Source organism: Pongo pygmaeus, chromosome 1 (genome assembly GCF_028885625.2).
Source record: "Pongo pygmaeus isolate AG05252 chromosome 1, NHGRI_mPonPyg2-v2.0_pri, whole genome shotgun sequence".
Classification (NCBI taxonomy): Eukaryota; Metazoa; Chordata; class Mammalia; order Primates; family Hominidae; genus Pongo; species Pongo pygmaeus.
In genome coordinates, this window is record NC_072373.2 from 90,877,057 (window position 1) to 90,949,145 (window position 72,089).

At 37.7% G+C, this 72,089-nt stretch overlaps 3 protein-coding genes across 3 annotated transcripts; 2 read left to right on the plus strand and 1 right to left on the minus strand.

Moving 5' to 3' along the window:
• Positions 1-13,371: 13,371 nt before the first annotated feature.
• LOC129015760 (olfactory receptor 10J3-like) lies at positions 13,372-14,561 on the plus strand. Its single transcript, XM_054454278.1, has one exon. It carries the CDS (start codon positions 13,471-13,473, stop codon positions 14,425-14,427), a length of 957 nt encoding a protein of 318 aa, XP_054310253.1. The 5' UTR covers positions 13,372-13,470; the 3' UTR covers positions 14,428-14,561.
• A 5,355-nt stretch (positions 14,562-19,916) lies between these two features.
• On the minus strand, positions 19,917-46,005 carry FCER1A (Fc epsilon receptor Ia). The gene is made up of 7 exons (XM_054446570.1): positions 45,685-46,005; positions 39,829-39,866; positions 25,739-25,852; positions 25,282-25,302; positions 23,975-24,229; positions 21,872-22,129; positions 19,917-20,371 (listed from the first exon to the last, which is right to left on the minus strand). Exons 3-7 carry the CDS (start codon positions 25,800-25,802, stop codon positions 20,187-20,189), a joined length of 783 nt encoding a protein of 260 aa, XP_054302545.1. The 5' UTR covers positions 25,803-25,852; positions 39,829-39,866; positions 45,685-46,005; the 3' UTR covers positions 19,917-20,186.
• Positions 46,006-49,656: 3,651 nt separating this feature from the next.
• On the plus strand, positions 49,657-50,589 carry LOC129015980 (olfactory receptor 10J1-like). The gene has a single exon (XM_054454820.1). The coding sequence runs from the start codon at positions 49,657-49,659 to the stop codon at positions 50,587-50,589; it is 933 nt and encodes a 310-aa protein (XP_054310795.1).
• The last annotated feature ends 21,500 nt before the right edge of the window (positions 50,590-72,089 follow it).

The following is a 72,089-nucleotide window of genomic DNA, read 5'->3' on the forward strand; positions in this document are numbered from 1 at the left end:
GATGGGGTTGTTTGTTTTTTTCTTGTAAATTTGTTGGAGTTCATTGTAGATTCTGGATATTAGCCCTTTGTCAGACGAGTAGGTTGCGAAAATTTTCTCCCATTTTGTAGGTTGCCTGTTCATTCTGATAGTAGTTTCTTTTGCTGTGCAGAAGCTCTTTAGTTTAATTAGATCCCATTTGTCAATTTTGGCTTTTGTTGCCATTGCTTTTGGTGTTTTGGACATAAAGCCCTTGCCCATGCCTATGTCCTGAATGGTATTGCCTAGGTTTTCTTCTAGGGTTTTTATGGTTTTAGATCTAACGTTTAAGTCTTTAATCCATCTTGAATTGATTTTTGTATAAGGTGTAAGGAAGGGATCCAGTTTCAGCTTTCTACATATGGCTAGCCAGTTTTCCCAGCACCATTTATTAAATAGGGAATCCTTTCCCCATTGCTTGTTTTTCTCAGGTTTGTCAAAGATCAGATAGTTGTAGATATGCGTCATTATTTCTGAGGGCTCTGTTCTGTTCCATTGAGCTATATCTCTGTTTTGGTACCAGTACCATGCTGTTTGGGTTACTGTAGCCTTGTAGTATAGTTTGAAGTCAGGTAGTGTGATGCCTCCAGCTTTGTTCTTTTGGCTTAGGATTGACTTGGTGATGCGGGTTCTTTTTTGGTTCCATATGAACTTTAAAGTAGTTTTTCCAATTCTGTGAAGAAAGTCATTGGTAGCTTGATGGGGATGGCATTGAATCTATAAATTACCTTGGGCAGTATGGCCATTTTCACGATATTGATTCTTCCAACCCATGAGCATGGAATGTTCTTCCATTTGTTTGTATCCTCTTTTATTTCCTTGAGCAGTGATTTGTAGTTCTCCTTGAAGAAGTCCTTCACATCCCTTGTAAGTTGGATTCCTAGGTATTTTATTCTCTTTGAAGCAATTGTGAATGGGAGTTCACTCATGATTTGGCTCTCTGTTTGTCCATTATTGGTGTATAGGAATGCTTGTGATTTTTGTACCTTGATTTTGTATCCTGAGACTTTGCTGAAGTTGCTTATCAGCTTAAGGAGATTTTGGGCTGAAACAATGGGATTTTCTAGATGTAAAATCATGTCATCTGCAAACAGGGACAATTTGACTTCCTCTTTTCCTAATTGAATACCCTTTGTTTCCTTCTCCTGCCTAATTGCCCTGGCCAGAACTTCCAACACTATGTTGAATAGGAGTGGTGAGAGAGGGCATCCCTGTCTTGTGCCAGTTTTCAAAGGGAATGCTTCCAGTTTTTGCCCATTCAGTAGGATATTGGTTGTGGGTTTGTCATAGATAGCTCTTATTATTTTGAGATACGTCCCATCAATACCTAATTTATTGAGAGTTTTTAGCATGAAGTGTTGTTGAATTTTGTCAAAGGCCTTTTCTGCATCTATTGAGATAATCATGTGGTTTTTGTCTTTGGTTCTGTTTATATGCTGGATTACATTTATTGATTTGCATATGTTGAACCAGCCTTGCATCCCAGGGATGAAGCCCACTTGATCATGGTGGATAAGCTTTTTGATGTGCTGCTGGATTCTGTTTGCCAGTATTTTATTGAGGATTTTTGCATCAATGTTCTTCAAGGATATTGGTCTAAAATTCTCTTTTTTGGTTGTGTCTCCGCCAGACTTTGGTATCAGGATGATGCTGGCCTCATAAAATGAGCTAGGGAGGATTCCCTCTTTTTCTGTTGATTGGAATAGTTTCAGAAGGAATGGTACCAGCTCCTCCTTGTACCTCTGGTAGAATTCGGCTGTGAATCCATCTGGTCCTGGACTATTTTTGGTTGGTAAGCTATTGATTATTGCCAGAATTTCAGAGCCTGTTATTGGTCTATTCAGAGATTCAACTTCTTCCTGGTTTAGTCTTGGGAAGGTGCATGTGTTGAGGAATTTATCCATTTCTTCTAGATTTTCTAGTTTATTTGTGTAGAGGTGTTTGTAGTATTATTTGATGGTAGTTTGTATTTCTGTGGGATCACTGGTGATATCCCCTTTATCATTTTTTATTGCTTCTATTTGATTCTTCTCTCTTTCCTTCTTTATTAGTCTTGCTAGCGGTCTATCAATTTTGTTGATCTTTTCAAAAAACCAGCTCCTGGATTCATTAATTTTTTGAAGGGTTTTTTGTGTCTCTATTTCCTTCAGTTCTGCTCTGATTTTAGTTATTTCTTGCCTTCTGCTAGCTTTTGAATGTGTTTGCTCTTGCTTTTCTAGTTCTTTTAATTGTGATGTTAGGGTGTCAATTTTGGATCTTTCCTGCTTTCTCTTGTGGGCATTTAGTGCTATAAATTTCCCTCTACACACTGCTTTGAATGTGTCCCAGAGATTCTGGTATGTTGTGCCTTTGTTCTCGTTGGTTTCAAAGAACATCTTTATTTCTGCCTTCATTTCGTTATGTACCCAGTAGTCATTCAGGAGCAGGTTGTTCAGTTTCCATGTAGTTGAGCGGTTTTGAGTGAGTTTCTTAATCCTGATTTCTAGTTTGATTGCACTGTGATCTGAGAGACAGTTTGTTATAATTTCCGTTCTTTACATTTGCTGAGGAGAGCTTTACTTCCAACTATGTGGTCAATTTTGGAATAGGTGTGGTGTGGTGCCGAAAAAAATGTATATTCTGTTGATTTGGGGTGGAGAGTTCTGTAGATGTCTCTTAGGTCTGCTTGGTGCAGAGCTGAGTTCAATTCCTGGGTATCCTTGCTAATTTTCTGTCTTGTTGACCTGTCTAATGTTGACAGTGGGGTGTTAAAGTCTCCCAATATTATTGTGTGGGAGTCTAAGTCTCTTTGTAGGTCACTCAGGACTTGCTTTATGAATCTGGGTGCTCCTGTATTGGGTGCATATATATTTAGGATACTTAGCTCTTCTTGTTGAATTGATCCCTTTACCATTATGTAATGGCCTTCTTTGTCTCTTTTGATCTTTGTTGGTTTAAAGTCTGTTTTATCAGAGACTAGGATTGCGACCCCTGCCTTTTTTTGTTCTCCATTTCCTTAGTAGATCTTCCTCCATCCCTTTATTTTGAGCCTATGTGTGTCTCTGCACGTGAAATGGGTTTCCTGAATACAGCACACTGATGGGTCTTGTCTCTTTATCCAATTTGATAGTCTGTGTCTTTTAATTGGAGCATTTAGCCCATTTACATTTAAAGTTAATATTGTTATGTGTGAATTTGATCCTGTCATTATGATGTTAGCTGGTTATTTTGCTCGTTAGTTGATGCAGTTTCTTCCTAGCCTTGATGGTCTTTACAATTTGGCATGTTTTTGCAGTGGCTGGTACTGGCTCTTCCTTGCCATGTTTAGTGCTTCCTTCAGGAGTCCTTTTAGGGCAGGCCTGGTGGTGACAAAATCTCTCAGCATTTGCTTGTCTGTAAAGTATTTTATTTCTCCTTCACTTATGAAGCTTAGTTTGGCTGGATATGAAATTCTGGGTTGAAAATTCGTTTCTTTAAGAATGTTGAATATTGGCCCCCACTCTCTTCTGGCTTGTAGAGTTTCTGCTGATAGATCACCTGTTAGTCTGATGGGCTTCCCTTTGTGGGTAACCTGACCTTTCTCTCTGGCTGCCCTTAACATTTTTTCCTTCATTTCAACTTTGGTGAATCTGACAATGATGTGTCTTGGAGTTGCTCTTCTCGAGGAGTATCTTTGTGGCATTCTCTGTGTTTCCTGAATCTGAATGTTGGCCTGCCTTGCTAAATTGGGGAAGTTCTCCTGGATAATATCCTGCAGAGTGTTTTCCAACTTGGTTCCATTCTCCCCATCACTTTCAGGTACACCAATCAGACATAGATTTGGTCTTTTCACATAGTCCCATATTTCTTGGAGGCTTTGTTCATGTCTTTTTATTCTTTTTTTCTCTAAACTTCCCTTTTCCCTTCATTTCATTCATTTCATCTTCCATCACTGATACCCTTTCTTCCAATTGATTGCATCGGCTCCTGAGGTTCTGCATTCTTCACGTAGTTCTCGAGGCTTGGCTTTCAGCTCCATCAGCTCCTTTAAGCACTTCTCTGCATTTGGTTATTCTAGTTATATGTTGGTCTAATTTTTTCAAAGTTTTTAACTTCTTTGCCATTGGTTTGAATTTCCTCCTATAGCTCGGAGTAGTTTGATCATCTGAAGACTTCTTCTCTCAGCTCATCAAAGTCATTCTCCATCCAGCTTTGTTCCATTGCTGGTGAGGAACTACGTTCCTTTGGAGGAGGAGAGGCACTCTGCTTTTTAGAGTTTCCAGTTTTTCTGCTCTGTTTTTTCCCCATCTTTGTGGTTTTATCTACTTTTGGTCTTTGATGATGGTGATGTACAGATGGGTTTTTGGTGTGGATGTCCTTTCTGTTTGTTAGTTTTCCTTCTAACAGACAGGACCCTCAGCTGCAGGTCTGTTGGAGTTTGCTAGAGGTCCACTCCAGACCCTGTTTGCCTGGGTATCAGCAGCAGTGGCTGCACAACAGCGGATATTCATGAACTTCATGTTTCTTTTAGTTCAGGTTTGCTGGTGACAAATTCTCTCTTTTTTTTTTTTTTTTTGGCATATCTAAAACTGTTATTGTTTTTGTCTCCCTTTTGAAAGGTTATTTTCCCTGATTATAGAATTCTAGCTTGGCAGTTGTTTTCTTTCAGTATGTTGAAAATGTCATTCCATTAATTTCTGTTTTCCTGCTGTTAAGGGTTCAATTATTACCCTTACTGTTAGTCCTTGAAAATAATGCATATTTTTACTGTAACTCCTTTTAAGGCTTTTTCTTTCTATCTTTCTTTTTTCTGTTGTTTTATTCGATATGTCTACATGAATTTTATGTATCAGTGAATATGTATTTATCCTGTTGGTAGGCAACTCAGGATGATTCTTGAATTTGTGTCTTAATGTTTTCCTCAAGTTTGAAAAATTCATGGCCACTATTTCTTCGTATATTGCTTCTGATACATTCTATCTCTCCTATTAATCTGATGGTCTAATTACACATATGCTAGACCTTTTCTGGGGTTCTATATGCTTCTTAATGCTCTTTTTTACATATTGCACTACTTTTTTTTCTCTGTGCTTCAATCTAGGTATTTTTTACTGACACATCTTCCAATTCACTGGTTTATCTCCAGTTATTTCTAATGTGGTGTTAAAACATCTATTAAGTTCTTAGTTTCTCTTATTATATTTTATACTTCTAGTGTTTTCACTTTGTTTTTAAATAATATTTCTCATTCTCTGCTGTGATTTGAAAATTTGTCATATATTATTTTTTCAGCATAATAATCATTATAGTAGTTTTTATTGCTGCATAACAAATTAACATGTTTAGTAGCTTAAAATGCCACAAAATTTCCATTGGACAGGTGTTCTAGGCATGGCTTAGCTGGGTTCTCTGCTCAGGATCTCACACACCTGCAATCAGCATCAGCAGAGCTATATTACTTCCTGGAGCTTGGCATCCACTTCCAAACTCATGTGGTTGTTAGCAGAATTAAGTCACTTGTGGTTGTAGGACTGAGGTTGTGTTTTCTCTCTGGCTTTCAGCTGAAACTGTTAGTTCCTAGAAGTTGCATATATTCCTTGCTACACCACCCTGTTACAAATTCTCTTAAAACATGGCCACTTAATTCTTTAAAGTCAGCAAGTTAGTATTCTTGCTTCATTCTGTTATGATAAATTCTTATATAATGTTATATAAGCATGGGAGTGAGATATATCATTGTCTTTGGCATATTCTATTGAACAGAGGCAAGTCACAGTTCTGCCCACACTCAAATGAAGGGAATACATGGGTGCGACTCATTATGGGTCACTTTAGAATGTGTCTGCCACAGTCATATTTATCTTAAATTTGTATCTTGTAACTTTAATATGATTATTTTGTGGGTTTGTTTGTATTGAGTTTTTTTTTTTTTTGAATTTGTTGAGTCTTAGATCTTTGGTTTTTTATCCTGGTATGTCTGGTGCATTTTTATTACATCTTGGACACTCTCTATCAGAAATCCTCACACTTTCCTGAAAAGGGCAAAGTAATAAATAATTTAGGGTTTGTGGATCATACATAAGTCCCTGTTCCAACTATTAAATTCTGCTATAGTAGCACAAAAGAAGCCGTAGATTATACATAAGTGAATGAGTGGGGTTGTGGTTCAAAAAATTTCGGGGTTTTTGTGTGTGCTTACTATATTTGAATTTTACATAGTTTTCACATGTCACAAAGCACTTTTTAAATTTGTTTTCAATTATTAAAATTGTAAAAACTAGTATACCCCTTGCAGGCTATGCAAAAACAGGTAGTGGGCTGATGGGCTGTAGGTTTCCTACTCCAGTACTATATGAAAAAATTATAAAGACAAATTGGTACTCTAGATTATATTATCTTCCTCTAGAGAATATTTTATTTTGCTTCTCGACAGGTAATTAGACTACGGGCAAGATCATATTAATCTAACTAGAAATTAAATTAATTTGAAGTTTTAGTCTTTGTGAAGGGTTCATTTATTTCCACTTTACCCTTTCACAAAGAGTATAACCCTTAAGCATATGGAAATTTCCAGATACTCTGCTCAGTTTATTAGTTCTTTTGACCAAAGACTACAAACAACAAATTACAATTCCTCAAGGAAACTGCAAAGAAGTGAGGTCAAGCTAACATTTTTGCATATTCTTTCTTTCTAGAATCTTGGCTCCTCAATTATTCACTGACTTAGTAGCTATATCCATATAGTATGGTCACCATAGCATCATTCTAGAGGTGTAGGAGAACTAATTCTATCCTTCAATTTTGTGTATGAATAGTAGCAGGGTGAAAAGAATCCTGGTAAGGAGTCACTTATTCCAGTTCTCTCACTTGTTTTCAGTTTCTTCATTTGTAAAATAGGGATAATAGTGTGGATGTATATGTCCACTTTATCATGTTATTGTGAGGTAACATAAAACAAGGTGACGGATGCAAAGTAGCAGGCAAAATCATCATCAGCAGCATCACCACTACCACATTATTATATCATCACTCATAGATGAACACACCAAGGCCCAGATACATGTCAGTCTAAATACTCGACATGTTAGTCACAACTATGGAACTAAAACCTGGGTAAACCAAATCACTAATCTAATGCTTTATTCACCATTACCAAGATGTCTTTTTAGGTTGCTACCATTAGCAGTACCACCACTGAACACAAATTCAAATTAAATTCAATATTACCAATATAGCCCAGCTTATGAGGCTGGATTTCCTTTGTTTAAGTCCTAGTTTCCCATTTATCAGCTCAGTGTCATATGGGAAATTATATAACATCTCTGTGACTGTTTTCTCCTAAAAAAAAAAAAAAAAGTACAATTGTGCTATCTTGTAGGTTCATTGTTAGGATTAAATGAGTTAATATGTGTGCATTGCATAGTTTAGTACCTAGCATATAATAAAGAGCATGTAATAGGAATTTTTTTTAGAAGTAGCAGCTCTAGGTTCACTGAGAAAACAAAAGATGGATGACAAAGAGTCTCTATTTCTAAGGAGCCGACAATTAGCAATCTAAGACCAATGCAAAAAAATAATTGGTTAAAAATCTGTGACAATTGAGTGCCAACGTTTACATATCTTTCAACTATAGACACTTATTCCCATCTATTTGGGCTACAGATAATGAGATGGATTTAATATGCAGAAGGTTCCCTGGCAAGGCTGAGGCCTTGGGACAAACTGAGCTGAGCGCTCCAAAACAAATATATGGTGTGTGGCAAGAAGTGCAGAGATGAGAAAGATCTGTTTAAAAGTGAGAAGACAACTCAGAGAATGGGAATGAAATATTTGTAAATCTTATCTCTGATCAGGATCTAGTATCCAAAATATATTTAAACAACTCATTAAAGAATAAAAAGACAACTGCATTTAAAAATGGGCAAATAATCTGAACAGACATTTCTCCAAAGCAGATATACAAAAGGCCAATAAGAACATAAAAGTATGCTCAACATCATTAGTCGTTAGGGAAATAAATCAAAACCACAGTGAGATACCACTTCACACCCACTGGGATGGCTACAATTAAAAAAAAAAAAAAAAAGAAACACCAGAAAATAAGTGTTAGCAAGTATGTCAAGAAATTAGAACACTCATAACATTGCTGGTGGGACGGCAAAATCCTCAGCCACTTTAGGAAACAGTCTGGCAGTTCCTTAAAAGGTTAAAAAAAAAGAAAATGTATGAAAGCTCAGACAATAGAATTCAGGAAAAGTGTTGATGATTCTTTCCAGAGACTTTAAACTGCTTCAAGTGTCAGAGTATCTGAAGGTCAGCCCTCTGTATGAGGGCTCCATGCATAAACCCTGCTTGATAATTGTCGCTTCTATTCTCTCATGTATGAAGGGTTACTCCATAAGGCCTCCAAAGAAATGGACAAAAAATCTGACATGGATTTCAGCAGGACTATTACCCACACTAATAAGGGAAATAAGCCTTTTCATCCCAGAGATTGTCCCTAATAGCCAAGACAACTCTGTTCTCCAAAGTGTTATTCTCAGGATTCGAAAATGTGCTGCCTTAGTAATGAGGTCTCCAGATGCTCTGCTATTTGGATTGCGTCTTCTGCCATTATCACTTGGGAGTAGTAAGTGTTGTTTTGGAGACAGAGACATCTAACACTGGGGACAGACAATTTGTACCTTATTAAAAAACACCTAAGCCAAAGTTAATGCTTTGTGACCCAAAGATGAAATCCTTCCAGTGGATGGGCTTGTGAGAATATAGGGGAACTTAGTGTGACTTCACTTCTAGTGTCGGACACAGGAAGATGGAGACAGGCATTATTTCCTTCCTCTCTAAATAGTTCCTTTAGTTATCACATTCTTGGTGCTATCTAAAGATTAGCCAGCAAAGGGGGAAGAACTATAGCTCTGCTCAGTGTGACATTAGTGACCCTCTGTTAAGGAAATTCATAGACTCTTCAGTAAAATAGCATAGTTCCATAAAGTGATTGTTAGTTAAATAACTGATGTGTTTTAAATAATCTTAGAAAAGGCATTGAAAAAATCTGGGAAACATTGTATAACTATCAGTAATAAAAAAAAATCCATAATCTATGATTGCAGGCAGTCAAATTTCCAGAGTGGAGGATATAATTCAGGTATAAGCACAACTCTCTAGAAGACTCAAGAAACAGGCTATGTGGTGAGTTTCACTTCCTTGATGGCTGGGATGGGGAATGTTTATGATAGTGTATACTGTTATTGCATAGCCAAGGATAGTCTATGGAAGAAGGGGGAACACGGGCTCTAATAAAAAGAATGTGATTTCTAAGAAGTTGGAAATGTAGACGAATAGACTAGAGAAGAGGGCCATAAAGTACTTGGAAGGCTGTAATTGGATCCTATACCAAAGGCTGTCCAAGAATCTAAGCTCCATGAGAAAAAAGAACAATTGAGTCATCTTTATTTTCCTAGCACTAGCATAGTACTTATACTTTGTGACTTCCCAACACATTGAACTCTTGAAGAAGTTGTTTTGCTCGGTAAAATCAAGCATGATTTTAGTTTAAGCAAATTGAAATGCACAGAAGACTTTTTGTTTTAGATTTCAAAGTTTGCTTTATTAATATATAATTCTGCATATTTATGTGGTGCATGTGATTTTTTGATATATTAATACAATGTGTAATGATAAAATCAAAGTAATTAGAATATCCATCACCTCAAACATTTATTATTTCTTTGTGTTGGAAGCACTTCAAATCTTCTCTTTCAGAAATTTTGAAATATAAAATAAATTCTAGTTACCTCCTGTACTATCGAGCACCAGAATGGATTCCTTGTAACTATGTTTGTACCTTTTAACCAACCTCTCTTCATCCACAGCCTCACCATTTCCAGCCTCTAGTAACCACCATTCTCCTCTCTACCTCCATGTGATCAACTTTTTAAGCTCTCACATATAAGTGAGAACATAGATACTTTTATTTCTGTGCCTGGCTTATTTCGCTTTAAAAAATTATACATAATAGTTGTACATATTTACAGGGTACATGTGATGTTTGGGTATATGAATAGAATGAAAATGCACAGGAGATTTTTAAGAATTCAGGAAACAAGAGGATAAGTAAGTTTTCTTCTCCAGGGAAAAATTGTAAACAGTACACTCATCTAGGATTGGGCCAGGAACAGGCCTTTTCTCATTTTTTGTAATTTATTTGAAAGCAGGGAAAGGCAATACAAACTCCAAAGTCAAAGACATTACCTGAATTTTGAGGTTTCTGTCTATCTGTATCCTCTCTACTTTTTTATCTCTCGTTTTTCCTCCTCACCTACATTTCCTAGACTTTAGATGAGTAATCCTATCCTTGCCTACACTTTGAATTTCCGCATTCCACTCTGCATCCCTTTACTGATTATTCTCGTAGATGGAGCTAGGATAGCATTTTTAGGGGAGTGTTAGCAGTTTAAATAACTATCTGGAAGAGAGGGAGGCAAATATTCGAGACCACAGACCTGAATATTATCTGCTGGCTAATAAAATACAATTACATTATGAAAATAATGTGAATTAATTTTAATGTATGCAAGTGTAAAGGAAACTGTGATTTTACAATGATGGGCTCCATGCTATCAATTCAATTATAACCCAGGCAAGGGATCTAGATGTCACTGCAGATTGTTTCTAGATATATTAGTTGGATGAGCTACTATGACCAGGGGGAGAAGTAAAATATTGAGCATCTTCAGGAAAGGGATTAGAGGATTAGAGGCAAAACTGAAAATTATATTCAACTTAATCCACAACTGTGTTAGTATAATACATGCAGCAGTGCATGGATTTGGTCAATGCACTTCAAGAAAGATTTTGAAAGAGCATAAAAAATTCCATTTGAGCAACTGGAAGGGAAATTATAATACTTACAAAGTTATGGTTAAGATAATCACATACTTGTTTACAAATCCAGAAATATTAGATTGAAGCCCCTCCACCCCTGCCCTGATCCTCTTAGAAATTTAAACTTGCTAATTTGGGGAAAATGAAAAAGAAATAACTGTAACTTCTAATAACACTAGTATTTATTGAGGGTTTCCTATTTGTCAAATGCTAGGTCAAACTCTTCAAACAAGTAAGCCATTTAATTTTCATGGCAACTCTATGAAATATTAACAAATTCAACTTACAAATGAGTTAAATATTATGGTTAAGATTCTGAGGCGCTATTGAGGAATTTATGCAGGAGAACTCCATGAACAGGTTTTTGAAAAAAGTGTAATGGCAACATCCAGGAGGAAGACTTAGACTAAGATCAACCAAAAGGAGACAGATTAGTTAGGAGGCCTTGTGGTGATCATAGAGGATGGTGATGGCAGTCAGCAGTTGGGCATTGGTAGAAAGCATGAAATGGAGGGGACAGGAAGAGAGAATTTCAGGAGGCACTGTCTTTGTGTGGAAAAGGGAAGGGTGGTAATTAGGACAGTTAGCAGCTTTCTGAATGGAGATGATGGTTAAACATGGTGAGTATTATCAGGAATAGATGTGGGTATAAGGAGCAAGGTTAATCTGTGCCAGTACAACCTCTCATGCTGGGTCTACTTGAGGTAAGACAAAAGGAAGGTGGATCAGCTTATTTGTATCCCCAACATAACTTGGAATATACATAATTGAAGTAAAAAAAATAGGATGATTCATCGTTCTCTGATTAAATGAATATTATCTTTGCTCTCACACTAGAAAAACCTATTCCCTACTTAAAGAGTCACCCTCAGATTCATTTTGCTGTCTTTTCTACCTTTGATTAGAATTCAAGGAGACAATCTAAATATTGCAATGCCATATCAAACCATTTTTTATGATCCTAGGTGATATTTATTACAAGGTTTCTAGAAAAAGTCATCAGTAGAAGTGTTCCCTTTTCTACTCTTTGATGGTCACTGAGTATTGTAGATGCAGGGCTTAGATAAGTGAAGACCAGGACCTAGGGTTCTGGGGAGGAGAAGCATCCTCAGGACTCTCACAGGGCATTTGGCATTGGAAACTGCTGACAGTGTGAAAAGGATATCAATCAGTCTCACATCTTCTATTCTTCACTATTCCTCACTGGATCCTTGGGAAGTAATTCAGGAGTGTATTGAGAAGGAACTCTAGAGCTGGGCACATTTGATGTATCACCTGCTTCTTCCTTGACCTAGGCCCACCCCTTCAATGGCCAGGTAGTTGTTTCTTTCTTTCTTTAAACAGCTTTATTGGAGTACAATGGATATATAATACACTACATATATTTAATGTGTACAATTTAATGAGTTTGGCCATATACATACATCTGTGAAACCATCATCATAATTAAGGTAACAAACATATCTATCACCTTTAAACATTTCTTTGTGCCCCTTTGCTTTTTGTTTTGTTTTGTGGTAAGGCACTTAATATGAGATATACCATCTTAAAAATTTTTAAGTGCATATTACAATATTGTTTACTATAAGAATTATGCTGTACAGCAGCTCTCTAGAACTAATTACCTTGCATAATTGAAACTTTACATGAATTGAACAACAACTCCCCACTTCCCCTTTCTTGTTCCCCAGTAATCACCATTCTATTTCCTGCTTCTATGACTTTGACTATTTTAAATACCTCATATAAGTGGAATCATGCAATATTCGTCCTCCTGTGACTGGCTTATACCATTTAGCATAATGTCCTCCAGGCTCATCCCTGTTGTTGCAAAGGGCAGGATTTCCTTTTTTTTTTTAAGGCTTAATAACATTACATTCTATGTAAATACCACATTTTCTTTATTCATTCATCTACCAGTGGACACCTGGGTTGTTTCCACAATTTGGCTATTGTGAATGGTGCTGTAATGAACATGGGAATGCAAATATCTCTTCTAGATTTTGATTTTAATTCAGGTATATGAAAATATGGTCAGTGTCACTAATCATCAGGGAAATGCAAATCATAACCACAATGCAATATCACCTCATAACAGTTAGGGTGGCTAGTATTTATTTATTTTTAATCTATAATCAAAAGATAACAAGTGTTGGAGAGAATGTTGAGAAATTGGAACCCTTGTGTACTGTAGGTAGGAATGTAAAATGATGTAGCCACTGTGGAAAACAGTATGGATATTCCTCTGACCTCCATATGATCCAGCAAGCACACCTCTGGATCATATACCTCTGGGTATATAATAATAATTTTATAAAAAGGAACCAGGGAGTTGTTTCTACAGATCTCTTTCAGTTTGTTACCACCTTCTGATCACTATCTCTGCTCTCAATCCCAGGGTCCCAGGGTCCCAGGGTAGCCTTCTATGCTTCCAAAGAAGAGGGTGGGGACAGGTGATTATTCTGAGCAAGTAGACAACAGGTCTAGGGCATTGCTCAGAAGATGGACATGCTTTTTACTGAAAGCCTTGGTCCAGCCTACTCTGTTTCTGATTAACTCATCATATGTTTCTTTCCTCTGCCCAGCTCTTTCAAACCTAGACCTACCTTGATGCCAAAGTCAAATTCCACTTTTGTGACTGAGTTCCTCTTTGAAGGTTTCTCCAGCTTCAGGTGGCAGCACAAACTTGTCTTCTTTGTTGTCTTTCTAACTTTGTACCTGCTGACTCTCTCTGGCAATGTGATTATTGTGACCATTATTCGCCTGGACCATCATCTCCACACCCCCATGTACTTCTTCCTGAGCATGCTATCCATCTCTGAGATCTGCTACACTGTGGCCATCATTCCCCTTATGCTTTCCGGTCTCTTGAATCCTCATCAGCCCATTGCCACCCAAAGCTGTGCTACTCAGCTCTTCTTCTATCTCACCTTTGGCATCAACAACTACTTCCTGCTCACAGTCATGGGATACGACCGCTATGTGGCCATCTGCAACCCCCTAAGGTATTCAGTCATCATGGGTAAGAGGGCCTGTATCCAATTGCCCTCTGGATCACTGGGGATTGGCCTTGGCATGGCCATTGTCCAAGTAACATCTGTGTTTGGCCTGCCATTCTGTGATGCCTTTGTCATCTCCCACTTCTTCTGTGATGTGAGACCCCTGCTGAAGCTGGCCTGCACAGACGCCACTGTCAATGAGATAATCAACTTTGTTGTCAGTGTCTGTGTCCTTGTTCTACCTATGGGCCTGGTCTTTATCTCCTATGTCCTCATCATCTCCACCATTCTTAAGATTGCCTCAGCTGAAGGTCGGAAGAAGGCCTTTGCCACCTGCGCCTCCCACCTCACAGTGGTCATCATCCACTATGGCTGTGCCTCCATCATCTACCTGAAGCCTAAGTCCCAGAGTTCCCTGGGACAGGACAGACTCATCTCAGTGACCTACACTGTCATCACTCCCCTACTGAACCCTGCTGTGTACAGCCTGAGGAACAAGGAGGTCAAAGATGCTCTGCATAGAGCCGTAGGGCATTGCCCCTGTCTCCTTAATGAAGGGAGGTTGTGAAGGCTTTTCCTTTGCATTTATAAATATGTATTAATTTTTAATGCTCTTTCAATAATGCCTTTATGTATGGGATCAAGAAGACTAGACTAAATTGAACTGAGTGCTAAAACTGGAGGTTTCTGTTTGAGGTTGTTTTGATCTTCTACGCCTTGCTCCAGAACAGTTAGAAAACAGCTTAGCATACACTTATGAATGTAGGAAAAAAAATGCATGCCTGGATTATGCACTCACATACACATGCACGCAGCTACACATACCCTGAGAATATTTTGAGTTACACAACTCCATTAAAACATAAATTCTGGCCAGGTGCAGTGGCTCACGTTTGTAATCCCAGCACTTTGGGAGGCTGAAGTGGGCAGATCACGAGGTCAAGAGTTTGAGATAAGCTTGACCAATGTGGTGAAACTCCATCTGTACTAAAAATGCAAAAATTAGCTGGGCATGGTGGCGCGTGCCTTTAATCGTAGCTACTCAGGAGGCTGAGGCAGGAGAATTGCGTGAACCTGGGAGACGGAGGTTGCAGTGAGCCGAGATTGTGCCACTGCACTCCAGCCTGGGCGGCAGAGCTAGACTGCGTCTCAAAAAAAAAAAAAAAAAAAAAAAAAACATAAAGTCCAGCAGGGTTCTAAAAAGCTAATGAGCAAAATGTTTGGAAACCACCCCAGAAAGATTTTCTAGTTGACTGTTAAGGGTGTCAGAATAATTTGTGCCACATTTTAAGCAAATAAGTTAGAAGATACACACACACATATGCATTTCTGTGGATGTTGCAGGCTTTCTTGTAAAAAAAAAAAAAAAAAAAAAAAAGCTAGAGGCAGACCTTCAAAGTTGATGGAACTGCTCTAACTGACCTAGAAGTAAAGAGTGCAGATGTGGGAAAGAGCAAAGAAGCATCAGCTACGGAGAACACAGACGTGAACTGTCCATATTACTGAGACGCCCGGATCAGAAAACTCAGATTGAAAAGACGAACATGCTGAAAAGGCTAACACTTTTCATACATTCAACACAAGAGTAAAAAGGATGGAGGTTGAAAGGATCAGTAAAAGTATAGTTCCTTTTGCCAGGTTGACATAAAACTCTCTGAAATAGTGTTATAAACATAAGCACTTTAACTACAACTTCTGAAAAGAATAATTAATGAACAGATATCTGATGCATGAGTTAAAAATTTTCCAGTGAGCTCCTAAGCCTGCAGGGGTGAATTTTCGGAAGTTTTTTCTTCGATATTTCCAACTTTAAACCTGAGTTATAAACAGCATTTTATGCCTGAGCATCACAGAGGGTGAAAATATGTGTTCTGGTGCAAGGAAGGATATTCTCTCTCATCTTTCCACTGCACTCTGGCCTTCTATACTGAGGAACAAGCATACCCTGAGCTTCAAATACTGTCCTACAGTATCCAGAATCCACCCAATCCAATGGGGTGAACCTATAGAGGCAAGATATCACTTCTGATAGTGTGGTAAAGTCTGCTGGATGCTGAAAATGGGACAATTCATTGGAAATAAATTATTTAAGTCAAGTTAACATGTCTTTCTTTGCCAAAAATTGTCATGTGAAGTCTGACTGGAGATAAAAGATATCTTTGTTTTAGTGTCCAGATTTCTGGAAATGATATAGTTGGTTTCTGTGAGGTTGGTCAAGAGACAATTAAATTTTGCTTAGTAGTTCTGCTTAATCTAATTAGAAGCCATCAGGTAAAGGGCTGCTGGCCAATGTCACACTGTCTTCTATCTGAAGTTGTATTTGGTGAATGCTGCAGCACATCACCTGGATTGCACTCCTTCAGGACCCACACAAGCATTCCTCCAGCTGCTGGGAGTGCCTTGGGCTAATGGCTTTCAGTTGAGTTCCTCTTCAAGAATTGTCCTTGTTAAACAGCTGCTTCTTCCAAGGTCATGCTCCCTTCCCAGGGATATACTACCTCCAGTGGTTTGTCTATTTAGGGTATTGCTTCACCTTAAGATAAGTAGGAAGGGCTCTCCCAGCTCCAGAGGGAGCTTGACATCACATTTCAACTTTTTTGTTTTTGCCCAATATTGCTTTCTTCACTTCTTCACAAGTGTACATGCTGAGAGCTAATAAACTTGCTGTGTTCAAATCTCTGTCTCAGTGTCTGTTTTCTGGGGACCTCAACCTGCAACATTTTAGGATCTCATTTCTAAAATAACCATTAACATAAGTGGAGAAATCAAACTTTCAGCCCTGATATACTCTACTAAATGCAAATCAGTGGCTCTTATATTTTAATTTAAAATAATTTTATTCTATTTATTCAACTATATTTACTGTGATTCAATTTGGTTGGCAGCAGTGCAGTATTATCTTCTTGGAAACTGGTTAAAAAATTAAAATCTGAACTTTTCTCAGATTCCATAGGAAGTCATTCTTTTCTTTTCAAAAAGTTATCAGTGAGCAGCTTCCATTTCATCGCAGCCTGTTGCTACTACTTTGCAGAGAGATTGCTGACCATTGTCAATGATATTTGAAAATTGGAAATAACAGGAAAGACTGAAAGTGGACTTATGTCATTTAATTTTCAAGAAGGGAAAGAGTGTCATTGTCATAAGTGAAATATATAAGTGAATTGTTGTGGTGAGCACATTGATAGGTAAAAGGCTTGTGGTGGGAATGTTGTAGCGATTGATGAAGTTCCAGATAGAGAGTTGGACTTGGTAAGTAGCTGTCTGGAGCTGGGCAGATCAGCTATGGCAGGAAGACAGCCCGACTCTCTGAGATTATCTAGAGTCCTAGGCTGGCAGGTGCCTCTGCCATCCTCAGCAGAAAACTTCCATCTCCAGGTTGTCACCATTTCCCATTTAATGAGAAGAGGGAAAGATCAGAGTCTTTCTTCAAGTACTCAACTCAACATACTGACAAGATGCACCATTTGTCTGAGTCTCCACTCTGAAGGCGGTCACAGGAGTATGTCTTCCATTGGCCACCAGTGGGGAGCTACTGACTTGCTTTTCAGAAATCAGCCCCTAACTATTGTGAATTCATAAAGATTTTTTGTCTGCCAATTTGGAACAGCAATTCATGGGAGAGCAAATTTTTCTCTATGAACTGGCCTTGACCAATTTGGTAAGAGACAGGAGGTGATAGAGGGGGTGACAAGGGTGAATCTAGAGTGAATTATTTCTATTCCAATCATCTTTATAACCCATGTACTCCATCTCTGGCATAGTAAAAAATGTTTCATGTGTAAAGCCATCTTTATAAATGCCATATTTTAGGGGTCCACAAAATACTCAAGCCCTGACCCTATGTTCCACATTCCCTCTGGACCAAGAGATGTATGACTATCGAGAAGAAAATGGGTAGAAATAAATGGGTAGAAACCCAGACAGGTCTGGCACAAATGTGGAATTTAGATACTGTACACAGAAGAGCACAGTGAAAGAAGAGATCAATGTGTGGAGGACAAAGGAAAATTTTACACTGGAGCTTCTTGGGGAATGCATTCTGAGCCTTAGTGCCTGGATAATTACTGCATATCAACTTAAAGTAATAAATTACAAAATATCTGGGGTCCAAGGGACCTTAGAGATCACCTCCACCAGACTCCCAGTTTTAACAAAGAAAAAATAGAATCTCAGAGGCTGTCAAGTAACTTGGCCCAATCACAGCTAGTTAGCAGCTTGAATATCCAGATCTGTGTTCTATCCATAGTCCCCTCAATCTTGCAGTGAGGGTAAAGGGGAGATAAAAGTGAAATGTGATACTCAAGAACCTAGGAAATCTCTCAGAAAATGTATCTCAAGCTGATCAAGCCCAGACTTTCTATCCATATCAAATCTCTCAGTTTTGAACTCTGAATCACTGGCCTCAATCCCTTGTCTGAAATAAAGGGGTAAATTGCTGTTTAGCCCAATGCCTGAAATGCTGATGTGCTGTGAAAAGCACTGGGGAGAAAGGTGTGGTTAATGTGGTGCAAAGCCTGGTCCCAAGGCTAAAACATAAGATAGACTTTGGGGAGGTGGCAGAGGAAGCATCCTGAAGCAACACCAGGGAGTCTCCTACGGAAACTTTGCCTGGCCTGTTGCTGCAAGAGAAATCTTTTCTCCATTGGCCAGACTTATTCACTACATGAAGCTAAGTAACAAGGGTGTTCACTGGGATTCTGGCCTTTTCTTGACTCTTTTAAATGATTTTCTTTTAAGTGGAGGAGAGTGTGAAGAAAGGTAATACCAGATCCCTATCCAAAGTTAAAAAAAGAGGAAAAAAATGTTTCAGTAATTTCCCTGTTCTTTGTGGCCCAAAAACATTCCCTGGAAAAAATGGGACTTGTGGGTCTTATGGATATTTAAAAGATTTCTCCCCAGCCACACTTCCTCATACTATTAATTGTTCTAAGGCACGGGTAAGCAATAGGCATCCTGATCTTTCACTGATTTCCGTGAATCCACAGCCAGCACCAGCAATATGTTGCCCATCTTCCCTAGTGCTTTCTCTAAGCCCTGAGTATAAATATTTTTATGCGCAGGGTCGTGGCAGTAGGGGGTAGTGGTGGCAAAGACTGGGTCTCATGTAGGTGCTCAAAGTTCCTAAATTTGTATAAATGTTTGCAATTTACAAAGAACTTTCAAATACAGCCTCTTATTTGATTCTCAGAAGAACTCTAAGAGGTAGACAGGATGACTATTATCCTTCTCTTTTTTTCACAAATGAAATACTAAAGCCCATGGAGGTATAAGAAAAATTTTCCCAGATCACAAATCTAGAAAGTAGAAGAGTCAGGATTTGAATTGATGTCTTTTTCTGTATGGTTTAGTCTCTTTCTAATGGATGGCTTTATTATAGGCAGAAACTTGGCCAGGTGCAGTGGCTCAAACCTGTAATCCCACACTTTTTGAGGCTGAGATGGGATCACTTGAGGCCAAGAGTTTGAGATCAGCCTGGGCAAAATAGCAAGACCCCATCTCTACAAAAAATTAAAAAATAAATCATAGGTAAAAACTTAATCCCATTTACTCCATGACAGAAGAATGAGCCTCCAACGAATATGAGGAAGAAATAAAATGAAAGGGAAAATAAACCAAAACTGTCTTGTTCTTTTGCCCAAGATCTTATTCAGTCCTGGACTGTTTTCAGAGCTGAAGGTTTTGGTTATTATTATTTGCTGGAATTTCTCCAAAATGTTTGGTTCGGGTGCTGTATAAAGATACAAGATATAAGTTCAAGATATAAATTTGGGAGGGGCAAAACAATCACAGAAGAATCCTGGACTGTACTCCATCCTGAGAGTCCTATGTCTTGAGACTGTCCCTGATTCTTCCAAGAACTGAAAGTTCATATATAGTAAGCTGAAGAAGAAGCATAAAAATGATCCACCTCACTGGCATCCTCCTGTCTTTTCATTCCTAGATCGCACTTACAATAGTCAAGAGAGGACATTTCCAATCTAGAACTTCATGGTCCTTGCCTTTAGTAGAAAAAAAACAAACTAGCAAGCCTTGAATACTCAGAAGCATTCTGTTACATGGTTTTATATTTATTTTATTGAAATTGAACGTCTCTTTTACAAATGCTAATAAATGAATCTATTCATTCTCTCATTTATTCAACCAATGTTAATTGAGCGCTTACTATTACATGCCACTTAACCAGTTTCACTCAGTTTAATGAAGCATTTCTATAAATCCTTGAGCACAGACGTTTCTATGTATATTGCAAGCTGTGTTTGACAATTGAGTAGCAATTGCTGATGCTGGAAAAAAACTAATGTTGCAAATATTTCTTGAGTAATTATATCAGTTGTTTTTGGGGTTTGGCTTAGGATGTGGGTTCAGAAGTTTGAAGCCTTTCCTGGTTCTCTTAATCTTCAAGAGAAACGTGACCTGCTGCTGAGTCGAGATAAATAATCCTGTGTCCACAGCAAACAGAATCGCCACCAACAATGGGATAAAAAATTGTAGCCAGTACTTCTCATGCTGAGCTGTAGTGGAACACAGATGCAATGAGAAACATAATTCATATTGGGAACTGAAGAATGAGGTTCAGAGGTTCATCCTCCCTAAGAGAAAGACCAAGTTTTGTCCTTCATTTTTAGCAGGATGTGGCATCCAGAAGTATAGAGAAAACACTCAGATTAACACTGGGTTGAGTAGCTCTGTTGGTGCTCCCTGGAGCCATAGGGAGTCCTAAGCATTTCCTCATAACTCCAGTAGCCAGTGTGCCGTGCCCAGCGGGGAAGAGAATAGGAAAGATAAACCCCCTTCTTGGAAATGACAAGACCAGAATTCACATATAATTAAGGGGTGGAAAGGAGACAAAGTGAGGACAGGGGTCATCAATGCCTATTACTCAATTAATCAATCATCATTTCTTACATGCCTGTTAGGCAAAATGAAGAAATTGCACTAGTTAAATTGCCTTCCAATTCTATTATTTTGTGTTCTGTTAGTCTGTTTATAAACTGTACCGATTTTTGTGATTATTCTCAAATTATAGAGCCTCAGAATATTACATCCAGAAATCATTTAAAGATCACCTAGACAAGTGATTCTCAATATTGGCTACCCATTACCGTTATGTGAAAGACCTGTGAAAAATATATATACCCAGGCTGCACTCCAAACCAATTAAATCAGAATCTCAAGAAATGAGACATGAAGATCAATATATTTTTTAAGTTATCAAATGATTCTAATGGAGTCTAGACCAAATATTCTGTTTTACAGATGAAAATACTGGAAGCCTAGAGACAAGTACATAGCACTTCAGTCTCAAATTAGTTTTTTTGCTAGGACTTAATTATGTATTTTGACCTCATGCTTTTTTAGACATTATTATGTACAAAGTGTGTGAAGGAAAAGTCTAACTTTCTCCTTCAAAAGTGAATACTTCACAGGCTCCCTCTCTTATACAGAGTTTGGAGAGAGCAGTTTTTCTGACAGGCCATAGAGGCAGTCCACCTGCCTACCCTCTCCATATCAAGTCCATTCCCTCCTCCCTCAATACACAGGCACACAGCTTACTGACTTGCTGGTTTCCTTTCCCAGCCCTCCTAAGCTGGAATGGTCTCCTCAAGCTCTTTACATCCTTTTTCCATTCAACTTTGAAATTTTTCTCAATTTGATAAATATAAGTGTTCTCCCCAGGAGCAACAGATGACTTTGAGATCAAAATAGTAATCAAAATCTGTTATGCTTGGATAGTGCTTAACAGTTTACAAAGTCATTTCACAAATATTACCACATTAATCTTCATAAAAATTTCATAGTGTGAGCAGGTATTACTAGCACCATTTAACAAGTCAAGACTTTGAAACAGAGATTGAGATATATACTATCACCCAGGTGTCCTCATTGCAAGTCTAGTAGGCTTTCCAGTGTATCACAGGTGCCCCCTTTCTACAAGCTGTAACCGCTCAGGCTCAGATGTCCTCTCTTCCTTCCCCTGCTGTGGATGCTTTTCCTTTCCTTTACCAACTCACCTTTTATGACAGTAATGTTGAGGGGCTCAGACTCATAGTCCAGCTGCCACACTTTGCCCGTACAGTAGTAGGTTCCACTGTCTTCAACTGTGGCATTTGTAATGGAGATGTTGTGGTTCTCATACCAGTACTTGAGAGCTTCACCATCCTTGTAATAGATCACCTTGTACACATCCCAGTTCCTCCAACCATGGCACCTGAGGAAGAGGGGCTGACCCTCCATCACCACCTCAGCAGAGGCCTGAAGGAGCAGCCAATCTGAAAAACATTCATTACGTTATTTATTTAACAATAAATGAAGAGAGAGAGAATGAATAGATAAAAGAAAGCCATGCATAGAGCATGTGTCAGAAACTATGAATTATCATTAACCCACTTTTTGGCTCATAAAGTGGATTTTTAAAGGGCACAAAATAATGCTTAGAGCCTGTTTTCTGTACTGATAAATCCTTTCCCCTCCTGAAAACTCAGTCTGGGGCCACAAAGCCTCTTGGACCTCCCTGCTGAGTCCATACATGGAACACTTGAAAGCCAGAATGCCTTTCAGATCTTCTGTTGCTAGTTCTAGTTGGTTAGGGGAAAATAAACAGTCTTTCTTGGGAATTTTAGCTTAGGAGAGTGTCTATTTTGTCCTCTCTTACCTTATAGAAACTTCCCAGTTCTAGTGTTAATTATAGTTGTCAAAAAAACTTCTTCAAAACATGTATAATTTAAATTAATTACTTATGTAATTCTTTACTTAATGTCCTCTTCCCATATAGCTCTATGCTCCAAGAAGTCAGGGACCCTGTCTAGTTCTACATTCTATTCTGAATGCCCAACACAATACTTAGGAGTTGGTAGCAATACTTAGGAGTTGGTAGCAATACTTAGGAGTTGGTAGGTACTCAATAAATATTTGTCACTAATGGGTCAGTGAAAGACAAGAATCACATTCTATGGTTAATGCTTTTGTAAAAATTAAAAAGCATTAATTAAAGGAGAATTTTGAAAGGAAATATCGCTAGCATAATAAGCATAATTAATTTAGGACCAATCCTTGAGGACTTCTCTAGAACCTACTCAAGGAAATAAATAAGCTATTCTACATTGCTTTAGTTTGTGTTTGGAATTTACATATGGAGGTTGAAACATTTTTTTTCACTCAAGAGAAAAATACAGAGTATAAAAGAGACCTATTGGTCAATATTCAAAATCATTAGTTTGTTTATTCAACATTTGCTGATTAAGCCACATGTGCCTAAGCATGCTATGCTAATTGTTGGCAGTAGGAGTGATAAAAATGAAACAAGCATGAAATATGTGTTCTTAAGTAACAATAGAGGACATGAGGAAATGTACCCAGATATGTTTCATAAAAAAGCGTACAACCTAATATTCAGGTCATGGCATATGGATTATGCAGAGCAAAACTTTAAGTCAAACCTTTTGATCCTATTCCAGAAACAACCTCTTTGAAATGTTCACATATATGTCATGCTGCTTGACCACATAATATATACCTGAATCTAGGCAGAAAAGATAGAGGAAAATAGGATGGAGGAATAATATTGAGAGACGACTAGAATATTGAAAGAAGGCATATGAGTAATCAAAAGGGAAGGGGGTAGAAGAAGAGAGATGCAGGGGTCTTTTTTATTTATTTATTTATTTATGTATTTATTTATTTATATTTTGAGACAGTGTCTTGCTCTGTCGCCCAGGCTGGAGTGCACTGGCGCGATCGCAGCTCACTGCAACCTCCACCTCCCGGGTTCACACCATTCTTCTGCCTCAGCCTCCCGAGTACCTGGGACTACAGGTGCCCACCACCATGCCCGGCTAATTTTATATATATATATTTTTTTTAGTAGAGATGGAGTTTCACCATGTTAGCCGGATGGTCTCGATCTCCTGACCCCGTGATCTGCCTGCCTTGGCCTCCCAAAGTGCTGGGATTACAGGCGTGAGCCACTGTGCCCAGCCGATGCAGCGGTCTTAAAAATGAGAGGCCTTGAATCCCACTCTGGTGTCCTAACCCTTGGAATAACCTGTTTTTTTCCCGTCTTCAGATAAGCCATCCCTCACATGAAAGATCTGTATTTCCATATCCCTAGAACTTACCACTGAAGACTTCCAGGTACACAGGTTCACTCTCCTTAACTTGTTGGTGCTGACATTTGTATTCTCCACTGTCCTCAAATTTGGCATTCACAATATTCAAACTTGAATTTGTCTCTTCTGAAAGGCTGCCATTGTGGAACCATTTCGTGGAATTGACTTCAAAGAAATTGTTCCCATTACATGTAAAAGTCACATTCTCTCCTTTAAATATTCTATTCCATGGAGGGTTCAAGGAGACCATAGGTTTCTGAGGGACTTCAAGAAGATAAAAATATGAAAAGAGATGTAGAGAGAAAAAGTCATTGAAAACTGTCTAGGCTTAAAAGTACAAATGAAGCAATATTCTGACAATCAGTGGTCAGCCTGTCCTTATTCTGTTGGTGATAAGACACTGTTTTGATTTCTAGGGGAAGGAGAAAATAGTATTGGTGCCCCAGGGAATGCCCAATACAGGGAGAAAGACAGGACACATATGCAGGAGATTTAAAAACAAAGAAACCAATTCACTATGTGATTTGAGCTGACTCACTCTACTTCTGTTAATTTCAATTTAGTATCTGTAAATGAGGACTGCAGTCTCTTTTGAGGTAGAAACACTATCTGCCATGTTCAACCATTGCTACATTAAATATTTACTATGTGAATGAATGAGTGAATTATTGATGGATAAAGTTATTGGCCTGGATGAAATATAAGGCTTCTCCAAGCTCTGAATATTTATGACTATTTAATTGTTAAGTATATACAGAGTGAAAAACATATGTCAGTTCCAGAAAGCAGTGAGAGGCACTAAGAAAGTCAGTCTTGAATGGCTTCCTGGAGCAAGGGGATGTAGTGCAAATTTGAACAGAGATCAAAGAAGTAAATACATGGTAATAACAAAAGGGTGATATAGTCAGAAAAGAACTAGACTTAGATCCAAAGAACTTATGTTGAAATCCAGTTCCTTAGCCATGTAACCAACAGAAAATCACTGAGTTTCAGCATCCTTAATTATAAAATGGCAATAATAATAATAATGTAATTATTGAGTGAGATTATGCCAAAGTGTCTAGGAGAGAGAACGAGACATGTATATGTGCAACAGACATGGTTATTGACTAAAACAGAGGAGAGGATGACTTGAGAGAATGCAATGAATCAGGGAAAAAAAGAAAGACAAGGCAAGGTGGAGAGGGAAAGTAGGCTGGCCAAGGAACAGATTCGTACTCATTAGAAAGCAGAAGTGATGGGACGAAGAAAATAGTGAGAGGAAAGCAATGCCCAGACATGTTGAAACACCAAGGGAACAAGAACAGAGGACTCACCTGCTAACACGCCATCTGGAGCTGCAAAAGTCCAGAGAGGATACGTTAGTGTCCAGCAGTCTTCTTTATCACCAGAGGACTAGAATCTGGGTGTGGGGATAAGATCTACATCCATGGAATTTTAAGGACCAACCATCTTTTCAGGAATCAGAATCAGGGGATGAAAGAGCTTCTTTCTCTCCTCTACCCTCATTTCCTTGGTAGGAAATTTGCACTCTGGAAGATGCCAGAGCAAATGCAAGGAACCAAGCTTTCAGTCTGACTTCCTCCTTAGGTGTTGCTCAGCCCACTTGCCTCTGCTTTCTAGCTTGGCTCCACTACAGAGACCCTGGGAAATGCCCAATAGTTTGCACATGTCCTAGAAAAAGTCACCACCCAAACAGTAAAGGTTCCTACCCCAGCTGCTCCCCAAATTCATTTGGGCCTCCCTGGGAGGAGTAATCGAATCTCTACTTACCGAAGAACAGTAAGGCTACACACAGTAGAGTAGGGGATTCCATGGCAGGAGCCATCTTCTTCATGGGCTCCTGGTGCTGACTGTGCTGGAGAGATCTAAGGCTTCAAATATAGGCTTAAAACCAAAAAGCAGAAGGAAATGTTTTCTGTATCATATCTGGTTAACCCATCAGCCGTGCCTGGTTTTGCTTCTTTCTTTAGAGATAATATTCAGGATGGTGCCAAACTGGGCAATTTAATATTTACCCACTTACTCCACTCCCTATCCCACCTCCACATATACACCTGGAATCTGGTGAGAAAGAGGCATAGGTCTAGCACAATCACAAGCCTTTCTTAATCTGTCAATCAGTGCACAACTATTCAGTTTACAACTTAGAAAAGTGGGATGCAAGGGAGGGCAGAATAAAACAGCAGCAACTAATTACTGAATACCAAACATATGCCAGGTGTTATCCTAAATAAATCTGATATTTCATTTATTTTTCACAATAATCCTATAAAGTACATACCATCACTATCTACATTTTATAAATAGGAAAACTGAATCTTAGTGAGGTTAAGTAACTTGTCTTGGGGTGCCAACTATTAAATAACTAACTTGGGGTTCAAACACATAAAATCTAACCCCTAAGTCAAACTCTTAATCATATGATGTACTGTTTATACATATTCAGGAGCATGACTAGCAACTGCTGAATTCTTTTGGGATTCACCAGAGCTACCAACACTTTTCATGTTTAATTTCCTGCTGATCAGTTAGTCTACAAATCCACAAATTTTCATCTGATTCACTGATGATCCGCTATCTGACCAGCCAAACTGGAAACATTTTCAGAGACTCCTTTTTCTCTACTGTGCCCTAATCTGGCTCAGAACACAGGAGGGCAGACATTAAACCATTACTTACGGGGATCTAGGGCATATAATTTATTTTATTTTACTTCCTAGCTTTTGTTTACTTTTAATATTATAATTTTCCAACACGATCACCCTTTCTCCTTTAAATACACAGCAGGGCCTTTCTCCAGGATTCCTTTCCTAATTCTTCTGTTTTTTGGCTCTAGGTCAAGGCTCAACTTTCTTTCAGGATCTGATATTAATGATAATACTGGAAATGAAAACTCTATTAATGTCTATAGTGGTTTGTCATTTGCAAAGATTGCTTTGACATGAGTGTTCTATTTTACCCTTACCAAAACTCTGAAGAAGACAGGGACAATATACTTAAAACCACTTCACATCTGAAGCACTTGAACCATTCTATCATACCTGGCTCTTCCCCACAGACTGCTAAATTAAGTCTATTGAATGAAACCAGTCATTCCACGTGAAGATCTAACCAAAACCTTTAGCTTTCTATGGAATTAGAAAATATAGGGCTAAAAAGGTTAATAAATAGGAATTTAAGTTTCAGATAAGAAAGATTAGATACTGAGCCCAGGACATGCTATATTTTTGTGACAGACCTTAAAGGGAACAGCAAGTTATTTTGAAAAGTACAAGTTATTTGTGTTTAAAGCTCTGAATTCAAATGTTCCTAATCTTTATGTGATTGAAGGTTACCTGTAAAATAGGGACAATAATGGTATCCAGGTAATGGTTATATTATGAGATTTAATAAGATAAAAAAGAAGTAAAATGCATTGCACAGCATCCGGCATGTAAAAGATGGCCAATAAATACATTTTTTGCCTTCTTTATTACCACTGTTTATTAAAGACTTATAGGAGAAATATGAATTTTGACTGGATTAAAGTTATTGTCAACCTACATAGTATGTTTAATTTGATAAACAGCATCTTATGCTAGTTTAATATAGCTACACAATCTCAGTCCTCTCCATGGTCACGAAGAAGAGAGCATAATCAGGAAAGAACAGAATGCAGAAAGTTGTTGGATAGGATTGGAGAAGAGAAGGAGGAGGAAATGGGGAAGATGTAGTTTTTAAGGTGCTGCCAGAGGGCAATATTTGAAGCCTTAAGCCCTGGAAGAGATGGGGAAAGGTTCTACTTTACCACTTTGTTGAGACTTTGCCAGGGGAAATTTGGGTTCCTTTTTCCTAGGACAGTGAACCTACAATCAAATTGTCCCTCAGAGATAGTCATTTTACCATGACACCATGACTCAAATAGTCTATTTAAAGGCTTCCTCTGAAGTCGTTGTCTAAATAGCTCCTACTTAGATGGCAGATGGAGCAGGGCTCATTGAGAGGTACTATTCCTAGTTCGGAGAGTATAAGCTTTGGAGTTAGAGAGGCCACTTTCATTTCTAAAGCTTTTTGAAACTTTGGCTTTATCATTCTAAAGCTTTTGCTTAAGTGTCCGGTATTGAAATAAAGGAAGTGCTTTGGTAGCAGTAACAGCAAAAATGTAGCAGTCCAATAAAAGCAGCTCATTAAAGCTTAAAAAGCAACCAAACTACCCATCTTCCCAGCCCACCCCCCACCCCAAAAAAGCAAACCATTAACAGCATCGGAAAGAAAAAGCCATACCCTAATTTCCACAGCATATAACTACAGGTGCCCAAAACAACAGAACAAGAATGCATAAGGAACACATTAACACTAAGATTAAACAAGAGCTCTACTCCTCCCTGGAAGAATGGGCTGATACACAGTTGAATTCCACAGGTTTTTTATCTTATATATAAAAAAAAAGTCCTTCAACTTTCATATCCATTATCTGGGTGGAGTGTGCTGCTACTAATTTCTCATACCCAGCCTGTCCACATCAGGAACACGTGTTCACTGAAACCAATAGGGCGTGTCTAAATTTCAGTTCTTGCTTCTGATTCTGGGTACAGGCATGCTCAATACATAAAGAGTATCACTATGCCCAAACTTGGACCTGTTATTTGATGTTGGGAGCCTTAATCTATATTTCACTTTGTAGCAGTGGAAAAATGAAACAAATGGCTGTACATGAGCTACAGGGCCTGAGGACTGTGAGGTGCCCCTGCAACTGGATCCAGCATGAGAGGCTTTTGGCAGGAACTTTTGTGTTTCGGGACATGCCTGGCAGAAGGAGGATCAAGGCTCAGCCTATACAGTATGTTAGCCTTTGTGTCCTTCTCCAAAATTGGGAAGCAGAAAAACCAAATCAATCTGCTGGCTTCTTTCTCATTCTCAAAGTTCTCTAAAACAAGGTGAGGTCCATACAAAATTGAATATGAAATGATGAAAGTGCAAAATGCCTGTCTGCTCATGTTATTTATGTACCTAATAAATGTTGATCTCTCCCTGAGGATCAAATACAAGGCTAACTATGCAACATGTCCTATCTATTTTCCTCCTACTACCAACTCTATGTAGTTAAGAATAAGGAAATCAAAGCATGAAGAGGTTAAGTAACTTGTCCCAGGGCACACAGTTGCTATGTAAAGGAATTAGAATTTGAACCTGGCAATGTCTTAAGAGCCCATGTTCATGACCAGATAGATAGATGATTGATTGATAGATAGACAGATAGATAGATAAAGATGTCTTTATTCATTGAGTCTACACTTTGTGATTAAGTGCACATGGATTCATAGTCCTCATGCAGAAATTCCTTGGATTCAACGGTTCCATAACCCACAAATAGGAAATCACTGATCTAAACCAACTTTCTGTTCTATAAGTTCCCTTTCTTGATTCAGGCCATGACATCTCAACTCACAGCCACACAATGTTGGTACTGTTGGCATGTTAGCTATGTATATTTCATGGACATGCCTAAAAAGAAGAAAGGAGAGAGGGATTCTTTCCTTTTTCCTCTATGTTATTAGGGCTAGGAGGATATCAGCTGCGTTTACTTTCTTTTGCTACCCTGAACAGGAGTTTCTGCTCAAGAAAGAGCATCAACAGCAGATGCTGACTGCCTGTTAGATTTTCACAAGAAAGTCAGTGGCTTTAATATTTTTTACTTCTTGTCTTGACCTGAATGGATCTAAAAGTAATAAATCCAAAGGAAATAAATGGAAACTCCCAGGACCACTAAAGAAGAGAGTGAAAAGGGAGGTTCTAGTTTCCTTTAAACAACCAGCTCTCATGTGAACTCATTACCATGGGGAAGGCACCAAGCCATTTATAAGAGATCTGCCTCCATGACCCAAACACTTCTAACTAGGCCCCACCTCCAACATTGGGGACCACATTTCAACATGAGATTTGGAGGGAACAAAACATCCAAGGCATATCACTGAGCATAATCTACACTCTTTTATAGTGCATAGGTGGGGGCATCCAGATATCAAGCTGCCCGTCTTCAAGATATGTGATCAGCCACTCACACTTTGCCGATGAAGCATCTTTGTGGTGTCTTGTAGTTAAGGGTACAATCTGAACCATAAGGTGGACTCAAACAAATTGATCATGACCTCTGCCTTATAAATAGTATATTCCAGCCAAGAAGCCCAAAGGTCTTCAAACTTACCTTCATGTCTTCCAACAGATACAGATGTTAAGTGAGCTGACAGTTTCTTCATAATGGGGAGAACAATATTATAAGCCCACTGAAGAAGATCCTTAAGGAAAGTTGTAGTATAAAAAAGTTTTCCTTCTTTAAAAAAAATTTTTTTGAGACTGGGTTTTACTATGCTGCTCAAGCTAGTCTCGGATGGCCAGGCTCAAGAGATCCTCCCACCTTAGCCTCCCAAGAAGCTGGGATTACGGGGATGTGCCACCATACCCAGCTAAAAAAAGTACCAGAATATTACAATAAATTTTCAAAAATTAAAAGAATAAAAATAAAAATTTAGCCATAGATAATTTACAGAAATTAAGTGCAAGATTAGTTAAGAGTTCAGGCTAGGAACAAGCTCTCAAGTTTGAGTCTTGGCTGTGACCACTCAAACTCTCTTTGCCTCAGCCTTCTTACCAGTAAAATGGAGATAGTAATAGTACCTACCTTAAGGGTGGTTGTCAGCATAAAATGAGTTAATGTGGTGATGTGGTTAGAACAGAGCATATATTAGTTTTCATGAATATTATAATTATTTTGCAAGAAGCCTTTGGTTAGACTTGAGAGCAGCAGAGAGAGAGCCTCCTTTCCCATTCTCCTGGTCTGTCCTTAGGATGAAGGACCTAGAAGGCCACTGGTGGGTCCAGAAGGCAAAACCTTGTTCTCACAGGATGCAGCCAGGATCACACAGCAGTAGTCATGTCAATGAGACAGACATCATCACACACATAACCACACCCACACCTCCAACACACGCATGCCTGCAGAAGTGGAGTTAGGAAGTTTGAAGATCATTTTCAGGTGTGGTACTAGACAGAGAAATCCCCATTGTGCAGAGTCAGCCCTCAAGCCAAATGTAGTGTAGGCCAGGTTTATTTTATGCTTCCTTACAGAATTACACAATTTCAAAATGGAAACAGAAATCTCTTAAAGGAATCCTTTTAGGCTGTTAACAGATAAGGATGAGAGATCTTAGCCCAGACCAGGACATTTGCATTTTAATAGGCAACTTTTGAAGACCTAATTTTTCAGGACTCTGACTAAACAGTTCTGTGACCCGTATGTTTCTAATGGGTGAAAGAGGGTATGAATGAGGATGGGAACAGTGGGAGGGGCAGGAGGCATTTTGAAACTTTCTCATCATACTCTGTGTTACCACCTACAAAAGGCCTTTAGGAAATGTAAGTTTATGCATGAGAATGTATGTATGTGTACTGAGGGTTGCTTGTTTCAATGGTGAGTATACAGGAGACATTTGTAGCATTAGCAGGCAAACAAATGCCCTGCAATACTGAAGGCAGCCTTGCATACTAAATAATTGGCCTGATTCTGCACATCCTTTCAATGTGCAGCCAGATATTTTATAATCATCTGAGCCTTAAACACGAATGTGAAAAATAAACACAAAAGCATCTTTTGCACTTCTCATATGTACTGTATTTTATAGAAAAGAAACTACCATGTGTATTGAGGAAAGATTATTCTTGGCTTTTACTGGAAAAACACCCTTGAATTTCTCACTGTTTCAGAAAATCAGATCACCTGTAGCTACACTGTTCATGATATTTGTGTCACCAATACCTTATTCTCATATCAGTCTGTTTTTGTAGCACTCATATTCATGAAGGATATATTTTCTTATTATAATGTTATTTCACTTTATTTCCTCTTTATATTAAAACTGGGAATTTTACTGATTTAAAAAAATATATGTGTGTGTAGGTAGCAGAGGTAGATCCAGTTTGAGGCCCTGAAACTTAAACAGTTTAAGGGGGCCTCCTTAAAAAATCCAGTAGAAATTTTTGAATACAATATTAGATATTAAAATTACTATTTAGGACAAGAAAATTAATCACGAAAGGTTAAAAATGTACCAGCTGACAAATGACATAAACATTATAAAATCCATCAAAAAGCAAACAGATATTCCACTATCCTCTTCCTTTTCAAAATATTGTTATTACATGCTATTTGATCTCCTCTTCCTCAGACAGAGATATTGTAATATCATTTTTATAGACAAACTAGAAATATAATTTATTCTTTTCTCTAGCATCATTGATCACCATTTATTTTCTATTATTGATTGTTGGGGGTGCATAGAGTATGCAATTTCACAGCAATATTCTCACTGTTTGTAGTATGGTTACAGGTTTATGCCTTACAAACACAGGAATAAATGCATGCTATCAAATGTGATCTGATAGGATTGAAAACCACTGCTAAATTCTGAAGAAGAAAAAAGGGCCAGAGAAACGTGGAATAGGGGCCTTGATATGCAGTTTCCAGTGATATTCATCACAGTTTTTCCTTTGTCTCTTCCAAAACAGGAAACACTTACAGATTATCATAGAGGTTCAAGAAAACAAATGAATATTGAGTGTCTGTGATTAGAATATTAGGCTGAATATTAGAAATAGATGCAGTGACATAAAATTTGGGACATTTTGGTGGCCATTCCCATAGAATAGTGTTTATTATGATTAGGAATTTGTAAGTTTTTTAATCAGAAAATTTTTACATTTTTCATTGATGATAAATAAACGAATATAAATATGGATCATTCAGATGACCATTTCATAACAAAAATTGCATCTTTATTTCAACATCTGCGTTTCCATTTTTTTGTTTGCAATTTACAACTGCATCTAGTGACTGACAAATTAAGTCATGCTGCACCTATGAATGAGGGTTTTATGTTGTTCAAATAGAGACAGGTGGACAAAAGAAGGAACTGACACAAGGCCCACCCTAGAACAGGCTGCCAAACACAGAACAACCCTCTTTATCATAGGTAATAGCACAGTCACATTGCAGAAAGATATACGAAGAAAATTTTCTCTGCATGACCCAAGGGGCAACAGTTAATTAGAAGTCTATAGTAGAGAATGTAAAATAAATAATTTTTTATATTCTCAATTCCTAAATTGAATTTATACTAATCAACAATATATTTCAATAATCTCATGATACCAATTTATCTTTAAGAGAAAAAAGATAACTTCAGAATTATCAAGGGCTATCTCATTAAAGTTAGCATTTGAGCACAGTTTGCTGGTAGAATTTTGGCTAATTATATTTTCTAATTTTTCAGAATGAGCAAGCTATGTCTTGAAGTTTATTAATAGTGTTTTTTATAATATACTTTTCCAAACAGGCAATCTCTGAGCTTGAATGATTATGGACAAACAAAGAAATGGTTTAAATATAGATACAATTCTCTTTTTTTGTTGTGTCTCTGCCAGGCTTTGGTATCAGGATGATGCTGGCCTCATAAAATGAGTTAGGGAGGATTCCCTCTTTTTCTATTGATTGGAATAGTTTCAGAAGGAATGGTACCAGCTCCTCCTTGTACCTCTGGTAGAATTTGGCTGTGAATCCATCTGGACCTGGACTATTTTTGGTTGGTAAGCTATTGATTATTGCCACAATTTCAGCTCCTGTTATTGGTCTATTCAGAGATTCAACTTCTTCCTGGTTTAGTCTTGGGAGGGTGTATGTGTTGAGGAATTTATCCATTTCTTCTAGAATTTCTAGTTTATTTGCATAGAGGTGTTTGTAATATTCTCTGATGGTAGTTTGTATTTCTGTGGGATCGGTGGTGATATCCCCTTTATCATTTTTTATTGCATCTATTTGATTCTTCTCTCTTTTTTTCTTTATTAATCTTGCTAGCGGTCTATCAATTTTGTTGATCCTTTCAAAAAACCAGCTCCTGGATTCATTTATTTTTTGAAGGGTTTTTTGTGTCTCTATTTCCTTCAGTTCTGCTCTGATTTTAGTTATTTCTTGCCTTCTGCTAGCTTTTGAATGTGTTTGCTCTTGCTTTTCTAGTTCTTTTAATTGTGATGTTAGGGTGTCAATTTTGGATCTTTCCTGCTTTCTCTTGTGGGCATTTAGTGCTATAAATTTCCCTCTACACACTGCTTTGAATGCATCCCAGAGATTCTGGTATGTTGTGTCTTGGTTCTCGTTGGTTTCAGAGAACATCTTTATTTCTGCCTTCATTTCGTTATATGGAACCAAAAAAGAGCCCGCATCGCCAAGTCAATCCTAAGCCAAAAGAACAAAGCTGGAGGCATCACACTACCTGACTTCAAACTATACTACAAGGCTACAGTAACCAAAACAGCATGGTACTGGTACCAAAACAGAGATATAGATCAATGGAACAGAACAGAGCTGTCAGAAATAATGCCACATATCTACAAGTATCTGATCTTTGACAAACCTGACAAAAACAAGAAATGGGTAAAGGATTCCCTATTTAATAAATGGTGCTGGGAAAACTGGCTAGCCATATGTAGAAAGCTGAAACTGGATCCCTTCCTTATACCTTATACAAAAATCAATTCAAGATGGATTAAAGACTTAAATGTTAGACCTAAAACCATAAAAACCCTAGAAGAAAACCTAGGCATTACCATTCAGGACATAGGCATGGGCAAGGACTTCATGTCTAAAACACCAAAAGCAATGGCAACAAAAGCCAAAATTGACAAATGGGATCTAATTAAACTCAAGAGCTTCTGCACAGCAAAAGAAACTACCATCAGAGTGAACAGGCAACCTACAAAATGGGAGAAAATTTTCGCAACCTACTCATCTGACAAAGGGCTAATATCCAGAATCTACAATGAACTCCAACAAATTTACAAGAAAAACACAAACAACCCCATCAAAAAGTGGGCGAAGGACATGAACAGACACTTCTCAAAAGAAGACATTTATGCAGCCAAAAAACACATGAAAAAATGCTCACCATCACTGGCCATCAGAGAAATGCAAATCAAAACCACAATGAGATACCATCTCACACCAGTTAGAATGGCAATATCATTAAAAAGTCAGGAAACAACAGGTGCTGGAGAGGATGTGGAAAAATAGGAACACTTTTACACTGTTGGTGGGACTGTAAACTAGTTCAACCCTTGTGGAAGTCAGTGTGGCGATTCCTCAGGGATCTAGAACTAGAAATTCCATTCGACCCAGCCATCCCATTACTGGCTATATACCCAAAGGACTATAAATCATGCTGCTATAAAGACACATGCACACGTATGTTTATTGCAGCATTATTCACAATAGCAAAGACTTGGAACCAACCCAAATGTCCAACAATGATAGACTGGATTAAGAAAATGTGGCACATATACACCATGGAATACTATGCAGCCATAAAAAATGATGAGTTCGTGTCCTTTGTAGGGACATGGATTCAATTGGAAATCATCATTCTCAGTAAACTATCGCAAGAACAAAAAACCAAACACCGCATATCCTCACTCATAGGTGGGAATTGAACAATGAGAACACATGGACACAGGAAGGGGAACATCACACTCTGGGGACTGTTGTGGGGTGGGGGGAGAGGGGAGGGATAGCATTGGGAGATATACCTAATGCTAGATGACGAGTTGGTGGGTGCAGCGCACCAGCATGGCACATGTATACATATGTAACTTACCTGCACATTGCGCACATGTACCATAAAACCTAAAGTATAATAATAATAATAATAATAATAATAATAATAATAAAAGAAAAAAAAATATATAGATACAGACCTGTTACTTGATCTTTCTGTCACTAAACCTAACTCAAAAATTTAGTTTCAGCATAGGAACATTCTTCATCATATATTTTCATTTCTTTGTTCAACAAGTATTTGTATTCCAAGCACTCTGTCATTTGCTGGTGATACAAGAGAGATAATAAGCAGACAAGATCTTTTCCCTTGGGGAGTAGACTTTCTATTGGAGAAAACAGAAAATAAATAGTAAACAGAACAGTGACAGCTTGTGACTAACATTTGTAAAAAGTAAATAATGTTGCTCCATAGACGTACAAGGGCAATCTGTTTTAAATAGGGTTAAGAAAGTCCATTTGATGAAAATGACTTCTAAGTAGAGACTTAAAGTACGAGATAGGATGAAACAAGACAAAGGCTGGAACAAGAATTTTCAAGCAGTGGGAAGCTGAAAGTCCCCATAAAAAGAAAGACTTTGGAGAATTGTAGAAATTAAGAGAAGAAGGACATTAGGGCTGAAGCATAGCGAGTAGAAGGCCAATGGCATAAAAAGAGATTGGAGATACACATAGGGGCCAGATCATGAGGGCCTGGCAGAACATGAAAAAGTGTTGGGATTTTATTTGAAAGCTAAGAAAGAGCCACCGGACTGTGTGAAGCAAAAGAATGTGCACGCGCACACACACACACACACACACACACTGTGTATGTGTGTATATCTATATATCTATATAGATATATATATATTCCCCTGCTTAATACAGTTTGATGGCTCTTCACGTATGTCTTAGTCTATTTTCTGTGGTTATAACTGAATACCTGAGACTGAAATTTATAAAGAAAATAAATTTATTTCTTAAAGTTCTGGAGGCTGTGAAGTTCAAGGTCGAGGGGTCTATCTGGTGAGGACATTCTTTCTTAGTGGGGACTCTCTGCATAGTCCCGAGGTGGCACTGGGCATCACATGGCAAGGGGGGGCCTAAGCGTGTAAGTTCTAGTCTCTCTTCCTCTTCTTTTAGAGCCACCAGTCTTACTCCCATGATAACCCATTATTCAATTAATCTATTATTTCACAATTAGGTTAATCCACTCACGAGGGCAGAATCTTTATGAACCAATTACCTCTTACAGGTCTTCCTTCTCAATACTGCCATATTGGAAATTAAGTTTCAACACGAAGTTTGGAGGGGATAAACACTCAAACCATAGACATGTATATGTATAGTATATGTGTATACACACACATTCTCTCAATGTCTACCGATCTATCTATATATAGATAGGCATGTCGTCGTGTAATCTGTAGGTTTTTGAGCAGATATTGGGAAATGGTTAAGAGTCAAAATATGATGATAGATAGTCTAGAGAAGTGGTAGTATAGATAAAGAAAAGTTGATGGGTTTGAGGTATATATATTAATTGGACTTACTGACAGATTGGAGGGCACTGAAAGTATAAAATATGATTCCTAAATTTCTGGCTGTAATAACTGGGTAGAGAGTAATTACATGGTGAAGACTGAGGAAGTAGTAGATTTAAGGGAAGTACTAGAATTGGGGGAGAAATCAACCAAGTGTTCCGGTTGGGAAGTGTTTTTGTTTGAAGCATCTTTATTGTATCTAAGAGTTTGTGCTAAATAGGCAGTTATAAAAAAAATGTTGGGAGACCCGTAGAAATGTCTATATTAGAGATATAAAGTAGAGAAAGTAGAGAATCACTGGCATAGTTTAAAGCCACTGAGTAAGATGAGGTCAGCTGAAGAGAGAGAAAAAGAAATTAAGCAACAGAGAAAGTCTCAGAGCAGAACTCTAGGAGATTTCAATATCTTGAAGATGAGTATCAGAAGACCCAGAACAGAGGCTAGAGAAAACAGCTGGTAAGGTAAGAAAACTCTCAGGGAATTATGTCACTAAAGCCAAGAAGAGAGTACAATTCTAGAGGAAATGGTTAATTTCATTGAATCTTGTTGAGAGGTGAAGTAAAATAGAGAATACAATTATCCTCTGAATCTAGCAATATGGAAGTTTTTGGGACTTTAACAATGGCAATTTCAGTGGAGTAATATGTGTAAAAACCAAACTGAAGTGGGCTAAAAAAGTGAATAGGAATTGAGGAAGTATAGGCAACATGTGTGGACAATGTTCTGAGAAGTTTTGCTGTGGGATGGTGGTATAGGAAGATGTGGGGTTAAGGGAGGATTCTTGTTTTATATAAGATGCTGGATTGTATTTGTTAGCTAACAGGAATAATTCAGTAAGCAGAGAGGGAATAAGGGAAGTATAAGTTAAATAATTGAAGAAGTTAAGCTCTTGCATAATCAAGAAGAGAGAAGTGGCTTTCACTCATTCAATTTAAATCTTTCTTGAATATAACACAGGTGTTTCTGCCATAACATGTAACACACATTTTTTAAAAATTGCTTTGCATTCTGCAAAAATAACTAAAACTAACAAGTCCTTGAGAGAAAAAAGACTGTTACAGATCATGCAAAACCTATAATCAGAGCACTAACATAAACATTAGTACTTCTACCAAATGAACTATGCAGTTAAAAGATATGTTAAATTTGTAATAAATAAAATTAACAGTAAATCTAGGACTTGATCATTTTCAAAGGTTGGTGGAAGAAGATGACAAAGAGAAAATACACAAAAGCAGGGGAAAACCAGAGAACAAACATGCTCAAGATACACTTGTGGTAAAACTAAGCCAAGAGAAAACCTTGAAGTGAATAGTTACTGTGCAGAATATTCTATTCCTTGCCATGTTCCACTGTGCTAGTAAGATTTGTGTTAGCTGCTCCTTGGTAGTTCAAAACATTAACTTGCTAGAAAAAAATTTGTTTCAACCAACTTCAATGTTATATTGGCATTATTCCTTGGCTTGCCAATAGCACATAGGCTAATTTGCATTTCAGAAAAATGCATTATATCAGAGAAACTGCAATGTATGTATTTCTTGATTTGTTAGGCAGTTGCCATGTGCACAGCAATATATGGAACACTGTATAGAATACAAAAATGCAGAAAAAGGGAGTTCCTCCAAACCACAATGACTTTATTAAAAACTTGATTTCCATAAGCAGGAAGAATAATGGAGAAACTAGGATGTGTTCTAATAAAAAAATAAGCACAGGTAACTGTTAATATTTTTTGAACACTGACTGTATTCAGGCATTGTGCTTTATCCTATTTAATACTCACAGGAATCCTATGAAATAGGTATTATCAGCATCCTTGTTTTTAATGAGGTAGAGAGGTTTGGATTATACAACTAGTGAATGGCAAAGCCAGGATTTGAAGCTTAGAGGTCTGAATGGTAGGGATCTTAAACATGAGGAAGAAAAGCATTCGACAAGGTGCTCCAGCACTTTGGCCACAACATTTGGGATAACAATTATTCCCTCCAATAAGTTGAGAGTTTGAGGTCATCTTTTGACTTAAACTTTATGAGGCAAGATACTGATGGAGAATCTGACACTGCTAGGGTTTGCAGGAAAAGGCAGGTTAGAAGTAATGGACCTGAGAGAGAGGGTGCTAGGAGTTAGCCTCCATTGTGTGGCACCTACTTAAGTACCCCTGAGTTAGGTGGGCATAAAGGAAAGTGACCAGAACTGAAGCCATATTGTCCCTCTCCCTCAAAGGGGAAATTCTCTGGGTGAGGGGAACTCTAATAACAAGAGGCTCTGGAGTGGGCGGCCTGCAATGAGAGCAGAGGAAAGTAGAATTGATTGAACCATAAGTTAATAGGTCATTCTTTTTGCTGTGCAGATGCATAGGACATAGGTTCCTCTGGAGAACCTACAAAGGTATTCCCATGAGAGCACCTATATTTGAATCACTGCAAATGAGAAAGAACAATGAATAGTGCTAGAGAAATGGTGACAACTAGCAAAGGTTACACTACCACAATCTGACCTCCACTTATGAGGTAGTGTTCATACAGGAATAGCAGTTAAAACAAAACAAGGAGCCGACAGCTAATACAGCATGGAGAGTTGCTTTCTTCTTCCTACTCTCAAGGAAGGGGCTGATATCTGGAAGAGGGAGGGATGTGAGTAGTGTGGCCATCACCCTTTTCCTCCCAATACATAACAAGCTACTGGAGCCATAAACTTACCCCATGCTCGGTGGTAGACAGGTGGAGGATGCTGGAGACTGAAAAGAATTTTGAATAGAAGATAAAATTAAATTGATTAATTTTATAAAATCAAAATTAATTAGATTTGATTGTGTCTAATAACTCCAATGAGACTGTTTTAGTAGCATAAAGTGATTAAAAGTTATGGAATTAGTCTAAGAAGTCATTAAGGGAGCCTCCTGCCCAAGAAGAATGGGTCCACAGCAGTAGCAGTAATTTCAAAACTTGATGATTTCATGTTTACACCTCACAAGTTGAGACTTCTTTCAACACAGTTGCATGTATGAAATGGAAAGATTGTACTACAAGTGTGCTAAGGTCCTCTGCAGGCCCAACATCTAGATGTTTTCTGGCAATTAGCATTGCAGGAGTTCAAGAAGATAAGAGTTCAGTTACTTGAACAATTTGGTCCTAAGGGGGCTTCTAAAGAGCAGTGACTGCTACTGGCTAGTTGATGAGTCCTTCATTCTCCTCTCTGGCCTGCCAGGTTGACAGTTCAAGATCTATAGTAACCTTGCCTTCTGTGCCTCTGACTCTGAGCTGGCAGAAAAGAAAGAGCAGCAGGAGGTGGTGATAGATTTGAAAGTGGAAGTCAAAGAAAGAAAGGAGTCGTAAGCAGAATAGTGGAAAGATGGCAGGACTGACGATAACCATGGGATATTTGTTAGAAGTGACTTGAGGAAGACATGTTATTTCCAGTTTTCTAATCAGTTTTTATCATAAGTCTTAAAGTACAGGAAAAATTGTTAAAAAGAAAAGGACCATAGACACAATCAATTTAAATTTCTTCATTTTAGGGATTGAGAAGCCCGAACCCCTCAGAATGTTTTGTGAGAATTATATATCTAAGCAATTAATTAGTGGAAAATACAGTATTAAATTATGAGGCTCCTGTTGTTGTTTCTGCTGCTGCTTTAGTTGAAGATACAGGACCGAGGAAAGGATGAGAGAACAGGTGCCCTTAAGGATTATTATAGTCCATCATGGGGAGAAAGTCAATTAAAAAGTGAATAAATTATTGAACAAAATATACCAGGTAGTAACACAGAGAGAATTAAATTATAATGATGAGATAGAGTGAGTGGATGGTTAAAATATTTAGGTTAATCACATACTGAAATGATAAGAGTGCAGTAGAGCTCTGTTGACAACCCAGGTTAACTGAATTACCAGAGTAAATGACATTCACCGTCTCCTCTGCAGCGCAGACTGACAGATGCACAGTACATGCTAAACGACCACATCTAGTAAACTCTAATAGAAACACCAGGAGATAGTAGTGTCACAAAACCAAGGCAGAAGAGCATTTCAAGAGGGAGAGTGATTAATAGTGTTAAATGTTTCAGTTATGAAGTAGGGAAAGAACCAAGAACAGTCCGATGAATTTGGTAATTAGAAAAATCTTGGTGTAGCCCCCATGATCCAGGGTCTGTGTCTCTACCATGCAAGCCCTAGATCTCAATGGTAAACTCACTGGAGCTGACCAGTCTCTGAGACATTACTCAAACTTATAAAATAACTTAGAATGTGAATGTATTCATTTTTAACAGTAAATGTACCAGACCAGTCATTTCCATATGGCTTTCACTTTCTGGTGAATGTAAGCAATTCATATATTAAAATGCATGCCAGAAGATTACTTATTGTTCCCATATTAATCCATTCTTACCTTATCATAGTATGTATCACAATATATGAAAATTGCATCTTTCCTGGTCTAGCTCCTTATCACATCCTCACTGAAGTCAATGACTATATTAGTTTAATTCATTGCTCTTTATCTGATACTTAGCACAGCAGAGAGCATGCTTAGATTTTTAATATGTATTTATTAGAGAGGCAAATGAGCAATTAACTCATTGATTATTATATCAAGATGTTACAACCTAATAAATTATCCTTTCCTTCCTCAGAGGCAAATCTTTATCTATCTATCTGCACACATACACATATGTAACACACATATATAATTATATATTTATATATAAATATACATACATATATAAATATGCCTATATATGTATATATTATATATTTATATATAATATACAATATATGAAATAATATATATAACTATGTATATATAGACATCTATAAATATGTTTATCTACATATGCATATTTATATATATATATTTCTAAAAGAGCACTACAGAATGCTGGACAACTCTTTATCTCCAATTATTCATCTTTTGTGGAAACCACCAATCTTGTCTTTGCATCTGTACTTAGGAAAACCAGCATCCAGGACATACTCTTTAGTTAATTTCTATGGTAATTAGTATCACAGAATATTTTCTTTTATGACCGATGGCATGCCAGCCCTCTTGAGAATATGTAAAGTATGGGAAAGAGATGGACTTCTAATACTCTTTCTACAATTCTAACCACAGAATATTTGACTGTAAATTTAATTAACTAGAAATACAGTATAATAAAGTCAATGAGTAAAAAGGAAGCTGAAATTCTTTGTGCCACCTTAGTCACATGGCTAAAGAAAAGAGAGTCTTCTTTGCCCTGCCTTTTACAGTGTGTTTGTGAACCAAAACTCTTGTCCTCTCAGAAGCCACAAGCAATTTGATTTTACACGGCACATCCATGGCTAGGTAGTTGGAAGCATGGGTTATTTTGAAATGTGTTATTCAGAATTTGTGGCCAGCATAGAGGGAAATGAAAAAATGCCCTAGATTTTTTAATTGTGCATCATTCTTTTCTCTTTTGGGCACCATCGTTTACCCCTTATTTCTAGAGAATTAATCTTTTTTACTTAGGAAATCACTTATAAACTTGCTTCAGTTTGCAGGTACTGCCTCCTCCCCCTATAATATATTCCTGATATCTCATATATCTTCTAATTATAGGACACAGGCTTGCTGGATTATGACTATTTGTAGTCAGAATAGTTTCTTTCACTGGATGTAATAGAATATACACTAGATCAGAATTAGAAGATTGAGGCTTAAATTCCAATTTTACTCATTTTTAGCTTGCACCCCAAGCTAAACGATGAAAGAAACTTCTTCTATATAAAATAATTCCATTGACTAAATGTAAAAGAAATGGCATGATTAAGAAAGCACTGTTTTGCAACTCCTAATTTTAAAAAATGATTTAGGCTGGGCACAATGACTCACGCCTGTAATCCCAGCACTTTGGGAGGCCGAGGCGGGCGGATCACGAGGTCAGGAGATAGAGACCATCCTGGCTAACATGGTGAAACCCCGTCTCTACTAAAAATACAAAAAATTAGCCGGGTGTGGTGGCGGGTGCCTGTAGTCCCAGCTACTCGGGAGGCTGAGGCGGGAGAATGGCATGAACCCCGGAGGCGGAGCTTGCAGTGAGCCGAGACTGTGCCACTGCACTCCAGCCTGGGCGACAGAGACAGACTCCGTCTCAAAAAAAAAAAATGATTTAGACAAAAGTTATCAATAAATTAAATGATAAAGGTGAATGGGATCCATTTGAATGGAGGAGCAAGCTGTTGCCACCTGAAATATTGATCAATTAGCTTTTGTGCATGCATTTAAATTTTATTTATTTATTTATTTATTTTGGTGGCAGGGTCTCACTCTGTCGCCCAGGCTGGAGTGCAGTGGCATGATCTCGGGTCACTGCAACCTCTGCCTCCCGGGTTCAAGCAATTCTCCTGCCTCAGCCTCCTGAGTAGCTGGAATTACAGGGGCACACCACCACATCCTGCTAATTTTTGTATTTTTGGTAGAGATTGTGTTTCACCATGTTGGTTTGGCCAGGCTGGTCTTGCACTCCTGATCTCAAGTGATCTGGCTGCCTTGGCCTCCCAAAGTGCTGGGATTACAGGCATGAGCCACCGTGCCTGGACTAAATTTTATTTTTTAATTGACAAATAATAATTGTTTGTATTTATGAGGTACAATGTAGTATTTTGAAATCAGCTTTGCTTAGAGTAAGACAACAAAACAGTATGTGTCTCCTGATTAGAGTTCCCAGATAAAATACAGAATGCTGCACTAAATTTGAATTTCAAAAAACAATAAATAATTTGTTTATTTTGTATATTCCATGCAATATTTGTAATATACTTATCCTAAAAATTATGCTATTTATTTAAAAATAAAATTTAACTGGATGTCCTGTATTTTTGTTAAATCAGACAACTTTACTTGATTATGAATTTATAATTTATATATATATATTAAACTGATACATATGCCAAATTTTATGTGTGTTTTACATATAGTTTAATAGTCCATAGTTTAATATACTATATTACAGGTTATAGTATATCCAGTTTAATATATCTAATATAATTTAATAAGTTGAACCTGAATCTAATTAAGCCTTTAAAACTAATTTCCAATTTATAAAAAGTACAGAAGATACAGCAAATTTAATGATACTATGAGCAGATGCCATCTAGAAAGTAAGATTTTGACCTGGCTTTTTAATGTGTAAATGAGACTTTTTAAAATATGGGGGAAATGGGATGTTGAAATACCCTTGCCCTCCAGGCAATATTTGGTAACGTTTAGAGACATTTTTTATTTTCTCCAATACAGTGGGAAAAGAGAGAAGGATGCTACTGGCATCTGTCCTCTGGGTGGGTAGAGGCCAGTGATCCTGCTAAACATCTTGTAACATGGAAGACCATCTCCCCTCCTAACTCACCCCACACCCACACAACAAAAATTAGCAGGTTCAAAGTGTCAACAGCGCCACTATTGAGAAACCCTAGTCTAGACTCAAAAAAACTTTAACGAGTTACAATCAAATGCAATAAGCAGTGCTCATTTGAATCTTGATTCAAACAAACCATATTATTATAAAGAGCATTCCTGTAATAAAAGGCAATGCAACTGTTTAAAAATTATAATGTAGGAAAATGTTTATTGATATGGGAAAGTTTCAAAATGCATTGCTAAGAGAAAAAATAAACTGGATATAAGGAAGTTTGTATAGCATGATCTCATATTATTAAAAAGAAGAAAGGCTACAAAAGTAATAATCATCCCATTTTTACCATAAACATAAATACATGTGTGTATAGACAGGTGCACACATATGAATGCAAAAAAGATTAGAAACCTATTCATCAAACTGTTAATGATGTTGATTTCTAAATTGGAAATCACAAGTGATTTACGTTACATTATTTTTCCTTTTCTGTTTTTTCTATAATGAACAAGCATTATGTTTGTAATCAGAGAGAAAACATGGCCAATTCAGAATTTAAAAATTCTTAGTTTGGGTTGAAGGCCCTTGTGGCCTTGTCCCCTTTTACAGAGTGGTTGAAATGTTACTCAAACATCTCACATGGGTGCAGAGACTGTATGAATGGAGAAGGATGTGCTGAGCCAGAAATTAAACTTATTGGAAGTTCATGGCTGTTTCATTCCCCCTCCAGCAGGATCAGAGAATGAACCAAAGGGAGCACGAGGAAGGGCTCTGACAGTGTCTTCTCCCCTTTCCCAATGTGGTGTGGGTGATGGGTCTCCCTAAATGGAAAAGTAAGGCTGAGATGTATGTCAGTGAGACTCAAGGAAATTTGCTGTAGGCTGAAGTGGGATGACAGATGTCCCGGCCCCTATAACCTTTTGATTACCCTGATAGTATTTATATAAATAAGTTTCAGGAAGCTAGCTGCTCTCCAATACTGAGAAACTTAAATTTAAGGTCCTCCCTTTGTACGTGTACCCAGTATTCATGTGGTTTACTTTATCAAAACTCAATGCAGTATTAGTTTCTACACTCCAACAATCCCCAACAGTCAGTAGGCAAATGAAAACAACTCCTTCATCAGCGACCCACATTTCTAATGAAACCCTTGAGACCAGCCTTCAGGTTCTACCTTCCTTACCTCTTAGTAGCATGGAGGAATTCTCAAAAGGATGATCTCAGAAGACTTGGGGCAGAGGGATTCTCTTCTCCTTGGGGAAAATAAATATACACAGCTCTTGAAATCTGCGGTTTAAGAGACTGTATTTTTTCCCTGGGCCACTTCTCAGGCCAAATGAGCCAATGCTCCGAGCCTCAGGAACATAGCAACAATTTGAGGCTCTCTTTGATATTAGAGAGAACTGGATTTTTCTCATTTTGTGTGTTTTTGCTTCTGTTGTAAATGTCTCTTGAATATAAGATTTTTTCGCCTGCTTTCTCTGAGTAGACTCAGTCCTTTCATGCCTTTTAAAGATCACTATCTGGAAAGTGCTTCCTTCTCCTTCCTATTGCCAAGGTCAGAAGCAGCGAGTGCTTTTGGCAGAAGTAAATGAAAATGAAATACCATGTGCATTTTTCAAAATCTTACTATTTTCCCTGTATGGTTTTCAGTATTTGATTGGTTATATTGAATCTCATGTCCATTAATATTATATTTCTTCATGCTTGTCTTGCTGTGGTAATGGATTGAAGGACATGAAATTTAGCAGAGACACAATAATGATCTTCAAATATTTGAAATACAATCATATTGAAGAGAAAATAGAAAGTGGAATGATGTGGGAGGTGGTAAGTTGAAAGGAGATAAATATCGAGTTGATAGGAATTAATATTTTCTAAGAATTAAAGTCAATCAAAATAGAATTGATGATAGTACAGCTATATTAATCTATATAATGAAATAATATGCACCATTGGAAATAGAAAGAGTGAGATAGATCACAATACTGTTATGGAAAGCAGTCAGGATATAATATATGGGAAAACCTAGTTGTGAATTGGTATGTACTGCCTAATTCCATTTGCGTAAAATTGAAATGATATGAAAATATGCATGATTGTACATAAAATGTTTCTGGACAGAAATAAACAGCAATACTAACAACAAAAACCCATGAAACATCTTTACCTCTGACCAAGAAAATGTAGAGGAGAAATGAACTTTTCCATTTATATCCTTCTGTACCCATAGTTTTTCCCCTATGAGCACTTTTATAATTTAAAAAGCCTGGTTTTATTTTTCAAGAAGAGTCTGTATCTTAAAAAAAAAAAAAAGAGAGAAAATGCTTATTTACAAGGTAATGAATTTCCAATCATTGGAAGCATTGAAGCAGAATTTGAGGGACTGCTCATGAGAAATGCTGTGCTTTTAAAATTACCACCTAACGCTAAGGTCCTATGATTCAGTTATATTCAAAGGACTGAAAACTATGAAGCACCTGGGCTTTTCTAGCTTGCTTCCAATTGGAAAGAGTTGAACAATGAAGTGAATAATTTTAACCTCTGGCCCAGAATTCATTGTCAGGTCTAGGCAGAAAATGATTTCTCTAGAAGAACATTTAAAAAAAAATTTTAGGGTTAGAGAGATATTTTTAGCTAACAATCCAAAATACAAGGGAACAGAAAGTGTTGCAAAATGCTGTTTTTCTCAGTGACAAGGATTCCACAGAAGGAAGTTGGCATTTTGTTTCGGCTATCATGATCCTACTAATCTAGTGTTATCACTCATGAAGACCTTTGCTATTTTGGTGAGTCATTGTTTACCTAAGGGGATGATGAGAAAGGAGTTGCAATTGCAGGAATGCACAAGCTTAGTGCAATATTTTCTCTTCTGTCACCTATGTATTTTTTTCATTCTCCTTAGTGTAGGTAGGACTGACTTTCTAGTTACATAGACATTTGAAGTTTATCTTGCTCAGTAATACACCATGAATATCAGTTACATAGGAATGGTTAAGAACTGGCCCGTTCCTACATCTTCAAGGAAAATTAACACGTATTTTGCTTCATATTTTTCTCAGTATTTTGAAACTATTTAATATTTTTTGGTTCTTCAAAATCTTTAGTAAGAAAACTCCGAAATTTGCCTTCACTCAAGTACTTGCATCCCACTGTAGTAAATAATAGTCAGCATTAATACTTTCTTACAATAGGGTTTATTATTAATTTTTGCATTATATTTAATGTTTAAATATTTCATTAAATATTAGATTCATAATATATTAGTATGTATGTATTAAAAATATTTATGATAGTATTTATAATAGAGAAGATATTAGACAGATAGATAGATAGATAGATAGATAGATAGATAGATGATAGATGATAGATTCTCCATGCACTACTCGAAAAACATATTTTTAGCATTCTGTTGTATTTACTTTTTTAATGGCATATGTGTCATTGAATATTTTTCCTTTCTTGTCCTTTCCTCTCTTTTCTGGTTCTTTTTATTTTTACAAACTTGTAGTCTGTAATTTATTTCTCAATCAGTCAATCAATCTACTTATATAGTGCATTTTTTCATGTCAGCACTTTGTAGATTCTTAATGGCTGCATAGTTCCCATCAGATGGATATTTTATAATTAATTCAATTATTCCTTTATTCATTTACATTGTTTCTAGACTTCACCAATAAATAGTATAAAAATGTCTTTAGATATACATCCTAATATGTATCTCTGATTATTTCCTTAAAATAAATAATTGGAAGTGAAAATATCAAGCCAAGAAGAATGGACATGGATTGTCACTATGTAATAATATTTATTTATCTAGAGAAAGCATTCTAAGATTCTCCAGTTTTTCATTTTTTTCCCAATGTAATCTCATTCTCAGAGCAAGGGGAAATGCATTAATTCTTTTTGATAAAAGCAACAAAAAGTATCTTCCTTCTCATTTATTTTGTGATTATGTTGCTTCTTAGGCACTTGTGGCATAGGGCAAATCACACTAGTCTTAGAATTAAAAGATCAAGTTAATTTGTGCAATCATCTAACCCTGGGTGTCTTACCAAGAAAGGGATAATAATTACCTAAAACACAGGATTGTTATGATGCTATATAATACATGTAAAAACTCTATAAACTAAAAAGTGCCATAGGAACTATTTATTATTGTTATACTTTTTTTGAAAATGAGAGTTTTGATGCCCAATAACTCCCCAGATAGGGGACAGAGGGAGAAATGTGTAAACTGGTTTCCCTAAAGTTTAAAATTCGGAAGAAATTGTAAAAGATAGTTTACTCTACTAGTGAGGCAGAGTACCTGTGAAAATTCTCCTCTAAGTATAAGCTAGAAAATGCATAGAAATAAACACAGTCCCCGGAACCAAGCTACTGGGAAACACTTACCAACACCATGGGGAACTGGATTGACAGGTTGTATTTAGTCCTGAGAACACTTTCTGAGGAGGAGGAGATTCAAGTCAAGCATTGAAAAAAGAGAGGAACATCTCTTGTTTTAAAAAATCTGGGGGGACAGTCAGGTTTGAAGCTGTTTGATGACTTATGAAAAGAGTTTGTGAAACATGCAGACAAGAGCAACAGGGAGAAAGTAAACACTTATGTTATGTTGGAGCAGAGAGCATTGTCTTGTTTGGCAACCCAGAAAGAAAGATCTTTAAAGAGACAATTGAAATTGTGGTTTAAACAAAGTGGAAGAGGCTGAAAAATTTGTTTTAGGTAAACAAAATCTGAATCTGTAATCTAAAAGAAAATTCCTTTCAAATTTAACTATGCATTTCCTATTTCTTTAGCCTAATTTTTCTCTAACACTTATGTGCTGGGTCACCAAGAAATCTTTTTCAAACTTACCCCAGGTGTCTTTTCTTCCATTTTTTCATCCCTATTTAATCATATATATATATATATATATATATATATACACACACACACACACACACACACACATTGCCATGCATGAAATTGTTTTCTTATTGTGTTTTTCTATCTATATCTATAGGTGAACAGTCGTCCCCAATAACTTGGCATCCATCCACGAACAGAACCCTTATTATCTTCTTAGATGATTCACCTGCTTAAAGCATTGGGCACTGATATCTTCTGACTAATTGACCTAAGTCTCTGTATTTTCAATCTGTTTATTTACCCAATGAAGAGAGAGAACCACACAGTGATAAGGGAGTTTGTTTTCCAGGGTTTCTCCAGCTTTCATGAACACAAGCTCACCCTCTTTGTGGTATTTTTTACCTTGTATCTTTTAACCCTGGCTGGCAATGTCATAATTGTGACAATTATCAGCATTGATCGTCACCTTCACACCCCCATGTACGTCTTTCTTAGTGTGCTTTCCACTTCAGAGACTGTCTACACATTAGTCATTGTACCACGGATGCTCTCCAGTCTCTTAAGTCTAAGCCAACCTATCTCTTTGGCTGGCTGTGCCACCCAGATGTTTTTTTTTATTACCTTGGCCATCAACAACTGCTTTCTGCTCACAGCAATGGGGTATGATCGCTATGTGGCCATCTGTAACCCTTTGAGGTACATGATCATCATGAACAAGAAAGTGTGTGCCCAGCTGGTATGTGGGGCCTGCAGTGTTGGGCTGCTTGTGGCCATAGTTCAGATTTCATCTGTGTTCAGGCTGCCGTTTTGTGATAAACAGGTGGCCCATTATTTCTGTGATATCCGCCCAGTTTTGAAACTTTCCTGTGTTGATACCACTCTACATGACCTAATTAATTTTGTTGTTAGTTCCCTGGTTATTGTGGTGCCACTGGGTTTGGTCTTCATCTCCTACATCCTCATCATCTCTACCATCCTCAAGGTCACCTCTCCTGAGGGCCAGAAGAAGGCTTTTGCAACTTGTGCCTCCCACCTCACTGTGGTTATCATCCACTATGGCTGTGCCTCCATTGCCTACCTCAAGCCCAAGTCAGAGAACACCAGGGATCACGACCAGCTAATTTCAGTGACATACACCGTCTTTACTCCTCTACTTAATCCTGTTGTGTACACTTTGAGGAACAAGGAGGTCAAGAATGCCCTTCACCGTGCTATTGGCAAAAAACCTTTTGCCTAGAATCTTTGTCAGTTTGACATACAGTCAATCATAGTCTGGGTATTTTTTTAAGCTCGAGAAAACTGAATCCTATCATTCATCCTCTAACCAAAGAGAGTTGCAAAATTTGGTGGTAATGCGACATTAAGGAACCAAGAGTCTCCATGACTTGACTTTGTTTTTACCATCATTCTCCTGTACCTTCTACTAACCACACAGGTTACCACCAGGGGAGTGGTCAGTTGCTGCTCACAGATGCAAAGCTGTAGGGAATCGTAAGCAAGGAGTAGCTGATTGTTATCAGTTTGTTGAAAGCAGAAAAGTGGGTTGCATAACATCTATTTGAAGTACTAGGTTGACAGATCAACCTAAATGTCTTATAGATATTGAGCTCTGAAACTTTAAAGAGGACGTGGTTGGTATACAGGATGTCTTCAAAACACAGTCAAAACCACCTTCCCACTTATCATCACTTTCTACTTTAAGCATTGACAAGAGTAGCAGATCTTGACATTCCAGAAAAAATATTCTAAGCTTTAAACATTCTCATCTGCCTTGGAAACCCATGAAATTGTTTTCCAATTTTGTTGAGGCTCACATTAGAACTATTTCCTCGGTGAGACTCTGTTACCAGTATGTTCAGTGTTAGTAAGCAACATGGTCACATCCAACCTCTGAATTTCACTGTGCTTATATATGCTTTCTGTGGGAGTAACACATGCTATACTGAATTCACAAGTATAGGGATATCTGATATCTGAGGATTTTTTGTAATTGAGTTTATTTTTATCACCTTCCAACTAATGCTTGCTGACTTTGAACATTAGCCCATGATTTTCATTCTTCTCTGTGTAGAACATAATCTGATCCATGCCTTGCCTTTACCCTTTTCATTTCTACACAGAAGTCCATGCCTTGCCTTTACCCTTTTCATGGAAATACATGCTACAAGGCAATCCATGCCTTGCCTTTACCCTTTTCATGTCTACATGGATGAATTTATTTTCTATGTATAGTTGGGTACCTAGTTTAAATTCTAAGTTTAAATACAGTTCTAAACAAGAGTCTGGGAGTTTATTGTCTTCTAAAGGAGAAAGTTATTTTGATTTGTGAGAAAGGATTAAGATTTTAGATTTATTTGGCCTGGAGAAAAAAAGACAGAATTTGCCATATGCCTTCCAGTCCATAAAGGGCTGGTGAAAAAACATCAATCTGTATCTGTCACCTACCAAAACTGTCCAAGTGTCCCCTTTGAAAATTCATTGAAAGTGCCTGTAAAATAAAGGATCTGGGAATCCCTAAAGGTGGAAGGCCCAAGAAAGGAAACCTTCATGTTTATGAAACATTGCCTGAGACAGTAAAAGATTTGCTCCTTCAGAGTACTACCTGCAGGAGAGCACGCTGAGTGGGTATAATGAGAAACCTCCAGGGCAGCTTATCTTTGCCTTTATCTAGGTGTTTTCCGGGGACACCTCTGAGTCCCCTTGCAGTGAGTACCAAGGAAATACTCTCACAAACCTGCTCCTGTGAAAACCCCTTTTGAGACTCCCTCTTTGGGGTTCCTGCTCACTATATTAGCCCACTTCTGAAAGCCTCTCCCAGTAGTCACATCAGTTTTGTAGATTGCTGAATGTGAGTGCACAGAACCCCCATAGGACCTCCCACAGTGGTACAGGGCTCTGTAAGATTGGTGACCAGTACTGAAAGTAGTGTGTTGCCCTGAGTTCCTGTAGTTTGGCACTGCAGAAAATTATGGTGCAATTCACCCAAAATAATTTTTGCAACAATAAACAATGTATATTGAAATCCTACTTATCCCTTGTCTTTTTAAAATATAGTTTACACTATCGTAACAGAGCCAGAAAAAGAAAACAAAATCAATACATTAATTTCAAAGAGTATGTGATTATCACAAAACACAAATCATGACCGAAGAGAATGAGACAAGCCTACACCTTGAGCTTAGTTACCACATAGCCATTATCTTCATAAGTCAGGGTATGCCGATTCAGGAGGCTGCCACTGTAACAGGAGTCACACATCTCCTTTGGAGGGAGCACATGATCCCACAAAAACACATCCCACATCACCCCAACAAAGGATTGATTTTCATCAAAATGTCCCCCAAAGGAATCCTGCTCTTGTCCCAGGATGATCTTAGCCTCTTCCCCCACAGAGTACCCCTTCCACACACCCTTCATCCCCACCAGCTTCCCATTTGCCCAGAGTGCAGCAATTCCAGAGGCAGACTCCCAGCTCACACTGACATGGGTTGAAGCATAAGGAGATCGAGGGCAGGGGGTGGGGCCATTGAAAGTGACCGCAGCATTTCCAATGTGCAGCAGATACATTCCCATTTTGTTGACAAGGAGAAGCAGTTCATTGTCCTGGGACCGAGTGCTGTAGAAGAGGCTATAAGGGCAGGTGAAGTCTGTGAAGGTTTTCAGGCAAAGCGTGAAGTTCTTCAGGGGCTTCTTCACCTTGGGGATCAGGGACACATAGACTGTAGCTGATTCTTGAGGGAAAATAAATGCCTTCCCTCACATGTCTGTGGAGAAAAGATAATGTAAAAAAATTTAGTGAACTCGGATTTGCTCTCATTGTGGACCCTAGGCTGTCTCCTAACAGAGTGAAGTTAGCATGCTAGAGTTTGCAAAGTGCCTGTGAGTGCATTATGTCAATGACCGTATAAGCAAAATACCAGTGTTAAAAAGCCGTGTTTTGGTCCACTTGTCCTGTTAGAAGGGTAAGTTAAAGATGTTCTGTATCAACTCCTAGCTCCATCTTCCTTGAAGATTTTATCCAGATAAAATAGCAAACACCAGTCACAGAAAATGAAACACAGCTAACTCATTGAGTGTAATGGATAGTATTCCATTCTCCCACCACTGATCAGATTCTGAGATTCTCCCATGGCACAGTTGTGGCTGAAGTTAGATAGACTTTTAATGGCTCATCTTGATTCCTGGCTTGGCAATGATGAACCAACACTTGTGGTCAGTGCCAAGTCTGAGGAATAGAATAGCGTGCAAACCACATGGCCCAGACCATTATAGTATTCTTGCCTTCTTCTCCAATCCCTGTTTGCTCTTGTATGCCAATTAAGGCAGGACCAGTTTTCCACTGTTTGTTTACCTGCAGCTGCAACACTAGGATCATGGAATTACTTATCATTGACTTATTTCCTCTTAAGATCCATAAGAGAAGAGAAGGGCTTAATCATTATAAAATCAACTATTTTTTTTCTTGCTTAGGAAAGCAAATTTAACAAATACTACAGTCTAGAAAATAAACTAGAGAAAAATGACTAACTGAATTAAGGGAGACAGAACCTAGAAGCACTATGGTGTCTTGAATTGAGTTAGTTTTGCTTCATTTCAGGAAATGGAAAAACAGCATGAATTTCTATTTCCTTAGATACAGGCCTTTTTTAGAATGCTCATCCTGGATGAAAAATAGTTAACAGAGCACTTAAGGAGAGGAAGCTAGGAAGAGATGACACACTTTAATAAAGATAGAGAGAAAGAGAGGGAGAACTTTAGTCAGTACAACAGGAACTAGGAGGATGGAAAGGTAAACCATGCATTTGCACCCTGTGATCTAATTATCTACCTGCTTGTGATTTGTAAGCTTGTCAGTATACAAACCTAGAGCAAAATAGCATGCTTAGCCAGAGAGTGAGATTTTGAAAAACTCATTACTGATAGTAATGCTATAAAGAAATGATGTCTCAAACTTGAGAAGATGAGGTTGTCCTTAGTGGCAGTAATAAAAAGGAAAAAAAATGGTACTGAAACATTAAGGCTTTTTATGGCTAATAAAAAATAATTTTGTAACATGTACGTATCACAAAGTACATATTGCCTTTAATTCATCTCACCCAATCTTCATGACAACTCTTTGCTAAATGGATGTTGTTTTCATTCCCACTGTATAGATGAAGATTCTGAGGATCAAAGTTCAGCAATTTCACAAAGATTATTCAATTCAGTTTGGTAGAAACTGGTTATCTGATTTAGACTCCAACCTACCTTTTAGATTTCATATTTTCTCTCATGTTATCCAGACTGAGCACTTGAGAAGGATCAGAAAGATAATGCCCCAACCACTGTAACAAATTCTCTTTTCCAGCCAATACCACATACCTCTTCTTATTTTCTCAGTTGAGAGGTAATAACATTTCCATACAAGCAAAGCCAGTTCTCCTTTCTCCAGCCGTAAGAGTTCCTTATGTGAGGCATATCCTTATTCAACAGCATCTGTGGTGGTTCTAAAACATAAGTCAAAAAATAATTTTCTTCCCCTTGGGTGTGGTCTGACTCACTTCTTTTTTTTTTTTTTAATTTTACTTTAAGTTCTGGAATACATGTGCAGAGCATGCAGGTTTGTTACATAGGTATACATGTGCCATGGTGCTTGGCTGCACCTATCAATCCATCATTTAGGTTTTAAGCCCTGCATGCATTAGATATTTGTCCTAATGCTCTCCGTCCCCTTGCACCCCACCCCCCAATAGGCCCTGGTGTGTAGTGTTCCCCTCTCTGTGTCCATGTGTTCTCATTGTCCAAATCCCACTTGTGAGTGAGAATATGCAGTGTTTGGCCTTCTGTTCCTGTGTTAGTTTGCTGAGAATGATGGCTTCCAGCTTCATCCACATCCCTACAAAGGACATGAACTCGTTCTTTTTTATGCTTGCATAGTATTCCATGGTGTATATGTGCCACATTTTCTTTATCCAGTCTTATCATTGATGGGCATCTGGGATGGTTGCAAGTCTTTGCTATTGTGAACAGTGCCACAATAACATACGTGTGCTTGTGTCTTTATAGTAGAATGATTTATAATCCTTTGGGTATACACCCAGTAACGGGATTGCTGGGTCAAATGGTATTTCTGGTTCTAGATCCTTGAGGAATCACTACACTGTCTTCCACAATGGTTAAACTAATTTACACTCCCACCAACAGTATAAAAGTGTTCCTATTTCTCCACAGCCTCACCAGCACCTCTTGTTTCCTGACTATTTAATAATTGCCATTCTAACTGGCAAGAGATGGTATCTCATTGTGGTTTTGATTCGCATTTCTCTGACGACGAGTGGCAATGAGCTTTTTTTCATATGTTTGTTGACCACAATAATGCCTTCTTTTGAGAAGTGTCTGTTCATATCCTTTGCCCACTTTTTTGATGGGGTTTTTGGTTTTTTTCTTGTAAATTTGTTTAAGTTCTTTATAGATTCTGGATATTAGACCTTTGTCAGATGGGTAGCTTGTAAAAGTTTTCCTCCCTTCTGTAGGTTGTCTGTTCACTCTGATGATAGTTCCTTTTGCTGTGCAGAAGCTCTTTAGTTTGATTAGGTACTATTTGTCAATTCTGGCTTTTGTTGCAATTGCTCTTGGTGTTTTAGTCATGAAGTCTTTGCCCGTGCCTATGTCCTGAATGGTATTGCCTAGGTTTTCTTCTAAGATTTTTATGGTTTTGGGTTTTACATTTAAGTCTTTAATCTATCTTGAATTAATTTTTGTATAAGTGTAAGGAAGGGGTCCAGTTTCAATTTTCTGCATATGGCTAGCCAATTTTCCCAGCACCATTTATTAAATACAGAATCCCTTCCTTATTGCTTTTTTTGTCATGTTTGTTGAAGATCAGATGGTTGTAAATGTGTGATGTTATTTCTGAGGTCTCTGTTCTGTTCCATTGGTCCATGTGTCTGTTTTGGTACCAGTACTATGCTGTTTTGGTTACTGTAGCCTTGCAGTATGGTTTGGAGACAGGTAGTGTGATGCCTCCAGCTTTGTTCTTTTTGCTTAGGATTGTCTTGGCTATACGAGCTCTTTTTTTGTTCCATATGAAATTTAAAGTAGTTTTTTCTAATTCTGTGAAGAAAGTCCACTGGTAGATTGATGGGAATAGCATATAATATGTAAATTACTTTGGGCAGTATGGCAATTTTCATGATATTGATTCTTCCTATCCATGAGCAAGAAATGCTTTTCCATTTGTTAGTGTACTCTCTTATTTCCTTTAGCAGTGGTTTGTACTTCTCTTTGAAGAGGTCCTTTGTGTCCCTTATAAGTTGTATTCCTAGGTATTTTATTCTTTTTGTAGCAATTATGAATGGGAGTTCACTCATGATTTGGCTCTCTGCTTGTCTATTGTTGGTGTATAGGAATGCTTGTGATTTTTGCACATTGATTCTGTATCCTGAGAATTTGCTGAAGTAGCTTACCAGCTTATGGAGTTTTTGGACTGAGATGATGGGACTTTCTAAATATACAATCATGTCATCTGCAAACACAGACAATTTGACTTTCTGTCTTCCTATTTGAATATGCTTTATTTCTTTCTCTTGCCTGATTGTCCTGGCTAGAATTTCCAATAGTATGTTGAATAGGAGTGGTGAGAGAGGGCATCCTTGACTTGTGCCAATTTTCAAAGGGAATGCTTCCAGCTTTTGTCCATTCAATATGATATTGGCTATGGGTTTGTCATAAATTGCTCTTATTATTTTAAGATATGCTCCATTAATACCTAGTTTATTGAGAGTTTTTAGCATAAAGGACGTTGAATTTTATCGAAGGCCTTTTCTGCATCTATTGAGATCATCATGTGGTTTTGTCATTGGTTCTATTTATGTGATGGATTACGTTTATTGATATTCATATGTTAAACCAGCCTTGCATCCCAGGGATGAAGCCAAATTGTTCGTGGTGGATAAACTGTTAGATGTGCTGTTGGATTTGGTTTGCCAGTATTTTATTGAAGATTTTCACATCGATGTTCTTCAGGGATATTGGCCTGAAATTTCCTTTTATTTTTTGTTGTGTCTCTGCCAGGTTTTGGTATCAGGATGACACTGGCCTCATAAAATGAGTTAGGGAAGAGTCCCTCTTTTTCTGTCGTTTGGAATAGTTTCAGAAGAAATTGTACCAGCTCCTATTTGTAACTTTGGTAGGATTTGGTTGTGAATCCATCTGGTCCTGGGCTTTTTTTGGTTGGTAGACTACTAATTACTGCCTCAATTTCAGAACTTGTTATTGGTCTATTCAGGGATTCAACTTCTTCCTGGTTTAGTCTTGGGAGGGTGTATGTGTCCAGGAATTTATGCATTTCTTCTAGGTTTTCCAATTTATTTGCTTAGAGGTGTTTATAGTATTCTCTGATGGTATTTTGTATTTCTGTGGAATCAGTAGTGATATCCCCTTTATCATTTTTTATTTTGTCTATTTGATTCTTCTCTCTTCTTTTTTAGTCTAGCTAGCAGTCTATCTATTTTGTTCATTTTTTCAAAGAATCAGCTCCTGGATTCTTTGATTTTTTGAAGGGCTTTTCGTGTCTCTATCTCCTTCACTTCTGTTCTGATCTTAGTTATTTCCTGTCTTATGCTAGCTTTTGAATTTGTTATCTCTTGTTTCTCTAGTTCTTTTCACTGTGATGTTAGGGTGTTGATTTTAGATCTTTCCAGCTTTCTGTTGTGGGTATTTAGTGCTATAAATTTCCCACTGCTTTAGCTGTGTCCCAGAGATTCTAATACATTGTCTCTTTATTCTCATTGATTTCAAAGAACTTCTTTATTTGTGTCTTAATTTCGTTATGTACCCAATAGTCACTCAGGAGCAGGTAGTTCATTTTCCATGTAGTTGCACCATTTTGATAGTGTTTTTTAATCCTGAGTTCTAATTTGATTGCACTGTGGTCTGAGAGACTGTTATGATTTCTGTTCTTTTGTATTTGCTGAGGCGTGTATTACTTCCAATTACGTGGTCAATTTTAGAATAAGTGCAGTGTGATGCTGAGAAGAATGTATATTCTGTTTATTTGGGGTGGAGAGATCTGTAGATGTCTATTAGGTCTGCTTGGTCCAGAGCTGAGTTCAAGTCCTGAATACCCTTGTTAATTTTCTGTCTCATTGATCTAATATTGACAGTGGGGTGTTAAAGTCTCCCACTATTATTGTGTGAGAGTCTAAATCTCTTTGTAGGTCTCTAAGAACTTGCTTTAAGAGTCTGGGTGCTCCTGTATTGGGTGGATATATATTTAGGATAGTCAGCTCTTCTCGTTGCATTGATCCCTTTACCATTATGCAATGCCCTTCTTTGTCTCTTTTGATCTTTGTTGGTTTAAAGTCTGTTTTATCAGAAACTAGCATTGCAACTTCTGCTTTTTTTTTCCTTTCAATTTGCTTGGTAAATATTCCTCCATCCCTTTATTTTGAGCCTATGTTTGTCTTTTCATGTGAGATCAGTCTCCTGACCAATGGGTCTTGACTTTTTATCCAATTTGCTAACCTGTGTCTTTTAATTGGGGTATTTAGCCCATTTACATTTAAGGTTAATATTGTTATGTGTGAATTTGATCCTGTCATCATCATGCTAGCTGGTTATTTTGAACATTAGTTGATGTAATTTCTTCACAGTATCATCGGTCTTTATATTTTGGTATTTTTGCAGTGGCTGGTACAGTTTTTCCTTTCCATATTTAGTGCTTCCTTCATGAGCTCTTGTAATGCAGGCCTGGTGGTGACAAAATCCCTCAGCATTTGCTTGTCTTGAAAGGATTTTATTTCTCCTTCACTTACGAAGCTTGTGGCTGGGTATAAAATTCTGGGTTGAAAATTCTTTTGATTAAGAATGTTGAATATTGGTCCCCACTCTCTTCTGGCTTGTAGGGTTTCTGTAGAGAGACCTGCTGTTAGTCTGATGGGCTTCCCTTTGTAGGTCACCTTACCTTTCTCTCTGGCTTCCCTTAATATTTTTTCCTTTGTTTCAACCTTGGAGAATCTGACAATTATCTGTCTTGGGGTTGCTCTTCTTGAGGAGTATCTTGGTAATGTTCTCTGTATTTCCTGAATTTGAATGTTGGACTATCTTGCTAGATTGGGGAAGTTCTCCCAGATAATATCCTGAAGTGTGTTTTCTGACTTGGTTCCATTCTCCCTGTTACTTTCAGGTACACCAATCAATTATAAGTTTGGTCTTTTCACATAGTTCCATATTTTGGGGAAGCTTTGTTCATTCCTTTTCATTCTTTTTTTCTCTAATCTTGGCTTCACACCTTATTTCAGTAAGTTGATCTTCAGTCTCTGATATCCTTTCTTCTACTTGATCAATTCAGCTATTGATACTTGTGTATGCTTTACGAAGATCTCCTGCTGTGTTTTTCAGCTTCATCAGGTCATTTATTTTCCTCTCAAAACTGTTATTCTAGTTAACAGTTCCTGTAATCTTTTATCAAGGTTCTTGGCTTTCTTGCTTTGGGTTAGAACATGCTCCTTTAGCTCAGAGGAGTTTGTTATTACCCACCTTCCAAAGCCTACTTCTGTCAATTCATCAATCTCATTCTCCATCCAGTTTTGTGCCCTTCCTGGAGAGGATTTGCGATCATTTGGAGGAGTAGAGGCATTCTGGTTTTTGGAATTTTCACTGTTTTTGCCTTGGTTTTTCCTCATCTTTATGGATTTATCTACCTTTGATCTTTGAGGATGATGATTTTTGGATGGGGTTTTTGTGTGGGGATCCTTGATGTTGATGTTGATGTTGATGCTGTTGCTTTGTTTGTTAGTTTTTCTTCTAATCATCAGGCCCCTCTTCTGTAGGTCTGTCTGCTGCAGTTTGCTGGAGGTCCACTCCAGACCCTGTTTGCTGGGGTATCACCAGTAGACGCTGCAGAACAGCAAAGATTGCTGCCTTCTCCTTCCTCTGAAAGCTTCATTCCAGAGGGGCACTGGCCTGATGCTGGGCTGATTCACTTCTAATGAATAGAATATAGCAGGAGTGAAGTGTGTGATTTCTAAGATTAGATTATGAAAATGCTGAGGCTTCTGTGCTGGGCATTTTCTCTCCCTATGTCAAATCATTCACCATTGCAGAAGCCAGCTGCCATGTTGCAGGCTGCTCTATGGGAAGACCCATGTGGCCAGCAACTAAGGGAGATTATGGCCAATAGTAAGTGATAAAATTAGGCCTTCAATCCAACATCGTGTAAAGAGCTGAATCCTGACAGCAACCACGTAAGTGAGCTTGGAAGCAAATTCTTCTCCAGTCGAGCATTCAGATGAGACTACAGCTCTAGTTTATTGACTTCAACTTCATGAAAGATCTTCACTCAGAATCATTAGCCCTGCTACTCTATATTTCTTGACCCATAGAAAACCAGAGTTAATAAATATTTGTTGTTTGAAGCTGTTAAATTTTGTGGCAGATTGTTTTGGAACAATAGGTTACTCATATGCCAACCTTCATTCATACCTTTCTGAAACTGTAGCAGCAGCAGCAACAAAATCAACAATAGGTCTTATACTGTAGTTCTCTTGGGATGTGGAGGAAACTTCCCAATTATCTCATTAGCTCAGTTCCTACCTCATTGTCACACCTCTCAAGAGAGTGGTAAGGAGCAGGATACCCAGAAGATGCCTCTCCATCACACTCTCCGTGGGTTTTCAGGAGTACTGAGGGGGATAGCAGCAGTTATCACAGTGGAGAGACACTCACAGTTTGGCTTCTTATATTGTGTTGTTACAGGCAAGGCCTTTGTTCTAGCAACAAAACACAAAGTTATAGATGGTAAATATTAACTGAACCAGGATATGGTTAAAAAACTAATTTGTTTACCTTTTGATCTATTGTTTTCATTACTGGATCTTTCCTTTCTCTTTTAATTATTCTATTTCCTACTCCACTGCCCTTCCCCTTCAAAGAAAGGCCCTATGTTCTCCTGAAAGACATTTTATTACCTTATGTGTGTAAGGAAATCATGGCAGTCTATGTTAGGACTATAAGATAAGCATACTTGTGGACCCACTGGAGGAATCAATTTCCAACATGTGTTTAGGGGCTTGGGTATCATCAGTAGACTAAGGACATTAACTGATTTAGATGGTTGTGGAGTTCAACATAGTTGTGAGATGGAGACATCTTGGCTCATGACAGAATGGAGATCTAGCTCTTGAGCTCTTGATGTTGAAGTTGCCCACTTCTCAATACAGGAGTTCCTGGTTGTTGGGAGTTAAGGTGGTGTTCTTCACCTAGAATTGGGCCATAAGCTAGGAAATCAGGGACTCAAATAAGGTATCTGTGAAGTTTGGGGATAAAAATATATGCATTAAAATGAAGATTGAAATGTAACTACTTTGTATTATCTCAGAAATGTACACAAATTTCTTTGAGGATTTTGATTTTTGTTTCTGGCATTTAGAGCCTACACAATTTTATTTAATAATATTCATGCTGAGTTTTCAAGTGCTTAATTTACTAGCGTTTAGTTAAGTGTTAACATCTTGATGTACTATAAAATATTTTTTAGATTAAGATATTTTTGACAATCAATATGGAAAAATTTTAGAAAATAGAATACATACATAAACTTAAAATAAGATCGAATATTTATAGATATAGACATATGTACTAAGGTATAAACATGAAAAGAAATAATCTATATACACTCAATATAGTAGTTACCTCTGAGAAAGGAGGAAGTAAGGAAGGGGAAAGGATGGAGGTGAATTTCTGACTACATCTATAAATATTACTACTTATAAAAAAAGAGGTAGGAAACAATTATGACAAATATGGCATGGTGAATACATAGTATCTAATATATAGTTTTATAACTTTACTTTTTGGAAATTTAAAATTTTTATAATTGTTATTTTCAATTTTAATTTTAATCATCACATGGATTTTCTAAGTGATCATTTTTATGTTCCTCATTAACTTTTTTCTTTAAAATATAATTTTTTTGCCCATGACACAGCCTTCAGGAGGTTCTGAGAACATGTTCCCCTCTTCATTAACTTATATTTCAACATGAATATTCTTTATGATCTATAACCTTAACCAATGACCTATTATGGACATATATGAAACAAATGTATGAATAAGAATAAAAACCATGTAAAGTGGTATAACAGTCAAAACCACCTTGCTGTGGTAAACTCTCCAAGTGGCTTAGTCATGAGCTGGCACTTCTGATCTCCACTAACAGACTTGCTCAACTGATATGCACTTGGATGTCTTTAGTAGGTTCCATATTAAAGGAGCAAGGTCAAGAAATAGAGGCACTTATCTCTCTCTTCCATTTCAAAGCCCACAGTGGCCTTACGTAGGGAATTATGTCATCTTTCTGAGAAGATAGTAGTCCTTCATATTCACTTTTTCCCAAGATCTGGAAACACAGATAGTAAGTATTAGAGAGGCTGTACCCTCATGAAGACATAGAGCCTGTTTCCTTGTCTAACATGTTAGGCTTTCTCAGAGGAAAACAGGAGATGAGAAGTCACAGGAAGTGGTGCAGTCACAATACCTGAAACAAGTGCTCGAGGAGGAAAAAGCATTTCTATTCATTTATATATAAACTTGAATCCTATCAGCTGGAACAAAGACTTTGTCCTGCAAAGAAGAGTGTAGGAAGCTAGGTGGTAGGTGTCTCTCCCATTCTAGGACTTTTGCAGTCCCCAAGAGTCCCCCAGCTCTCCATGTTTACTTGGGAGGAATGGCACAGTCAAGTAGTTGCTGAGTTCAGTTAGGTGGATGCCCCCAACCTAGAAAAACAGTGGTAGAGGTAGACTAAAGGGTTCTTTATGGGGAGAGAGAGTTAGGGTGGGAAGAGTGAGGGGTGGTAGAAAATGGGAGAAATGATTTTTCAAATACCAGAAATCCCTAGGGCCAGAGAAAGGAGAGCTGGTTTACCTGCACAAAGGGAACACCATCACCCCTACTTTATGAGAATGAGAAAAGGTCTGAGGCCTATTTGCCAGAAGGAGAGATGATGCTGCAGAGCTAACAGCCTTGGCTAGGCACTTTCTAATTGTGTGAACTTCAGGAAGTTATATACTTCCATAAGCCTCAGTTTCTTCATTTGTAAAATGGGATTTTTTATTAAAAAAAAAGAAAGCTACCTCATAAAATTTTATAAATGTTGAATGAGATTAATTATGACATTAGATATTTAAAAGTTATAAAATATTAGTAGTTTTAAAAGCTTTAATATTTCTGTACTATCTGCTCAGAAATGAGCTACTCTTTTCCCACATCGTATGTTTCCCAAAACAGCTACCATTTCTGGCTTTCCTTCAAATGGGAACTCTGACTGGTGCACAAACTCTTCCAGGGAAACAATTAGTAACATAAAAAATAATTAGAATGTTCTGAAAATACCACTCATGATGATCTGCTTTCAGGAGATAAGGAAAGAAGAACTGATTTCATCTTAGTGTGGAAAATATTCCTCAGAATCTTGCTATAAATGGTCTTAGGAAAACGGGATCTCCATATGCAGAAGAATGAAACTGGGCCCTTATCTTACATCATATACAAAAATCAACACAAAATGGACAAAAGCCCTAAATGTAAGACGGGACACCATAAAACTCCTAAAAGACACATGAAAAAATGCTCATCATCAATGGCCATCAGAGAAATGCAAATCAAAACCACAATGAGATACCATCTCATACCAGTTAGAATGGCGATCGTTAAAAAGTCAGGAAAGAACAGGTGCTAGAGAAGATGTGGAGAAATAGGAACACTTTTACACTGTTGGTGGGACTGTAAACTAGTTCAACCATTGTGGATGTCAGTGTGGTGATTCTTCAGGGATCTAGAACTAGAAATACCATTTGACCCAGCAATCCCATTACTGGGTATATACCCAAAGGATTATAAATCATGCTGCTATAAAGACACATGCACACATATGTTTATTGCGGCACTATTCACAATAGCAAAGACTTGGAACCAACCCAAATGTCCAATGATGATAGACTGGATTAAGAAAATGTGGCACATATACATCATGGAATACTATGGAGCCATAAAAAATGATGAGTTCATGTCCTTTGTAGGGACATGGATGAAGCTGGAAACCATCATTCTCAGCAAACTATCACAAGGACAAAAAACCAAACACCGCATGTTCTCACTCATAGGTGGGAATTGAACAATGAGAACACATGGACACTGGAAGGGGAACATCACACACCAGGGCCTGTTGTGGGGTGGGGGGAGGAGGGAGGGATAGCATTAGGAGATATACCTAATGTTAAATGATGAGTTAATGGGTGCAGCACACCGACATGGCACATGTATACATATGTAACTAACCTGCACATTGTGCACATGTACTCTAAAAGTTAAAGTATTAAAAAGAAAAAAGACTCCTAGAAGAAAACATAGGGGGAAAGGTCCTTGATACTGACTTTGGCAATGATATTTTTGAATATCACACTAAAAGCACAGGCAACAAAAGCAAAAATAAACAGGTGGGACTACAACAAACTAAAAAAGCTTCTGCACAGCAAAGGAAACAATCAAAAAAATCAAAAGGCAGCCTATGGATTGGGGGAAAATATTTGTGAACCATATATCTGATAAGGGCTAATATTCAAAACATATAAGGAACTCACAATACTCACTAGCCAAAAATAATAATAATAATCAAATTTTAAAGTGGGCAAAGAACCTGAATAGATACTTCTCCAAAGAAGACATAAAAATGTCCTGCAAGTATATGAAGAGGTGCTTGATATTATTAATCATTGAGGAAATGGGAATCAAAACCACAATGAGATGTTACTTCATATCTGTTATGATGGCTACTACCAAAAAATGAAAGATATGGAGGTGAGGATTGGGAGAAAGGAAGACCCTTGTACACTATTTGTGGAACTATAATTTGGACATACATTATGCAAAAAAGTATAGCGGTTCCTCAAAAAAATAAAAATTGAACTACCGTATAATGCAGCAGTCCCTTTCTGGGTATTAGGGGAAATGAAATCAATGCCTCAAAGAGATATCTGCACTTTCATGTTTATTACAATATAATTCACAATAACCAAGATATGAAAATAGTCTAAGTGTCTGTCGATGGATGAATAAAGATATTGTGATACACACACACACCTACACACACAAAATAGAATATTACTCAGCCTTAAAAAAAGATACTGCCCTTTGTGACAACATGAATCAAGCTAGAGGACATTATGCTAAGTGAAATTAGCCAGATGCAGAAAGAAAAATACTGTGCAATCTCACATATGGAATATTTTTAAGTCAAATACAAAGAAACAGAGAATAGAGCAGTAGTTAGTTACTAGGGAAAGGGAGGGGGAGAAAATGAGGAGATGTAAGTCAAAGAGTACAAACGTTCAGTTATGTAAGATAAATAAGTCTAGGGATTTAATGTACAGCAGGAGGACTATAGTTAATAATATTAAATTTTATACATAAAATTTGCTAAGAGAGTAGATTTTAGGTGCCGTTACACACACATACACACACATGCATGCATGCGCGCGTGCATGCGGGAAAGAGGTAACTATGGAAGGTGATGGGTATGTTTAGTTGTGTACATGTAGTAATGATTTCACCATGTATATGTATATCAAAATATCTTTTTGTATACCCTAAATCTGTACAATAAAAAATGAGGGAGGTGAGGGGAGGAAAAATTTTTCAAAGCAGAAAGGATAATAGCATGCCTATTCTATATTACTTGCATTTTATTTCCAGCCCTGCCACTGACTCACTATGTGACCTTGAGTCAGTCATTTCATCTCTGTGTGTTAATTTTCTCGTTTGTAAAGCAGGATAATGAATATAACTTTCTGTTCTCTCAAAAACAACTCTTGCTATGATTATCTCATTTTAGGGAAAGGAGAAAAAACTCACTAAATATGCTTCATTTGAAAGGGAACACGTTGGTTTAGCAAATTATAGATGAATGTATACTTCCAGTCACAATTGGCTCGAAGAAAGTTGTATTCCTTCTATTCCTGCTAAACAAAATTAAGTGGATGAGCACAAATTGATTACAAACCCACCTCTGCCTTAAAAGGGGGTAAGTCCATGAGATTGAGCCTCCGCATCTAAGATGACAGCTTCAAGTACATTGAACAAACAGGGATTTGACCCCTTTCTTATGAACAGATAACCAGGGATTGGGGAGGATATGACACCAAAAAGTAATATTTACACCTGTTAATTCAAGTTTTTTCTATTTCTTACCTGAAGAGGAATGATAGACACTCAGGAAAACCAAATTATAGACCAACAGAAATAATCAATGCATTTATCATTAGCCACATCCAACTCCACAGGAAGAATTTTTTGAGTATAAGGGTAAAATGCCCAGGGACTAGGTATGAAAGGAAAAAAAGAATAGATAGGGCTTCACAACCTTTGCTCATTACACTCAATAAACTAACCTTTTTTATGTCCCTGGAATAGAGTTGACAGAACCAAAAAAGTAAGTTAGGAAAAAGAATTCACCATATAAGATCTTTCATTGCAATATCATATGTAAATACCCCATATTTGCAAGCCCTATATGTAATAAGCCCTATGCAGAGATAGTCAGATGTTAACATATGATCAATATAAATTTTATAGTATTTCTCCTCGTTCTAGGGAAATCTTACATATCAACCTCACATATGGTTAAAGCCCCTTGTTCTACAGCACTTGGACCAAGACAATAAGGTCTTTCTATATCCATATAAAACTGAAGCCTACAGTCTGTCTACTGGCTATGGAAAGAGCATTGTTAAGCCATCCTAAGACTCTTGTTTCAATCCATGTGCACCAGCTGGAGGCACTGTAGAACTCCTAGGTAAAAGAGAAGCCCCAGGGGAGAAAGGGATACTCAATTGAACAGAAAACAAACATCACCCTGAAGTGAAAGCAGCATTCGCTTGGGGGCAAGTTTGGTAGAGATAGTCTTTTAATGGAGAGATTTGGGATTAGCTCTGTAGAATTATGTGCTCTTGTCAAAGGAGGTATGCACCACCTATTGTGATGACATCATCTTAAACTATTACGTTTTCTTTTATTCTTACGACCTTTTCTTTTTTTATTTCATTATTATTATACTTTAAGTTTTAGGGTACATGTGCACAATGTGCAGGTTAGTTACATATGTACACATGTGCCATGCTGGTGTGCTGCACCCATTAACTAGTCATTTAGCATTAGGTATATCTCCTAAAGCTATCCCTCCCCACTCCTCCCATCCCACAAAAGTCCCCAGTGTGTGATGTTCTCCTTCCTGTGTCCATGTGTTCTCATTGTTCAATTCCCACCTATGAGTGAGAACATGCGGTGTTTGGATTTTTGTTCTTGAGATAGTTTACTGAGAATGATGATTTCCAATTTCATCCATGTCCCCACAAAGGACATGAACTCATCATTTTTTATGGCTGCATAGTATTCCATGGTGTATATGTGCCACATTTTCTTGATCCAGTCTATCATCGTTGGACATTTGGGTTGGTTCCAAGTCTTTGCTATTGTGAATAGTGCCACAATAAACATACATGTGCATATGTCTTTATAGCAGCATGATTTATAGTCCTTTGGGTATATAGCCAGTAATGAGATGGCTGGGTCAAATGGTATTTCTAGTTCTAGATCCCTGAGGAATCGCCACACTGACTTCCACAACGGTTGAACTAGTTTACAGTCCCACCAACAGTGTAAAAGTGTTCCTATTTCTCCACATCCTCTCCAGCACCTGTTATTTCCTGACTTTTTAATGATTGCCATTCTAACTAGTGTGAGATGGTATCTCATTGTAGTTTTGATTTGCATTTCTCTGATGGCCAGTGATGGTGAGCATTTTTTCATGTGTTTTTTGGCTGCATAAATGTCTTCTTTTGAGAAGTGTCTGTTCATGTCCTTCGCCCACTTTTTGATGGGGTTGTTTGTGTTTTTCTTGTAAATTTGTTGGAGTTCATTGTAGATTCTGGATATTACCCCTTTCTCAGATGAGTAGGTTGTGAAAATTTTCTCCCATTTTGTAGGTTGCCTGTTCACTCTGATGGCAGTTTCTTTCGCTGTGCAGAAGCTCTTTAGTTTAATTAGATCCCATTTGTCAATTTTGGCTTTTGTAGCCATTGCTTTTGGTGTTTTAGACATGAAGTCCTTGCCCATGCCTATGTCCTGAATGGTAATGCCTAGGTTTTCTTCTAGGGTTTTTATGGTTTTAGGTCTAACGTTTAAGTCTTTAATCCATCTTGAATTGATTTTTGTATAAGGTGTAAGGAAGAGATCGAGTTTCAGCTTTCTCCATATGGCTAGCCAGTTTTCCCAGCACCGTTTATTAAATAGGGAATCCTTTCCCCATTGCTTGTTTTTCTCAGGTTTGTCAAAGATCAGATAGTTGTAAATATGCGGCATTATTTCTGAGGGCTCTGTTCTGTTCCATTGATCTATATCTCTGTTTTGGTACCAGTACCATGCTGTTTTGGTTACTGTAGCCTAGTAGTATAGTTTGAAGTCAGGTAGCGTGATGCCTCCAGCTTGGTTCTTTTGACTTAGGATTGACTTGGCGATGTGGGCTCTTTTTGGTTCCGTATGAACTTTAAAGTAGTTTTTTCCAATTCTGTGAAGAAAGTCATTGGTAGCTTGATGGGGATGGCATTGAATCTATAAATTACCTTGGGAAGTATGGCCATTTTCATGATATTGATTCTTCCTACCCATGAGCATGGAATATTCTTCCATTTGTTTGTATCCTCTTTTATTTTGTTGAGCAGTGGTTTGCAGTTCTCCTTGAAGAGGTCCTTCACATCCCTTGTAAGTTGGATTCCTAGGTGTTTTATTCTCTTTGAAGCAATTGTGAATGGGAGTTCACTCATGATTTGGCTCGCTGTCTGTTATTGGTGTATAAGAATGATTGTGATTTTTGTACATTGATTTTGTATCCTGAGACTTTGCTGAAGTTGCTTATCAGCTTAAGGAGATTTTGGGCTGAGACAATGGGGTTTTCTAGATATACAATCATGTCATCTGCAAACAGGGACAATTTGACTTCCTCTTTTCCTAATTGAATACCCTTTATTTCCTTCTCCTGCCTAATTGCCCTGGCCAGAACTTCCAACACTATGTTGAATGGGAGTGGTGAGAGAGGGCATCCCTGTCTTGTGCCAGTTTTCAAAGAGAATGCTTCCAGTTTTTGCCCATTCAGTAAGTTATTGGCTGTGGGTTTGTCATAGATAGCTCTTATTATTTTGAGATACGTCCCATCAATACCTAATTTATTGAGAGTTTTTAGCATGAAGGGTTGTTGAATTTTGTCAAAGGCCTTTTCTGCATCTATTGAGATAATCATGTGGTTTTTGTCTTTGGTTCTGTTTATATGCTGGATTACATTTATTGACTTGCGGATATTGAACCAGTCTTGCATCCCAGGGATGAAGCCCACTTGATCATGGTGGATAAGCTTTTTGATGTGCTGCTGCATTCTGTTTGCCAGTATTTTATTGAGAATTTTTGCATCAATGTTCATCAGGGATATTGGTCTAAAATTCTCTCTTTTTGTTGTGTCTCTGCCAGGCTTTGGTATCAGGATGATGCTGGCCTCATAAAATAAGTTAGGGAGGATTCCCTCTTTTTCTATCAATTGGAATAGTTTCAGAAGGAATGGTACCAGTTCCTCCTTGTACCTCGGGTGGAATTCAGCTGTGAATCCATCTGGTCCTGGACTCATTTTGGTTGGGAAGCTATTGATTATTGCCACAATTTCAGAGCCTGTTATTGGTCTATTCAGAGAGTCAACCTCTTCCTGGTTTAGTCTTGGGAGAGTGTATGTGTCAAGGAATTTATCCATTTCTTCTAGATTTTCTAGTTTATTTGCGTAGAGGTGTTTGTAGTATTCTCTGATGGTAGTTTGTATTTCTGTGGGATCGGTGGTGATATCCCCTTTATCATTTTTTATTGCATCTCTTTGATTCTTCTCTCTTTTCTTCTTTATTAGTCTTGCTAACGGTCTATCAATTTTGTTGATCCTTTCAAAAAACCAGCTCCTGGATTCATTAATTTTTTTGAAGGGTTTTTTGTGTCTCTATTTCCTTCAGTTCTGCTCTGATTTTAGTTATTTCTTGCCTTCTGCTAGCTTTTGAATGTATTTGCTCTTGCTTTTCTAGTTCTTTTAATGGTGATGTTAAGGGGTCAATTTTGGATCTTTCCTGCTTTCTCTTGTGGGCATTTAGTGCTATAAATTTCCCTCTACACACTGCTTTGAATATGTCCCAGAGATTCTGGTATGTTGTGTCTTGGTTCTCGTTGGTTTCAAAGAACATCTTTATTTCTGCCTTCATTTTGCTATGTACCCAGTAGTCATTCAGGAGCAGGTTGTTCAGTTTCCATGTAGTTGAGCGGTTTTGAGTGAGTTTCTTAATCCTGAGTTATAGTTTGATTGCACTGGGGTCTGAGAGACAGTTTGTTACAATTTCTGATCTTTTACATTTGCTGAAGAGAGCTTTACTTCCAACTATGTGGTCAATTTTGGAATAGGTGTGGTGTGGTGCTGAAAAATATGTATATTCTGTTGATTTGGGGTGGAGAGTTCTGTAGATGTCTATTAGGTCCGCTTGGTGGAGAGTTGAGTTCAATTCCTGGGTATCCTTGTTAACTTTCTGTCTCATTGATCTGTCTAATGTTGACAGTGGGGTGTTAAAGCCTCCCATTATTATTGTGTGGGAGTCAAAATCTCTTTCTAGGTCACTCAGGACTTGCTTTATGAATCTGGGTGCTCTTGTGTTGGGTGTGTATATATTTAGGATAGTTAGCTCTTCTTGTTGAATTGATCCCTTTACCGTTATGTAATGGCCTTCTTTGTCTCTTTTGATCTTTGTTGGTTTAAAGTCTGTTTTATCAGAGGCTAGGATTGCAACTCCTGCCTTTTTTTGTTTTCCATTTGCTTGGTAGATCTTCCTCCATCCTTTTATTTTAAGCCTATGTGTGTCTCTGCACGAGAGATGGGTTTCCTGAACACAGCACACTGATGGGTTTTGACTCTTTATCCAATTTGCCAGTCTGTGTCTTCTAATTGGAGCATTTAGTCCATTTACATTTAAAGTTAATATTGTTATGTGTGAATTTGATCCTGTCATTATGATATTAGCTGGTTATTTTGCTCATTAGTTGATGCAGTCTCTTCCTAGCCTCAATGGTCTTTACAATTTGGCAAGATTTTGCAGTGGCTGCTACCAGTTGTTCCTTTCCATGTTTAGTGCTTCCTTCAGGAGCTCTTTTAGGGCAGGCCTGGTGGTGACAAAATCTCTCAGCATTTGCTTGTCTGTAAAGTATTTTATTTCTCCTTCACTTATGAAGCTTAGTTTGGCTGGATATGAAATTCTGGGCTGAAAATTCTTTTCTTTAAGAATGTTGAATATTGGCCCCCACTCTCTTCTGGCTTGTAGAGTTTCTGCCGAAAAATCCGCTGTTAGTCTGATGGACTTCCCTTTGTGGGTAACCCGACCTTTCTCTCTGGCTGCCCTTAACATTTTTTCCTTCATTCCGACTTTGGTGAATCTGACAATTATGTGTCTTGGAGTTGCTCTTCTTGAGGAGTATCTTTGTGGCATTTTCTGTATTTCCTGAATCTGAATGTTGGCCTGCCTTCTAGATTGGGGAAGTTCTCCTGGATAATATCCTGCAGAGTGTTTTCCAACTTGTTTCCATTCTCCCCATCACTTTCAGGTACACCAATCAGACGTAGATTTGGTCTTTTCACATAGT

What these genes read in the sequence shown, in the direction of transcription:
- FCER1A (XM_054446570.1), bottom strand. Translation starts at nt 25,802, where the DNA reads ATGAAGAAGATGGCTCCTGCCATGGAATCCCCTACTCTACTGTGTGTA. An exon ending in TCCAGATGGCGTGTTAGCAG is followed by an intron (nt 24,230 to 25,281) that starts GTGAGTCCTCTG and finishes ATCTTCTTGAAG; the next exon opens with TCCCTCAGAAACCTATGGTC. An exon ending in CAACATTACTGTCATAAAAG is followed by an intron (nt 20,372 to 21,871) that starts GTGAGTTGGTAA and finishes GTTCCACTACAG; the next exon opens with CTCAGCATGAGAAGTACTGG.
- LOC129015980 (XM_054454820.1), top strand. Translation starts at nt 49,657, where the DNA reads ATGAAGAGAGAGAACCACACAGTGATAAGGGAGTTTGTTTTCCAGGGT.
- LOC129015760 (XM_054454278.1), top strand. Translation starts at nt 13,471, where the DNA reads ATGCCAAAGTCAAATTCCACTTTTGTGACTGAGTTCCTCTTTGAAGGT.